We start from the raw sequence: 72,089 nt of genomic DNA, 5'->3' as shown, positions 1-72,089 counted from the left end.
GAAAAATGGCGAAACCAAAGTAGCGGAACTAGCCCGATTATTAAGGGCAAACTCAGCCAACGGCAAGAAGGTCACCCAATCATCCTGATCTGCCGAAACAAAACACCTCAAATAAGCCTCCAGAGTCTGATTAGTTCGCTCCGTTTGTCCATTAGTCTGAGGATGAAAGGCAGACGAAAACGACAAATCAATGCCCATCCTAGCACAAAAGGATCGCCAGAACCTGGAAACAAACTGGGATCCTCTGTCAGACACAATATTCTCAGGAATGCAGTGTAAACGAACCACATTCTGAAAGAACACAGGAACCAGATCGGAAGAGGAAGGCAGCTTAGGCAAAGGCACCAAATGGACCATTTTAGAAAAGCGATCACATACCACCCAGATGACAGACATGCCCTGAGACACCGGGAGATCTGAAATGAAATCCATGGAAATGTGTGTCCAAGGCCTCTTCGGGACAGGCAAGGGCAAGAGCAACCCGCTGGCACGAGAACAGCAAGGCTTAGCTCGAGCACAAGTCCAACAGGACTGCACAAATGACCGCACATCCCGTGACAAGGAAGGCCACCAAAAGGACCTAGCCACCAGATCTCTGGTGCCAAAAATTCCCGGATGCCCTGCCAACACCGAGGAATGAACCTCGGAAATGACTCTGCTGGTCCACTTATCAGGAACAAACAGTCTGTCAGGTGGACAAGAGTCAGGTCTACCAGCCTGAAATCTCTGCAACACACGTCGCAAATCAGGAGAAATGGCCGACAAGATAACTCCCTCTTTAAGAATACCAACTGGTTCTGCGACTCCAGGAGAGTCAGGCACAAAGCTCCTTGAAAGAGCATCAGCCTTCACATTCTTTGAACCTGGTAAATACGAGACCACAAAGTCAAAACGGGAGAAAAACAATGACCAGCGGGCCTGTCTAGGATTCAGGCGTTTAGCAGACTCGAGATACATCAAATTTTTGTGATCAGTCAAGACCACCACACGATGCTTAGCACCCTCGAGCCAATGACGCCACTCCTCAAATGCCCACTTCATGGCCAGCAACTCCCGATTGCCAACATCATAATTCCGCTCAGCAGGCGAAAACTTCCTAGAGAAGAAAGCACATGGTCTCATTACCGAGCAACCAGGGCCTCTCTGCGACAAAACGGCCCCTGCCCCAATCTCAGAAGCATCCACTTCGACCTGAAAGGGAAGTGAGACATCAGGCTGGCACAAAACAGGCGCTGAAGTAAACCGGCGCTTCAACTCTTGGAACGCCTCCACGGCAGCAGGAGCCCAGTTAGCAACATCAGAACCTTTCTTGGTCATATCCGTCAAAGGTTTAACAACGCTAGAAAAATTAGCGATAAAACGACGGTAGAAGTTAGCAAAACCCAAGAACTTCTGAAGACTCTTAACTGACGTGGGTTGAGTCCAATCATGAATAGCTCGGACCTTGACTGGGTCCATCTCCACAGCAGAAGGGGAAAAAATAAACCCCAAAAAGGGAACCTTCTGTACTCCAAAGAGACACTTTGAGCCCTTAACAAACAAAGCATTCTCACGCAAAACCTGAAACACCATCCTGACCTGCTCCACATGTGAGTCCCAATCTTCAGAGAAAACCAGAATATCATCCAGATAAACAATCATAAATTTATCCAGATACTTCCGGAAAATATCATGCATAAAGGACTGAAACACTGAGGGAGCATTAGAGAGCCCAAAAGGCATCACCAAGTACTCAAAATGACCTTCGGGCGTATTAAATGCTGTCTTCCATTCATCTCCTTGCTTAATGCGCACAAGGTTGTACGCACCACGAAGATCTATCTTGGTGAACCACTTGGCACCTTTAATCCGGGCAAACAAGTCCGACAACAGAGGCAAAGGATACTGAAATTTAACAGTGATTTTATTCAGAAGCCGATAGTCAATACAAGGTCTCAAAGATCCGTCCTTCTTGGCCACAAAAAAGAATCCCGCACCAAGAGGGGAAGAGGATGGACGGATATGCCCCTTCTCCAGAGACTCCTTTATATAAGAACGCATTGCGGTATGCTCAGGTACAGACAGATTAAATAGTCTTCCCTTAGGAAATTTACTACCTGGAATCAAATCTATGGCGCAGTCACAGTCCCTATGAGGAGGCAGAGCACTGGACCTGGACTCGCTGAATACATCCTGATAATCAGACAAATACTCAGGAACTTCCGAAGGAGTAGAGGAAGCAATAGACACCGGTTGGGAATCACCATGAATTCCCTGACAGCCCCAACTTGACACAGACATTGCCTTCCAATCCAAGACTGGATTGTGGATCTGTAACCATGGCAGACCCAAAACGACCAAATCATGCATTTTATGCAGAACAAGAAAACGAATCACCTCCCGATGTTCAGGAGTCATGCACATGGTTACCTGCGTCCAAAACTGCGGTTTATTTTCCGCCAATGGCGTAGCATCAATACCTCTAAGAGGAATAGGATTTACCAACGGTTCAAGAACAAAACCACAGCGCTTGGCAAATGACAGATCCATAAGACTCAGGGCAGCACCTGAATCCACAAACGCCATAACAGGGTAAGAAGACAATGAGCAAATTAAAGTCACAGACAAAATAAATTTAGGTTGCAAATTACCAATGGCGACAGGACTAACAACCCTTGTTAGGCGTTTAGAGCATGCTGATATAACATGTGTAGAATCACCACAGTAAAAACACAACCCATTCTGACGTCTATGATTTTTCCGCTCATTTCTAGTCTGAATTCTATCACATTGCATTAAATCAGGTGTTTGTTCAGACAACACCACCAGAGGATTAGCGGTTTTGCGCTCCCGCAAACGCCGGTCAATTTGAATAGCCAGCGCCATGGAATCATTCAGACTTGTAGGAATGGGGAAACCCACCATCACATTCTTAATGGCTTCAGAAAGGCCATTTCTGAAATTTGCAGCCAGAGCACACTCATTCCACTGAGTAAGCACGGACCATTTCCGAAATTTTTGGCAATACACTTCAGCTTCATCCTGGCCCTGAGAAATAGCCAGCAAGGCTTTTTCTGCCTGAACTTCAAGATTGGGTTCCTCGTAAAGCAATCTGAGCGCCAGAAAAAACGCATCAATATTTGCCAATGCCGGATCTCCTGGCGCTAGCGAGAAAGCCCAATCCTGAGGGTCGCCCCGTAAAAAAGAGATAACAATTTTAACTTGCTGAGCTGAATCTCCAGATGAACGGGGTCTCAGAGATAGAAACAATTTACAATTATTCCTGAAATTCCTAAACTTAAATCGGTCTCCAGAAAACAGTTCAGGAATAGGTATTTTAGGTTCAGACATTGGACTACTGGTAACAAAATCTTGTATGCCTTGCACACGAGCAGCAAGCTGGTCTACACTTGTAATCAAGGTCTGGACATTCATCTCTGCAGCAAGCACAAGCCACTCAGAGGTAAAGGGGAGGAAGAGAGGAAAAAAAAACAAAAAAAAACCTCAGAATTTCCTTTCTTATTATCCCACTTCTGCAATGCATTAAACATTCAATGTGGGCCTGGCATACTGTTATGACCCCAATGGCAGAGGGTCTCAGAAATAATTACTAAGTCTGCAAACACAATAAACCAGCTCATAGGGCAGTGGTAACTGAGCTGACCATATATCTAATCCTAGCACCACAAATAGCAGCAGCCGGGGAACGTGCCTACGTTGGTTCTAGACGTCTCGCGCCAGCCGGAGAACTAACTAACCCTAGAAGGGAAAAGAAAGACCTTTCTTGCCTCCAGAGAAAAGACCCCAAAAGTTGGATACAAGCCCCCAACAAATAATAACGGTGAGGTAAGAGGAAAAGACAAATGTAAGAATGAGCTAGGTATTTAGCAAAGAGAGGCCCACTAGCTAATAGCAGAATATAGTAAGATGACTTATATGGTCAGCAAAAACCCTATCAAAATATCCACGCTGGATATTCAAGAACCCCCGAACCGTCTAACGGCCCGGGGGGAGAACACCAGCCCCCTAGAGCTTCCAGCAAAGTCAGGAATCACATTTAGTACAAGCTGGACAAAAATAAAAGCAAAGCAAATAACCAAAAAAACAAAGAAGCAGGACTTAGCTTAATTTAGCACGAACCGGGACCAGCAGACAGGAGCAAACAGAAAGGATCTGATTACAACGATGCCAGGCACTGGACTAAGGATCCAGGAAGTTTATATAGCAACACCCCTGGACTAACGACCCAGGTGAGTGCCAAACTGAGGAAAGACAATCCCAGAGTCATATCACTAGTAACCACAAGAGGGAGCCAAAAAGTCTAATTCACAACATCACTACTGCCTACCTTTTTTTCTTGGAGTAAAATATAAATTTACTATCTTGTCCCTTCATGCTCTAAGCAAACTGTCGCGTCCTTTGAAGTGAATTACGCTTACCGATTTGGGTTGGCTTCGGAACCGTTAATCGTAGCTGGTGGCAGCATACTTTGTGCTGTGCGATTGGGAATCTCTGTTGCGACCGGCGGGGTTAATAATTATTGTTCCCGCCTGTGTGGGAGTAGTTATATCGCCCTCGCTGTAGCGTGCCCAATAGCCAGTACATAGTAGGCAGCCTTTCTGGCGACTAATTACCCTAGGTGCAGTACCCTGACTGACCTGAGGGTAAGGGGGTGCCAGAGAGCTGCAAGTTCCAAACTGGAACTGGGAAGTGGGATATAGATAAATCCTCTTCAGAAGGAACCAGGGGTAACCAAACAACATAACAAATTGGTTTGAGTGGTGGGGATGATAAAGGTGTTTTCCCCGTGAACCGTGACATACTGTTGGCAGCACAGTGGGATCCGTGACACAGAACAAAGGCTCCGAATACTTATGACCATGTGATATTTCAGTTTTTCTTTTTTAATAAATTTGCAAAAATTTCTACATTTCTGTTTTTTTCTGTCACGATGGGGTGCAGAGTGTACATTAACGAGAAAAAAAAGAACTTTTTTGAATTTACCAAATGGCTGCAATGAAACAAAGAGTGAAAAATTTAAAGAGGGCTGAATACTTTCCGTACGCACTGTATGTATATATATATATATATATATATATATATATATATATATATATATATATATATTTTTTTTTTTTCTATGTGTATATCTTGTCAATATTCTAACCTGTCAGTATTAGTATTTCTAATTGGACATATGAAGTAATATCTGGTTTTCCATTTATGTTCTGTTTATAAGACTATTGATAATTCCAAGTATGATAGAATAGATGTGATATCATCACTAGTAATACTTCATTGTTATATTGAAAGCTCCTGGACAGTAAGGCTACTTTCACACATCAGGTTTTTGCCATCAGGCACAATCCGTCGAATGTTGGAAAAAACGGATCCGTCGCAGATTGTGAAAAACTGATGTGACGGATCCGACTAGCATATCCAGATAATTGGATAAAAAAAAAACTGGAGCATGCTCAGTTTAAAAAACGGAATCCGGTGCCGGAATCCATCATTTTCCGGATGCGGCATCTTCTGGCTCCCATAGGCTTCCATTCTGGCAAACAACTGGAAGCGCCGAATTTGGCCGGAGACAAAAAACATTACTATGTACGTTTTTCCAGAAACTGGAAACAGCAGATTTGCCGGATCTGGCAAAAACCGGACAAAATGCAAGGTCATCCGGCGCTAATACAAGTCTATGGGAAAAAAAAACGGATCCGGTGGAAACATTCACCGGATCCTTTTTTTAAAAAAAATTAGCCGGAATGAGCCTGACGGCAAAAACCTGATGTGTGAAAGTAGCCTAAGGGTATGTGTCCACGGTCAGTTAACGCTGCTTGTTTGACGCTGCGCAGAGCTGCAGCGTCAAACACGCAGCGTCCAGATGTTCCAGCATAGTGGAGGGGATTTTATGAAATCCCGTGTCCACTATGCGTGGAAACACGCATCCGACTTCCCTGCGACTCCGGACATGCTGCGTGTCTTTTCAGATCGCAGCATGTCCGTGCTACCTGCGGCGACGCTGCGTCGCCGCAAGTAATATCACAGGGCGCTATGCAAGGGTGCGATGATCCCGGATGTGTACAGTTAACACATCCGGCATCATCGCGTCCCAGAAAGGGGGCGGGGCTTAGCGCCGAGCGGCTTCGCTGCTCTGGCGATACCGCCGGCCATCCTGACCGTGGACACGTACCCTAAGGGTGTGCGTCCACGTGCAGGACACGCTGCGTTTTTGACGCAGCGCTGAGCAGCATGCATAAAAAACGCAGCGTCCAGATGTTACAGCATAGTGGAGGGGATTTCATGAAATCCTGTCTCCACTATGCAGTAAAAGACGCATGCGGCACACCCGAGAAAACTCACATGCGGCGCGTCTTTTAAGAACGCAGCATGTCCTTACATAGCAGAAAAAACTCAAGGACAACGCAGGTGACCTGCCAGTGACCTCAGGTGCAGATTTGGTCAGGATTTTACCTGCATAAAATCCTGACCAAATCCTGATGCAATCCTGAACGTGGACACATACCCTACCTGAGGTCACTGGCAGGTCACCTGCGTTTTTCATGCGTTTTTTTCATGCGGATTTGTGTGTGTTTTTCTAAGCTCAATAAAGATATACCAAAAAAAAAAGGGTGATGTCATTTCTTGTCCAACCTCTTTATTTACATACTCCATTGAAGAATAATGTTTACACACACAGACAGATAGTTGATAGATAACAGATAGATCGATAGATAGATTATAGATGATAGATAGATAGATGATAGATACAGGATGGATAGATAGATAGATAGATAGATAGATAGATAGATAGATAGATAGATAGATAGATAGATAGATAATAGATAGATCAGGTCAACAGGTCTCTGTTGAAGCGCCACATCAGGCGTGAAACGGCCGTCGTCTTTTTCCTGCTCACCTCCTTGTTTCTCCTGCGGAGGTGAGCAGGAAAAAGACGACGGCCGTTTCACGCCTGATGTGGCGCTTCAACAGAGACCTGTTGAAGCGCCACATCAGGCGTGAAACGGCCGTCGTCTTTTTCCTGCTCACCTCCTTGTTTCTCCTGCTCCCCCGTGCCGTCAGCATGTTACCTTCACTGTAAGTTTTCTTAAATAAAGGATTTGGACCACGCATCTTCGGTGAGTGCTGCCGCAATTCTTCTTTCACATAGTATATCTATAGATAGATTATCTATCTATCTATATAATCATCTAAGGGGTACTTCCGTCTGTTTGTCTGTCTGTCTTTTTGTCTGTAACGGAAATCCCGAGTCGCTGATTGGTCGCAGCCGGCAGCCCGGCCGCGAATTGGCCCCTCCCTACTCCCCATCCCGGACCAACTTTTTTACTATTGGTGCTGGCTATGCAGCATCAATAGTAAAAAGATATAATGGTAAAAGTAATAAAAAAAATAAAAAATCATGCTATTCTGACCTTCCGTCGCCTCCGCAGCTTTCCCGCTCCTCCTGATGCTCTCGGCAGCTTCCATTCCCAGAGATGCATTGCGAAATTACACAGATGACTTAGCGGTCTCTGGCAAAGACCGCTAAGTCATCTGGGTAATTTCACAATGCATCTCTGGGAACAGAAGCTGCCAGCCGCATCGCGAGGAGTGGGACAGCTTCGGGGGACGAAAGAAGGTGAGTATATAACTACTTTTTATTTTCATTCTTTTTGTGGGCTGTGTTATTTACTACGTCGCTGCTATATACTACGTGGCTGTGCTATCTACTGTGAGGGCTGTGCTATATACAACGTGGGCTGTGTTATATACTACATTGCTGTGCTATATACCACGTGGCTGTGCTATATACTACGTGGCTGTGCTATATACTACATGGGCTGTGTTATATACTACATCGCTGTGCTATATACTACGTGGCTGTGCTATATACTACGTGGCTGTGCTATATACTACGTGGCCGGCCGCGACCAATCAGCGATATTGGGCTGGAATTGAACCCCCACTCACAGCGCGATGTGCATACATACTGTACATACATATTCTAGAATACCCGATGCGTTAAAATCGGGCCACCATCTAGTAGATATGTAATAGCAAGGCCGATGTTTATGAATGAATGTTTAATTTAAAAAAAAAATTGGGGAAAAAATACGGCGTGGGCTCCCGCGCAATTTTCTGCACCAGAGGGGGAAAGCCGACGGCCGGGGGCCAATATTTGTAGCCTGGGAAGAGGGTAATACCCATGGCCCCTCTCTAGGCTATGAATATCAGCACGCAGCTGTCTGCGTAGCCTTTACTGGCTATAAAGACGTGGGGTCCCCCTATATTTTATAGCCAGAAAGGCTACTCAGACAGCTGCAGGCTGATATTCATAGCCTAGAGAGGGGCCATGGATATTGCCCCCCCTCCCCCCGGCTACAAATACCAGCCCCCACCCGCCCCAGAAATGGCACATCTGTAAGATGCACCAATTCCGGCACTTAGCCCCTCTTCCCACTTCCGTGTAGCGGTGGGATATGGGGTAATAAGGGGTTAATGTCACCTTGCTATTGTAAGGTGACATTAAGCCGGCTTAATAACGGAGAGGCGTCAATAAGACGCCTATCCATTATTAATCCTAGAGTAGTGAAAGGGTTAAAAAACAAAATAAAGCACAGCCAGAAAAAAGTATTTTATTATTCTTAATTTAACCATACTTACCATCCTTCAGCGCCTGCAAAAAACGTAAAATAATAAACCGTATACTACCTGTCCGCCGTAGTCCAATTAATAACGAGGGTCCCACGACGATCTCCCCTATAGAACAGTGACATTGGGTGATATCACTGCTCTATAGGACCTTCAGTGACATACTGACAGGAGACAATGGCTCCTGCAGTGCATCACTGAACTATAGTAACCTCTCAGTCTCACTTTATGAAAATTGCTGCGTGGGAAAATTTCTCACACAGCAATGCCAAAAGTGAGACTAGGGACTATTTTCTCACAGGGGCGTAGGAATACATTGTGGGGAATACATTGTGGAAGGATACCTTCCATCATTGTATTCCTGGAGCCCCTGGAGAGCAGTCGCATCAGCTGATGCTGCTGCTCTCCACGGGAGATCGTCGTGGGACACTCGTTTCAATTGGATTTCTGCGGATCAGGGAGTATATTATTTGTTTATTATTTTAATATTTTTTACAGGTGACACTGGCTTCGGGGATCAAAGTGACAAGTGATAGTGAGTATGTAATCTATGTTTAATGTACTGTATGTCTATATGTATGTACTGTATGTATGTGTTGTATGGTGTATGTTGCATGTTGTATGGTGCATGTTGTTGCATGTCGCATGTTGTTGCAAGTCGCATGTCGCATGTTGACGCATGTTGCATGTTGTCGCATGTTGCTGCATGCTGTCGCATGTTGTGGCATGTTGCATGTCACATGCTGTCGCATGTCGCCGCATGTTGCATGTTGTTGCATGTTGTTGCATGTCGTTGCATGTCTCATGTTGTCGCATGTGGCATGTTGTCGCATGTTGCCACATGCTGCATGCTGTCACATGTTGTCGCATGTTGCATTTCGCATGTTGTTGCATGTTGCATGTCGTTGCATGTTGCATGCTGTCGCATGTCGATGCATGTCGTCGCATGCTGTCGCATGTCACATGTTGTCGCATGTTGCATGTCGTATGTTGTCGCATGTTGCATGTTGTCGCTGTCGCTGCATGTCGCCGCATGTTGTTGCATGTTGCCGCATGTCGTTGCATGTTGTTGCATGTCGCATGCTGTCGCATGTTGTTGCATGCTGTATGTCGCATGGTGCATGTTGTATGTCGCATGGTGTATGTTGTGTGGTGTATGTGCACACAGTCTAGACGAGTCCGGCTCTGCTACATCTCGATGCCTGACATCCAGATGTAGCAGAGTCGGTAGATGATCGCCGGAGATAACTCTCCAGCGATCACCTACACTACAGTGTTCTCACAATCAGCTGTTTGCGAGAACCAGACTAGTGACCGGAGATAAGTCCCGGTCACGTGCACGGCAGTTCTCGCGATAACATAAGTTATCGCGATAACATAAGTTATCGCGAGAACTGCAGTGGAGAAGGGACTTCTAGCGGTGGGACAGCTGAGCCGGCAGACATGCGTAGTAAGCTGCTTGTAAGCAGTTTCTACGCATGTGACTAATCATTAGATGCGATTTTATCGCATCTAATGATAGTCTATGGTAAATATACGGCGCGGCGACGGAGCGTCGCCGCTTTGTAAACAAACATGCTGCGTTCTGAAAAGACGCGCCGCATGTCCGTTTACACCGGTCTGCAGCCTCTGTGTTTTACCGCATAGTGGAGACGGGATTTCATGAAATCCCCTCCACTATGCTGTAACATCTGGACGCTGCGTGTTTGACGCTGCGGCTCTGCGCAGCGTCAAACACGCAGCGTTTCCTGCACGTGGAAACATACCCTTACTCATCTTTAGGAGCATCGGTAATCCTGCGACTCTTTATGTTTGGTTCTCTTTTTCTGTTGTATTTGTATCACATATATATACATTTGTCTCCTGAATAAGAAACCTCCCACCCCGAGCAATCTACTATATAATTGTCTAAGGGTCACTTCCGTCTTTCTGTCTGTCACGGAAATCCCAAGTCGCTGATTGGTCGCGGCAAAACAGCCACGACCAATCAGCAACGGGCACAGTCCGGCGGCAAAATGGCCGCTCCTTCCTCCCTGCAGTGAGTGCCCGCTCCTTAATCCCCTCCAGTCAGCCCTCACACAGGGTTAATGGCAGCGTTAACAGACCGCGTTATGCCGCGGTGTAACGCACTCCGTTAACGCAGCTATTAACCCTGTGTGACAAACTTTTTACTATTGATGCTGCGTATACTATGTGGCTGTGTCGGTTCTGTTATATACTACGTCGACTGTGCAATATACTATGTGGCACTGTTATATACTACTTGGCTGTGCTATATACTACGTAGCTATGCAATATACTATGTGGCTGTGTTATATACTATGTCGCTGACCAATATACTACATAGCTGTGCAATACACTACGTGGCTGTGCAATATACTACGTGCCTGTGCAATATACTACGTGGCTCTACAATATACTATGTGGCTATGTTATATACTACGTGGCTCTGCTATATACTACGTGGCTGACCAATATACTACGTGGCTCTACAATATACTACGTGGCTATGTTATATATTACGTGGCTCTGCTACATACTACGTCGCTGACCAATATACTACGTGCCTGTGCAATACACTACGTAGCTGTGCAATACACTACGTGGCTATGTTATATACTACGTGGCTGTGTTATATATACTACGTGGCTGTGTTAAATACTACGTAGCTCTGCTATATACTACATACGCTGTTACATACTACGTAGCTCTGTTATATACTACGTAGTTGTTATATGCTACGTCACTGTGCAATATAGTACGTAGCCTGTGCTATATACTACCTACATATTCTAGAATACCTGATACGTTAGAATCGGGCCACCATCTAGTTAATATATAATTAGCTATTATGCAACCACCATTCTAAAAGTAAGTTGATACTCCATCACTGTGCCCTCCATTAACTATTAGCCACTGTTCCCCACCCAATAAAAATGTAAGCTAATTAGCCACTGTACTCTCTTCCAACTCATTACCTGTCACTCTATTGTATCCTCAGCCCCCACCACTGTGCACCTCCCACTCCCCCAATTCATATTTACATGCCCCCCAATGTACTCTCCCCACCTTAAATTCATTGTAATGTCCTCTCTCCCACTGCCCACCTGTAATTCATTATCATTTCCTCTCTGCCACCCTCATTTCATTCCGTTTATTGAAAAATAAAGTTTTCCATACCTCCAAATCTGTGCAGCCTCTTGTGGCCCCCACTTCTTGAAACCGGCACGCACATGCTGGCGCTATGACATCATCACACAGGGGCGGATAATAATAGGGTCAATCTGGGAGGTAGCCGAGGGCCCAGTGGTGTGGGGGGCCCTGGGTTACCGCTCAGATTGCCCGCCGCCATCAGGGCATTACTGCTCTGACTGGCGTATGGGCCTGGTGGGCAGAGGGGGCCCGCATCGGGCTCCATCTCATCTGCTCACCGGGCCTCTACCGGTGCTGCAGCAGTTTCACCTATTGACGTGTGGGTGGGCGCCCGCACGTCAATAGTTAACAACAGCCGCCAGCCAATTGGAGGCTGGCAGCTGAAGTCGGCCGCAGGATCAGCGCAAATGTCGCCGGCGTCTGACGTCATTGTCAGTCGCCAGCGACTGCGCGCTGCTGGAGGGATCTTCGCCGCTGGAGCGATCTTTGCTGCTGGAGCGCAGGTCAGGTGAGGAGAACTCGTTTTTTTTTTTTGCGAACGGCCAGAATGCTGGACACTATCTGGGGCCAATATGCTGGAGTCTGGACACACTGGGGCAGATTGCTGGACACACTGGGGGGCAATGCTGGGGAGGAGACACTGGGGCAGATTGCTGGACACACTGGGGGCAATATGCTGGACACACTGGGGCAGATTGCTGGACACACTGGGGGCAATATGCTGGAGACACTGGGGCAGATTGCTGGACACACTGGGGGCAATATGCTGGAGACACTGGGGCAGATTGCTGGACACACTGAGGGTAATATGCTGGAGACACTGGGGCAGATTGCTGGAGACACTGGGGCAGATTGCTGGAGACACTGGGGGCAATATGCTGGACACACTGGGGGCAGGACTGGAGGCATGGGCAGAATGTAAATACGGGGCATGATTGGAGACACGGGACAGAATGAAAGACATGGGGCAGGATTGGATCATGGGGCAGGATGGATACGATGGAGACAGATGGGGCAGGATGGGGAGATCATATGGGGTAGAATGGATACTCATGAGGGCAGGATGCGAGAACATATGGCTGGAGCCAGGAATGAGATACACGGGGCCAGGATGGGGAATATTATTACCATAGGGGCTAATTAAGGGATATTATTACTGCAGTGATGTATTTATTTTATTTTTTGAGTACACGGTTTTAAATGGGGGGGCGGTCCTGTTACTGTGCAAAGTGACAATATGTCGCCTTTTTTTGTTCATGTGGTGTAATGTAGAATTTGGGAAAATGAAGTAATGTGTTCTGCAAGCGGAGATCTAGATAACTGTGTTATTTCCTGCAGAAACGAGCCCTGGCTGGAAGGAATGATTGCGGTCTGTGCTGGATGAAAGATGAAGGACTTCACCTAGAGACGTCACTGATGAGTCAGGGTTACCTATACACTGACACTATACACTGTATACTATATACAGAGGTCCTGTGTATAATGTCACCAGTGATCACTGTATAATCTCTACACACAACACTGCATACTAAGTACAGATCTCCTGTGAATACTGGCACTTATGGTGATAGTATTGTCTTTTTTTTTTTATTACTGATCAGTATTGTAGTATTCAGTCACTATGTGGTGGTAATATGTGGTCTGGAAATAGTGTTGTGGTATTTGTCCCTTATATGTGCTATTTGGTCACCTAATATGTGGTCTTGACATGGTGTAGCGGTATATGTTCCTTGTATGTGATATTATTCGACCACTGTGGTTGTAATATGTGGTCTGGTCAGGGTGTGGTGGTATTTGTTCCTTGTATGTGATATTATTGGTCATTTTAAAAATTGAAAAAGAAATCAAAATATACCTAAATTGTATTGCATATTTTAACAAATATTTAATAGGTTACAGTAGAGTAGGGCCTGGCCAAAAGTGTCTACCGTGTTATGGTGGCAGCTTACAAAATCTTTGTAACATGACACACATGACCCCGTCGCATGACTGGGGGGGCCCACAGTGTCTAAACAGCCCGGGGCCCTGGCTACCCTTAATCCACCCCTGTCATCACACCATTTGATCACATCATTGCTCCAGCACATTACAGAACAGGTGACAGGAGCTTTGCAGCCAATTCTGTACTGCTAGCAGCAAAGCTCCATGTAAGCTCCCTGCTCTGTTATGTGCACCGCCAATGGTGGTGCAAAAATATTATAATGAGGGCTATCTGGCAATGGGTGTCCCAGAACAGTAGCCCAGCTTATTCTCATTATAATCAGCCTATGAGCCCAGTAAGTGAGACATCACTGGAAGCACGGCCATTCCCATTACATTATGCTGCGCCCCAGAACTGCCCTGGGGATATGCTTGGGCCATCGGCACCCTAGAACACATCTGTCTGCATCACTGGAACGACCTAGTTCCATAAAGAGTAGATAATGAGACAAAGTGACGTCTTCTCTCCAAAGGAGACGCCATAACATAAAGCACCTGGGTACAGTGCGGCCTGCGGCAATATCTGCAGTACAGGCGCCTACAGATGCTGGTGATTCCCCAGGACACACTGCTCTATGTGCCCCCACCAGCCTGGTGCTTCCCCAGCACACACTGCTCTCCATGCCCCCACCAGCCTGGTGCTTCCCCAGCACACACTGCTCTCCATGCCCCCACAAGCCTGGTGCTTCCCCAGCACACACTGCTCTCCATGCCCCCACAAGCCTGGTGCTTCCCCAGCACACACTGCTCTCCATGCCCCCACCAGCCTGGTGCTTCCCCAGCACACACTGCTCTCCATGCCCCCACCAGCCTGGTGCTTCCCCAGCACACACTGCTCTCCATGCCCCCACAAGCCTGGTGCTTCCCCAGCACACACTGCTCTCCATGCCCCCACCAGCCTGGTGCTTCCCCAGCATACACTGCTCTCCATGCCCCCACCAGCCTGGTGCTTCCCCAGCACCAGCACCCGCCATAGCGAGTCATTAATAGGCTGACAACCCGATGCTCTGCATTATTTGTGTGAACATTGCCACATAGAGTATATATTTTTTTGCATTGGTGTACCACACGGCCAATCCCTGATTGAAGGCTGGCTGTCTCATTCGGTATTGCACCTGTGCAGTTGCCATTTTACTTGGGTCCGCTGCACCCTGGTAGTGCAATTGTATTGAGGCCCATTTAGACAGGTAAGCATCTCTGCCTGTTTTTGTGCTTCCCCAGCACACACTGCTCTCCATGTCCACACCAGCCTGGTGCTTCCCCAGCACACACTGCTCTCCGTGCCCCCACCAGCCTGGTGCTTCCCCAGCACACCAAAACAAAAACCAAAAACAAGGATCCCTAAAATGTAACTTTTATTATACAATAATAAAAAACTCTTTCCAAACAAATAGAAGAAATAATATTGGGGCAATAATTTGTGTACCTAAAGAGCCCTAGGAAAAAACTACACTTAGTTCTACCTGGCAGTGGGGGTAGGCACCCTACTTTACTGCGGTGGGCGCCCCCACTCAACGTCGACTCGCCCTCAAAAAATCCCTAGGATTCCCTGATTACGGAACCCTAAAAAGGCCCTAAAAGAACCCTATGGAAGGGCCCTACCTAGCAGTGGGGGTTGGCACCCTAATGTAAAACGGTAGGCGCCCCCACTCACCGTCGACTAACCCTAGGGACCCTACAAAGTCCCTAAGATAGGGAAAGAATAAAGAAATGTCCCACAAACACCCAAAAACCCAAAAATACAAGACGAAAAAAATTTTGATAAGGAAAATAGACTGTATCTCAACTAATCCACACAAGGATCATTTGTTTAAACATTGGGCATCTAGGATAAAACAAAATATATCCTTATTAGCCCCAAAAAAAGGAAAATGGGTGAACAAGATGTATTAATGATAAATTTGTTCAAGATGTCCCAGATACTCAGTTTCCCAAATAAAGGAGTGAAAAGATGATAGATGTCTCAGTCATATGAGGACATCATGATAGCAGTAATAACAAATATCAGTAAAAGGTATCTACTCCTAAAAAAAGCGGAAACCAAGACAGGATGAGACCAGCAATAAATATTAGTAACAATCAGCACGTGCTCATGATATAACCTTAGGGCAGCATATAAAATTACTACTGCTCAAACATATATAATGCAATAATCAATCCAGTATGTCACTCAGGCCTGGGATCCCAGAAAGACAATGCTTCCCAGATGGAGACATAATTATCACCATTGCCATAGAATAGATATCATAGCCTTAATACTCATCTGCAGGCTTCTCAAGGATTTTGTGCACCGCTGCAAAGATTCCAGTGTCACATCAAATGCTGGACATCCATCTCCCCAAGTATTACCCGACGCGTTTCCCCCCCATTTGTATAACAAGGGTTCATCAGGGGTACAGTGGCCGTAGTAAAGATAGAGGCTGTTGTGAACTCACCCTATGTTCACCTATAAATGCACGTGGAAGTGCGGGAACACGCTGAGTCAGAGCAGCCCCCCGGAAATGGCATCGTATGCATCACTGCAGGCGCCGTGTCAGCATGTGGAACGCACAATGCGTTCCACTCAGACACCGATACTAGGCGCATGCGCTGTTCACGATAATATATGAAAACGCAATCAGCTTCTCAAATCACGGGCGCTCCCATTGTAGATGAGCACTAAGGAGGCCCGTACCTTAATGTACACAGATGTGCGAAAATATGAACGCACATCAGATGCGAGCCATAAGCGGGACATATTAGGCGGAAATGACGTCATATGTATCATGACAGACGCCATGTCAAATGGTGAGGCGCCAAATGCACTCCTCTCATGAATAACCCAGCGGAGATAGGCGCATGCGCGATCCCCAAAGATGATATAAAGCACATCCTTGACAGCTCCAAGTCTATATATGGAGCGCAAACAGAGGGCAGGCGCATATACAAAAATGAAAAAAATGTATAGAGACAAAAACAAAAACCAAAAATGAGTCGCCCCTGTTATAAATAGTCACAGGAGAAGCGCAGGTATAGATGACCATAAAAGTGCATAAATACAAAAGCACATAAACAAACAAGCAGCATATGCGCAAATATATATAAGAGACACAGGATGGACATTTGCACATCTCCAAACTACCACGTATATTGAAAAGATCAAATGATCATATAGCGAAAAAAATCAATCAGGGTGAAAACCACAGTTGACTACATGAACAAAAAAAAGGGGAAAAGAGAAACAAACAACAATGAAATATCTCATAACTGAGATAACAAAAATAATAAATATTATACTAATGTAGATGGCTATAGCTAAGATAACCCAGAATCTACTAGGTGACTAAATAAAGCTCGTAAAGGTCAGTTGTTCATTGAGGCCCAAAGGGCTCATGGATCTCAAAAGATAAATCCATCTTGTTTCACGCTGTATTATTTTCCTGTCCCAATCACCTCGTCTCACTGAGGGAGGGATAACCTCAATAACTCTGAAATTTAGTGAACTTGGGTCACCTCCATGTTCATTAATGACGTGTCGCGCAATAGGTGTATCCCTGCAATGTCGTATGTCCCCAAGATGTTCACTGATACGGACACGAAGTTCACGTTTGGTTTTACCCACATAGTCCTTTGGACACGAACATGTACAGAGATACACCACGCCTACAGTTCTGCAGTTAGCAAACTGCCTCATGGAGAATGTCCTATTTGTAGCCGAACTCCTAAACGTACTGGAAACACAAATGTGCTTACAGAATGAACAGTGTCCGCACCTAAATGTCCCAGTAGACCTATTGTCCAACCAAGTGCCTTGTTTTTTCGGGGGCACGAAGTGACTCTGGACAATAGTGTCCCTGATCGACCTTCCCCTCCTGTATGTAATCGATGGATGTGACGATTCCCCAGCACACACTGCTCTCCTTGCCCCCATCAGCCTGGTACTTCCCACCCCAGCACACACTGCTCTCCGTGCCCCCACCAGCCTGGTGCTTCCCCAGCACACACTGCTCTCCGTGCCCCCACCAGCCTGGTGCTTCCCCAGCACACACTGCTCTCCTTGCCCCCACCAGCCTGGTACTTCCCACCCCAGCACACACTGCTCTCCGTGCCCCCACCAGCCTGGTGCTTCCCCAGCACACACTGCTCTCCGTGCCCCCACCAGTCTGGTGCTTCCCACCCCAGCACACACTGCTCTCCGTGCCCCCACCAGCCTGGTGCTTCCCAACCCAGCACACACTGCTCTCCGTGCCCCCACCAGCCTGGTGCTTCCCCAGCACACACTGCTCTCCGTGCCCCCACCAGCCTGGTGCTTCCCCAGCACACACTGCTCTCCGTGCCCCCACCAGCACACACTGCTCTCCGTGCCCCCACCAGCCTGGTACTTCCCACCCCAGCACACACTGCTCTCCGTGCCCCCACCAGCCTGGTGCTTCCCCAGCACACACTGCTCTCCGTGCCCCCACCAGCCTGGTGCTTCCCCAGCACACACTGCTCTCCGTGCCCCCACCAGCCTGGTGCTTCCCCAGCACACACTGCTCTCCTTGCCCCCACCAGCCTGGTACTTCCCACCCCAGCACACACTGCTCTCCTTGCCCCCACCAGCCTGGTACTTCCCACCCCAGCACACACTGCTCTCCGTGCCCCCACCAGTCTGGTGCTGCCCCAGCACACACTGCTCGCCGTGCCCCCACCAGTCTGGTGCTGCCCCAGCACACACTGCTCTCCGTGCCCCCACCAGTCTGGTGCTGCCCCAGCACACACTGCTCTCTTTGCCCCCACCAGTCTGGTGCTGCCCCAGCACACACTGCTCTCCGTGTCCCCACCAGTCTGGTGCTGCCCCAGCACACACTGCTCGCCGTGCCCCCACCAGTCTGGTGCTGCCCCAGCACACACTGCTCTCCGTGCCCCCACCAGTCTGGTGCTGCCCCAGCACACACTGCTCTCCTTGCCCCCACCAGTCTGGTGCTGCCCCAGCACACACTGCTCTCCGTGTCCCCACCAGTCTGGTGCTGCCCCAGCACACACTGCTCTCCGTGCCCCCACCAGTCTGGTGCTGCCCCAGCACACACTGCTCTCCTTGCCCCCACCAGTCTGGTGCTGCCCCAGCACACACTGCTCTCCTTGCCCCCACCAGCCTGGTGCTTCCCACCCCAGCACACACTGCTCTCCGTGCCCCCACCAGCCTGGTGCTTCCCCAGCACACACTGCTCTCCGTGCCCCCACCAGCCTGGAGCTTCCCACCCCAGCACACACTGCTCTCCGTGCCCCCACCAGCCTGGTACTTCCCACCCCAGCACACACTGCTCTCCGTGCCCCCACCAGCCTGGTGCTTCCCCAGCACACACTGCTCTCCGTGCCCCCACCAGCCTGGTACTTCCCACCCCAGCACACACTGCTCTCCGTGCCCCCACCAGCCTGGTGCTGCCCCAGCACACACTGCTCTCCTTGCCCCCACCAGCCTGGTGCTTCCCACCCCAGCACACACTGCTCTCCGTGCCCCCACCAGCCTGGTGCTGCCCCAGCACACACTGCTCTCCTTGCCCCCACCAGCCTGGTGCTTCCCACCCCAGCACACACTGCTCTCCGTGCCCCCACCAGCCTGGTGCTGCCCCAGCACACACTGCTCTCCTTGCCCCCACCAGCCTGGTGCTTCCCACCCCAGCACACACTGCTCTCCGTGCCCCCACCAGCCTGGTGCTTCCCCAGCACACACTGCTCTCCGTGTCCCCACCAGCCTGGTGTTTCCCACCCCAGCACACACTGCTCTCCGTGCCCCCACCAGTCTGGTGCTTCCCACCCCAGCACACACTGCTCTCCGTGTCCCCACCAGCCTGGTGTTTCCCCAGCACACACTGCTCTCCGTGCCCCCACCAGCCTGGTGCTTCCCACCCCAGCACACACTGCTCTCCGTGCCCCCACCAGCCTGGTGTTTCCCCAGCACACACTGCTCTCCGTGTCCCCACCAGCCTGGTGTTTCCCCAGCACACACTGCTCTCCTTGCCCCCACCAGCCTGGTGCTGCCCCAGCACACACTGCTCTCCGTGTCCCCACCAGCCTGGTGTTTCCCCAGCACACACTGCTCTCCGTGCCCCCACCAGCCTGCACATCTCTCTCACCCCAGGCACGGACGGTGAGGTATAAGAAGCCGCCAGACAGCAGCATAGCGCACGTCCCCGCACACTGCAGCACGCACGCCCCGCAGCCCTCCCTCTCCGCAGCCCCCTGAGGTGTCACTCCTCTGTAGCCAGCACTACACACCCTCGCAGTGAGGGCAGTGCACAGTTATTGCTGGACGCTCGTCCTGCCAAGCTAATCTATGCACTAAATAGGAAGAAACTGCAAACACGAGCCACGTGACTGCTTTATACCACGAGACTCATACGTCATAAGACTGCCAGGAGCTGCTCCAATCCGGACGCTACCGCTGGTGCGCTGCATGCAGGAGGCGGCAGTGCGTTTCCTGCTGGGGAGGTATGTACAGACCGGGGTGCAGTCAGTGAGTGGATGTCTCTGTGGGGAGGGTGAGGTTCTGCAGCAGGTCACAGAGGAGTAGGTAAGGAGAGGCTGCTCTGTGCTCACTACACTGTGCATGTTCTCCATACTGTCCGCTGCAGCGAGTCTAGGTCTCATCTCTGCCTGTTTGCCCCCTAGTGGTCAGGTTGTGCATATAATTTCTATGTATGTGGCAGAACTAGGCAGCTCAGGTGACACTGGCTCGTTTCCAGACTGTACAGGTCCTATAGTGTCCTGCCCTTCAGTGTGACCGTATATAGTTGCCATGGTGACACCACTGTTTTCTTGGAGGTATTACGTTGCATATACACAATGTAAGCTTTATTGGTCAAGGCTTTTCCCTGTATAATTGTACATGGTAGAATTCTCTTCTGTCTGGTTATTATAATCTGTAAGGAAGAAGTCTCACAATGCTAGCCAGAAATCTAACATGGTGGCCATTTTGTAGTTGAAGATGTCACTCGTGTCTTCTTTCCTGGCTGGGGTCGGACGTCTGTCAGTCACGTGCTTGTTCTCGCTATTTATACCTCACAGAGTACAAACCTATAGGGCTCAATGCACACCATGAGCTTCTGCTGCGGTTTTGATGCTTTGTATTTTTGCTGTGTCAAACACACGTCACAGTTCCAGCAAAGTGGATGGGCTTTATAGAGATCTGCCCCTGTGCTTTCAGTGTAAAAGGAGGATTTCTACTGACTCCGAGGCATTGTGAGTGAGTCGGCCAAGCTGCTCCCACAACAGCTCAATGGAGTTGAGATCTGTGACTGCGCTGGCCACTCCATTGCAGATAGAATACCAGCTGCCTGCTTCTTCCCTAAATAGTTCTTGCATAATTTGGAGGTGTGCTTTGGGTCATTGTCATGTTGTAGGGTGAAATTGGCTCCAATCAAGCGCTGTCCACAGGGTAAAGCATGGCGTTACAAAATGGAGTGATAGCCTTCCTTATTCAAAATCCCTTTTACCTTGTACAAATCTCCCACTATACCAGCACCAAAGCAACCCCAGACCATCACATTACCTCCACCATGCTTGACAGATGGCGTTAGTCACTCTTCCAGCATCTTTTCAGTTATCCTGCGTCTCACAAAGGTTCTTCTGTGTGATTCAAACACCTCAGACTTGGATTTGTCTGTCCATAACACTATTTTCCAATCTTCCTCTGTCCAGTGTCTGTGTTCTTTTGCCCATATTATTTTTTTCCTTTTATTAGCCAGTCTCATATATGGCTTTTTCTTTGCCACTCTGCCCTGAAGGCCAGCATCCCAGAGTCGCCTCTTCACTGTAGACGTTGACACTGGCGTTTTGCAAGTACTATTTAATGAAGCTGCCAGTTGAGGACCTGTGAGGCGTCGATTTTCTCAAACTACAGAATCTAATGTACTTGTCTTGTTGCTCAGTTGTACAGCGGGACCTCCCACTTCTTTCTACTCTGGTTAGAGCCTGTTTGTGCTCTACTCTGAAGGGAGTACTACACACATTTGTAGGAAATCTTCAGTTTCTTGGCAATTTCTCACATGAAATAGCATTCATTTCTAAGAACAAGAATAGACTGTCGAGTTTCACATGAAAGTTCTTTTTTTCCTATCGCCACGACAGCACCCACGAGAGAGAGGATCAGCCCACCATCCAGACAGGAACCTACAGGTTAAAAAGGGGCGGCCCCCCTCGCCCTCCAGTTTGGGTTCCTGTCTGGGCGGCGTCAGCCTGCAGGTGTCTTACCCGGGTCCGCCAAGCCTCTGCGCGGTGTCCGTTGTGAACGGCAGAATCGGGGGCCCGGAATCAGCGTCGGGGGTGTACTGCTTGCAGACCCCCCCTCGTCTGGCCAGGAGTCCGTGACGTTTCCAGGGAAAGGCATGCCGCCCTGGGTCGCGCACGGGAACACGCGGCGCTTCTAAAGCAGATCAGCGCTTTGTGACCCGGAAGTGCTTGTTCGACTTCCGGAGGAGGCCGGGAGGAGGAGCGCGGCATATTCAAATGCAGGAGCCGCAGTATGGTGAGTGTGTGCGGCAACATGTTCTCGATTGGGGATGCCGAACACTTGCAGCTGACAGAGCAGCAGAGGAAGAGCAGCAGTAGGTCACGCAGCAGTGATGTGGTACGCGGGCAGCAGGACTCTGGCAACCCGACGTCACGTCGCACCTCACCTCCTCAGAGACCGGTACTCCTTCTTCATCAGCTGTGGTGAGTGTTTAATTCCAGACCAGTAGCTGATTTGGCTGTTTTGTGCTATGCTTTGTTATTGGGGAAGAAACTTACGAAGTCAAAGCATAAGCAGTGTGCTTTGTGCAAGGAGCCTCTACCTGACGGCTATATAAAGAAATTATGTCAGGCTTGTATCTGCCGTACTTTGGAAGAGGAAGCCCCTCTACGTACATCAAATTTGAGGGAGGTCATTAGGGAAGAGATAAGATGTTCCCTTAAGGGTACTGTCACACTCTGCAACTTTCCAACGATCACGACCAGCGATACGACCTGGCCGTGATCGTTGGAAAGTCGTTGTGTGGTCGCTGGAGAGCTGTCACACAGACCGCTCTCCAGCGACCAACGATGCCGAAGGCCCTGGGTAACCAGGATAAACATCGGGTTACTAAGCACAGGGCCGCGCTTAGTAACCCGATGTTTACCCTGGCTACCAGCGTAAAAGTAAAAAAAAAAAAAAACCGTACATACTCACATTCCAGTGTCCTTCAGGTCCCTTGCCGTCTGCTTCCCGCTCTGACTGAGTGCCGCCGTAAAGTGAAAGCAGATCACAGCGGTGACGTCACCGCTGTGCTCTGTACTGCCTTACGGCCGGGAGTCAGTCAGAGCGGGAAGCAGACGGCAAGGGACCTGAAGGACACCGGAATGTGAGTATGTACATTTTTTTATTTTTTTTTTACTTTTACGCTGGTAACCAGGGTAAACATCGGGTTACTAAGCGCGGCCCTGCGCTTAGTAACCCGATGTTTACCCTGGTTACAAGCGAACGCATCGCTGGATCGCTGTCACACACAACGATCCAGCGATGACAGCGGGAGATCCAGCGACGAAATAAAGTTCCAAACGATCTGCTACAACGTACGATTCTCAGCAGGGTCCCTGATCACTGCTGCGTGTCAGACACAGCGATATCGTATGGATATCGCTGGAACGTCACAGATCGTACCGTCGTAGCGATCAAAGTGCCACTGTGTGACAGTACCCTTAGACTAGACGGCAGGAGAAAGTCAGGATGGATATGATGTCCGATTCTAGTCCTTCTTTGCAGGAAGGCGAATGTTCAGGAAGCTCTTCACCATCCTCCTCGGACGAGGAAGGAAGGCCTTGTTTTTTCATTGAAAATATGGAAACACTGGTTAAAACTGTCCGAGCAACTATGGGTGTCGCGGAGAATAAGGAGGCGAAAACCACCCAGGAAATTATGTTTGCGGGGCTGTGTCAGAGGAGTCGTAAATCTTTCCCGGTGGTGGATACGATTAAGGATCTGATCAGGCGAGAGTGGGATAAGCAGGATAAGGGGTTCTTACCATCTGCAGCCAAAAGAAGATACCCCTTTGATGATGACCTCTTATCCCAATGGATGAAGGTTCCAAAGGTAGACGCAGCGGTAGCCTCTACTTCAAAGTCAGCCTCACTGCCGCTAGAAGATGTGGGACTCCTTAAGGATCCTTCAGATAGAAAGGCTGACATGCTCCTAAAGAAGGTGTGGGAATCATCATCAGGAGCCTTTAAACCCGCGATCGCTGGTACTTGCACCGCCAGATCTGCTATGGTCTGGGTGAGCCAGTTAGAGGAACAACTTAAAGCAAAGGTTCCCAGGGAAAAGTTGTTGAATTCCCTATCGCAGATCAGAGAAGGGGTAGCTTATTTAGCGGATGCCTCAATCGACTCTTTGAAGTTGGCGGCAAGATCAGCTGGTCTTTCAAATGCAGCCCGATGGGCACTGTGGCTTAAGACCTGGAAGGGGGATGCTCAGGCCAGAGCCAAGTTGTGCACCATTCCATGTAGGGGTGAGTACCTATTTGGCCCGGTGCTGGATGATATCCTTGCAAAGGCAGAGGATAGGAAGAAGGGATTTCCTAAAGTGTTTAATCCCACCTTTAGGAACGCCTTCAGGAAACACGGACCCTTCAGAAGATTCCAATCAGACCAGCAGGGATATAGTCGCGATTGGGAACCAGCAGAACAGAAGAAGAAAGGTGGATATTACGGAAACCCCTCATCTTCTTCAAAACGCAGATGTAACTACAGATAAAACAGATCTACCAGTGGGGGGTAGTTTAAAATTCTTCCTAGACAGATGGATTAAAATAACTTCTAGTACCTGGATATTGGGCATAGTTGCGTCAGGGTTAAGACTGGAATTTTTGAAGAGTCCCCCAGATCATTTTATTATAACTTCGCTGGATTCTCCGGCCCAACAACAGGCCCTAGAACTAGAGATTCAACAATTACTTACAAAGCGGGTTATTGAAGAGGTCACGAAACACCAGGAGAAATCAGGATTCTATTCTCCACTTTTTTTTTTATTTCCAAGCCCGATGGGTCCTTTAGGACTATCATAAATTTGCGTAAATTAAATACGTTTCTTCAATATCGCGCTTTTAAGATGGAATCCATTAGATCAACAACTAAGCTTTTGTTTCTCAGGTGTTACATGGCGGTTTTGGATCTAAAAGATGCATACTACCATCTTCCAGTTCACAAAGATCACCAGCAATTCCTCAGGATGGCAGTACGTGTAAACCATCAGGTTAGGTATTTTCAGTTTCTGGCGATGCCCTTCGGCCTCTCCATGGCACCTAGAATATTTACAAAGGTTATTTCGGAAGTAATGGCTCATATCAGGGAAAGGGATACCCTTGTGGTCCCCTATTTAGATGATTTTTTGATAGTTGGGAATTCGATTGCTCAATGTAAAGCCCGTGTAAATGCCATTATATCATCCCTACAGGATCTAGGGTGGATAATCAACATAAAAAAATCAAGACTGGAGCCCACCAGGTGTCAGATTTTTCTAGGAGTTCTTCTAAACTCAGAGAAGCAGTCCTCTTTTCTGCCAGAGGAAAAGAAGCAGAAGATAATTCGCAAAGTCATAGCCGTAAGGAGAGATCCAAGCTTAAGACTGAGGGACGCAATGTCTCTGCTAGGGTCATTGACTGCGTGTATACTAGCCGTGAGATGGGCTCATACTCGTATGCTTCAGTACGAAGTTCTGCAGGCAGAGAAAGAACTTCGCGGTTCTCTAAGCGGAAAACTCAGGCTGTCACCGGCCACTCTTCACGATCTGAGATGGTGGCTCAGCCTGTCTCATCTATCGAAAGGAGTCCTGTGGAATATCAGGCCAGACAGGATAGTTACAACCGATGCCAGTCCGTTTGGTTGGGGAGCCCATATGGGAGAGATGCTCACCCAAGGGAGGTGGTCGAACCGAGAATCCCAAAATTCATCAAATTTAAGGGAACTTTCAGCGGTCAATCATGCTCTCCTCCACTTACTACCATCCCTGAAGAATTTGCATGTACAAGTACAGACCGACAATATGACGGTAGTAGCCTACCTCAATCATCAGGGGGGACAAGGGCACAATCCCTGATGTTCACTGCAGCACAAATACTGTCCTTGGCAGAAAATCACTTTCATTCCCTGTCGGCAATTCATATAAAAGGGTAGCTCAATATAGAGGCAGACTATCTCAGTCGACATGCTCTGCGGCAGGGGGAATGGTCTCTAGACAGACGGATATTCAAACAGATAGTCAGGCTCTGGGGTTTGCCACAATAGAAAACAGGAAAGTCAGGGAGTTTGCATCGCTCCAAATGGCAGATCAACCATTCATAGTGGATTCCCTTCGTTTCCGTTGGGACTTTCCACTAGCATATGCCTTTCCTCCAGTGTGCCTGATTCCGATAGTTCTCAGGAAGATCAGGGAGGGGGGAGCCAGAATAATCCTAATTGACCCCTTCTGGCCCAGAAGGCCTTGGTTCTCTCTCCTCAGGACAATGTAAGTGACCGATCCCTGGGTGTTGCCAGTGGTTCCGGAGCTCCTTTCTCAAGGTCCATTTCATCATCCCAACTTGGAGACTCTTCACTTAACGGCGTGGAACTTGAGAGGGAGCTTCTGAAGGAGAGGGGGTTCTCCAAGGCTTTGATATCTACCTTGTTGAAAAGCAGAAAGGAGGTCACTACAAGGGTTTATTCTAGAATTTGGAAGAAATTCCTTACGTTTTATCAGCAACCATTAGCAGACAAGGTTCCAATTCCGGCTATTCTAGAATTCCTTCAGAAGGGCTGGGAATTAGGTTTAACAGTTAACACACTGAGAGTCCATGTTTCAGCCTTAGGGGCACTATATAGCAGTGATGTAGCTGGTAATAGATGGGTTGCTAGGTTTATTAAAGCATGTCAGTGTTCTAAACCGATCCATATTGTGAGATTACCCCCTTGGGACCTAAATTTGGTGCTTGAGGCGTTAACTGAACCCCCTTTCGAACCATTGGATTCTATTCCAATTAAAAATTTGACCTTAAAGACAGCTCTACTTTTAGCGTTAACATCTGCAAGAAGGGTCAGTGATATACAAGCGTTATCAGTTGATCCTCCCTATTTAATAATTCTTCAGGATAAGATTGTCTTAAAACCAGATCCTGCATACTTGCCAAAAGTAGCATCTAAGTTTCATAGAAGTCAGGAGATTTAATTACCATCTTTTTATGAGAATCCAGCTTCAGAGCAGGAGAAAAAATATCATACTCTAGATGTAAAGAGGGCAGTATTAGAGTATTTGGATAGGACACAAAGCTGGAGACAGAGTAGGGCTTTGTTTGTTTTTTTCCAAAATCGAAGGAAAGGTTCAAGTGTCACGAAGCGTTCTATCGCTAGATGGATTAGGGATGCTATATGTCTTGCTTAGTCTGCCAGAGGGGAGACACCACCAGAGGGCATCAAGGCGCATTCCACTCGGGCTATGGCGTCATCTTGGGCGGAGAAGGCAGATGTCCCCATTGATATGATATGTAAGGCGGCAACCTGGTCATCACCTTCCACCTTTTTTAAACACTATCGCCTTGATCTATCTGCTAATTCCAGCTTACACTTTGGCCGTTCAGTACTTAGTGCTGTGGTCCCTCCCAGTTAATAAGTCTTTGAAAGTCTCTCGTGGGTGCTGTCGTGGCGATAGGAAAACCGGTTTTTACTTACCGGTAATAGGATTTTACAGAGTCCACGACAGCACCCGTACATTCCCCCCATGTATATAATTACTTGTTCTTGCACTCTTGGGAAGGTGTGCCTTTAGAGATCACTCTATAGAGGTGATGGTATTTAGTATGGTTTAGGATATTATTATCATGTACTGATTCATTGGCAGTATCCCTTGTACTCTGGAACACAAACTGGAGGGCGAGGGGGGCCGCCCCTTTTTAATCTGTAGGTTCGTGTCCGGATGGTGGGCGGATCCTCTCTCTCGTGGGTGCTGTCGTGGACTCTGTAAAATCCTATTACCGGTAAGTAAAAACCGGTTTTCCGGCCATTTCGAGTTTAATGGAACCAACAAATGTAATGCTCCAGATTCTCAATTAGCTCAAAGGATGGTCAGGTTTATAGGTTCTCTAATCAGCAAAACTGTTCTCACTTGTGCTAACATACTTACTCAAGGGTTTTCAAGGGTATTCTAACCATCCATTATCCTTCTTACACAGTTAGCAAAGACAAAGTACAATTAGAACACTGGAGTGATGGTTGTTGGAAATGGGCCTCTATCACCTATGAAGATATTCCGTTACAAACCAGACGTTTGCAGCTAAAATAGTCATTTAACACATTAACAATGTATAGAGTGTATTTCTGAATCATTTAATGTTAGCTTCATTGGAAAAAACTGCTTTTCTTTCAAAAATAAGGAAATTTCTAAGTGACCCTAAACTTTTGAACAGTAGTGTATATATAGATGTCAGTGATAAATACAATTAGTACAGTGTGTGCAAATTACTGTACACGTATTTAATGAATAAAAGATTATTTTTTGAAAAAAAAATGGCGTGGGCTCCCGCTCAATTTTCGTAACCAGCAGAGGGAAAGCCGACGTCTGGGGGCCGAAGTTTAAAGCCTGGGAAGAGTGTAATACCCATGGAGCTTCCCAGGCTATTAATATCAGCTTACAGCTGTATAATTAAAGGGAACCTGTCACCCCGTTTTTTCGGTATGAGATAAAAATACTGTTAAATAGGGCCTGAGCTGTGCATTACAATAGTGTATTTTGTGGACCCCGATTCCCCACCTATGCTGCCGAAATACGTTACCAAAGTAGTCGTTTTCGCCTGTCAATCAGGCTGGTCTGGTCAAAAGGGCGTGGTGTCTACCCCAGATTTTGCTTAGTTTTCCGTTGGTGGCGTAGTGGTGTGCGCATGCCCAAGTCCAGAATCCTCTGCCAGGGGATTGAAAAGAGCGCGATGTTCGTTATTTCATTGGTGATCGGTGGGCGCGGCCATCTTCCTTTGGCCGCGCGTGCGCAGAAGCGGCGCTCTGCTGGCCGCGGCTTCAGGAAAATGGCCGCGGGATGCCGCGCGTGCGCAGATGGATATCGCGGCGGCCATTTTCCTGAAGTAGAGTTCGCATCTCGGCTTCAGGAAAATGGCCGCCGCGATATCCATCTGCGCACGCGCGGCATCCCGCAGCCATTTTCCTGAAGCCGCGGCCAGCAGAGCGCCGCTTCTGCGCACGCGCGGCCAAAGGAAGATGGCCGCGCCCACCGATCACCAATGAAATAACGAACATCGCGCTCTTTTCAATCCCCTGGCAGAGGATTCGGGACCTTAGGCATGCGCAAACCACTACGCCACCAACGGAAAACTAAGCAAAATCTGGGGGAAGACACCACGCCCTTTTGACCAGACCAGCCTGATTGACAGGCGAAAACGACTACTTTGGTAACGTATTTCGGCAGCATAGGTGGGGAATCGGGGTCCACAAACTACACTATTGCAATGCACAGCTCAGGCCCTATTTAACAGTATTTTTATCTCATACCGAAAAAACGGGGTGACAGGTGCCCTTTAACCTTTACTGGCTATTAAAATGGGGAATTCTCCCCCCCCCCAAAAAAAAAAATGATGTGGGGTCCACCTATAATTAATAACCAGCAAAGGCTATGCAGACAGCTGCGTCTGTCACTTATAGCCTAGGAAGGGGCCATGGATATTGCCCCCCCCCCCAAGCTAAAAACATCAGCTCTCAGCCACCCCAGAAAAGGCGCATCTCTAAGATGCACCAATTCTGGCACCTAGTTTTGCTCTTCCCACTTGCCCTGTAGCACGGGCAATTGGGGTATTAGTTGGGGGGGTAGATGTTACCGTCGGGTAGCATCAAGCCCGAGGGTCGTATTTGAGAGGCGTCAATAAGATGCCCCCATTACTAACCCCATAGTCACATTGTAAGAAAACACAGACACCCGGAAAAAAGTCCTTTAATTGAAAGAAAGACACAGACTCCTTTAACATTCTTAATTAAACCATACTTATGACCTCGCCTATTGCCTCGATGCCATCGTCATCTGCAAAAGAGGTAAAAAAACAAACAGTATTCCTCCCCTTTCCGCAGAGATGCTTTTAATCCATTTGTCCCATGACTGGTCCAGCTCTGCTACATCTAGATAGCAGGCTGGATTGATGCATGATGTGTCCTTACAGCCTGTCATACAGCTGACACACTGAGCACTATGTGCTCAGTGTCTCTCTGTGAACTTCTGTTCTCTGTCTGAGGGTACCGCGAGCGTGAGAAAGTTCTACTCATGGTGCCGTCAGACAGGGAATAGAAGTTCACAGCCAATGAACTCACTTCACCTATGTGATGTCAGCGCTGCTGTTAATTTGTTCATTCTGCCTCCCAAAGGTCACAGTAAGATTTGTCTCACATTTATCCTGTGCTTTACGCTGATTGTTTACATCGGGGTTTCTGTGTAAAACTCTGAAATGCATGATTCGGACGGCATCTCTGCTGGGACTGTTCCCTATAATGAGGCAGGTGGAGACACTGAACATTGTCTGGCCTCTGACCTAGCTGTGTCCATCTTTTTAAGCGTGCATAAAAGTGTAGAGAGATGGACAAGGGAGACAGGGTAACTATGAGCGAACACCGCCATCTGCTGGACAAAACTGAAAGTCAAATTAAAAAATGAAAGAATTGTGTTAGCAGGAACCAAAAAGAAATTAGATGGTCTCCAGGGGAAGAGTTTAAATGATGGCACCAGGTCGCAGTGACTAAACATAAAAGGCCCGGCAAGGCCGAGAAAAGACAGTTGGCGCCAATGGAAATGATAGTTGGTCCTGCCGCAGCTCCAGTAGCTATTACAGTTTGGCCCAGCCGTGTGTACAAGTAAGGCCCAAACTTGGATGACGACGATGGTCAAGCATTGAAGACCAGAACGATGCCGGTCAAGCCTCCCGACCCAGATGAAAAGCATTAGTGTGCATGCGCCGGCACACTATGTACCGGAAGTATTTAGCTGTGTTCCGGGACATAGTGCGCCGTCGCATGCGCACTAATGCTTTTCGGCTTTGCCCGCAGTTGGGCAAAGCATACTGCGTGTGCGCAAGGCAAGATTGCCTTGCGCAGGCGTGTACTACGGAGGACACAGCATGAACTTCACTCCAATATTGTGGCCAGCATGCAGCCAGCGGGTAAGTAAAGGGTGAATCAAACACCCGAAAACCCCGCCCATATGACCGCAAACCTGTCCCACCAAATTCAGTTGACAGGTTCCCTTTAACCCTGGCCCTTCATTTTATGCCCCCTTCACAGTCTCTCATTTTATGCCCCTTTGCAAAGATCCTCATTTTACGCCCCCCCGCATAGCCCTTCATTTCATGGCCATGTAATATAACAATTTAAAAGAAAAAAAAAAAAAGCTTATGCTCACCTAATCCAGGCTACCTAACCATCGTCACTGCGTCACGCCATCTCACGTCCCCTGCTGAGTCTTCAACAAAGCGCGGGCCGGAAGTAGCCTGCATCTTGCTTGCATTCCTCACGGAGCAGGAGGCTTACTATAGCTCCTCTGCTCCTGTCATGGACGGCACTGACATAAGTTGTATTATCATCTGACAGATGCGAATACAGTTGAGTGCAGGGAGGGAGTGACTGCCAGGGTATAGGCATAGAGAGGGGTGAGCGGTGTCAGTGACTGGCACTGCTCCCCTGTGTCCCTGCGCCCTATGCTACAGCGCTGTATGCCAGGAAGGGTTCCTCAAGCATTCAGCAATTTTTTTTTTTTTTCTCAGTGTGCACCCCTCCGGTAGGCAAGAGGTAGCGCCCTAGGCAGGTGTCTACCCTGTCTACCCCTTGTCCTGGCCTTGGAGCCACGCCCCTGTACAAATACAAAAAACTAAGGCAAAACCAAAGAAATGAGCTGGAACACGTTGATATAAGTACATTGTGTAGGTGCACATTCACGCCGTGGTCATTAAAAAATAACTAATCAACAGTCTTGGCTTGCCATAACATTCTGAAGCTGAATGTTTTTTTTTTCCATTGGGAGCATGGTTGATAAGCTTTCTGCCATGGCCAAATTATTTTTCACTTTTTAGTTTTTTTTCTGCCCATGCTCCAAGAGCCATAACTTTCTTTCGTTTCCATCCAGTTTTCTTTGCAGGACACGTTACCATTTTGAATGACACCATTCATTTACTGTATAATTTCCTTTTTAAACCATTTTGTCATTGCTGCTAGGTTTTCTTCTTATGATATTATTTGACAAAAAATGACTTAACTTTACTCTAGAGGTCAGTAGAATTACAGCTTTACCTTGGTATTGTAATGTACATTACATTTATCATAGGAGCACCAAAATGGCACACAGAGTCCTTTAGTAGCCCTCCCATCTTCTATGACAACATCGACACCCTGTGAATCAAAACGTTGCCGTTTTTGCTGGGGGGGGGGGTCGTTGGGAATATTTCAAGGCATATTCTATGTACACTAATATAGCGATATGAGCCACTTAATGAGGGCCTGTCACTGGGTAAACAGTGCCCTTATGTTATAAACCCACCACCCCCTATTTTATATTTATATATATATATATATATATATATATATATATATATATATATATATATATATATATATATATATATATATATATATATATATATATATATATATATATATATATATATATATATATATTCCAAGGATCAAAAAATAAAAAGACCCATCTCTTGGGAACCGTATGGCAAAAAAGTGAAATACTAATGGGAGCAACAGGAATAAAATAAAACCAAGCCTAGACTCTTTTGACCTGGTAACAGGGTCCCTTTAAATGGTCTCATGTATTAAAAAAAAACACAAAGCTATCCTGCATGGTATACATTTATTTTCTGCAGAATGCCTTTGTACGTATATCGGCTTAACAGAGGGCAAAAACTATACTACTGTATCTTATGGCTACGTTTGATATACCGTATGTGCCAGAAACTACACGTATGGCAAACAGACACTGCAGCGTGACTTTATCATAAATTGGATTGGTGTTTCATAAAATGTTATAGACATTATTTGAAAGTAGAATGTTATTCAGTCTTGCCTGAAAACTTATTTTTGGTTTTATGGATTACAGTTCACTATGAATTATGAAAATCCTCCACCATACGCAGGGGTTAATCAACCTGGACCTTATCCACCGTATGGACAACCACAAGGTGGCCCACCTCAGTATCCTGGTTATCCACCTGTTCCTGCAGGATATCAGCCCGGCCAGCCAGAATATCAGCCAGGATATCAGCCCAGCCAGCCAGGATATCAGCCAGGATATCAGCCCGGCCAGCCAGGATATCAGCCAGGATATCAGCCCGGCCAGCCAGGATATCAGCCAGGATATCCAGGATATCAGCCAGGGCAGCCAGATTATCAAGGATATCCTCAGCATGGCTGGCAAAGTGGTCAACCTCCAGCACCAGGGTACATGGAACCTCCAAAAAATACAGGTATGTAAGCAATGACTTACCTTTATCACCCTAATTAATTTTTTTCTGCACATACATGAACAACATACCCACTAAATAGTCCTGTGTATAAATTTAAAAACATTTAAAGGAAATATCCTCCTTTTTTATTTTTTTTATTTTTTTTTAAATGTATTTTAATAATACGGAAATTTCAATAAAAACATCTGTTAGCCCCAGCACTGTTCCTCCATATGACCTAAGGGCTGAATTGAGCATCATGGTCTGGGGTGAAGGCAGGTGCTCACAGTTAGGATTAATACACTTGTATTTTCATTCATATAACAAGGAAAAAAGTGAGTCTGAAGGTGAATGAAGGTTATATACTGGAAGAATGATTAAAAATTAAAAGTGTTCTATAACATAGATGACACAATATTGAATTAAATGGTCATGCGCAGTCATACTTTGCTCTGCCCTGCCAAGGACAGAGGAAAGTACTGTAATGCGCGTGCACCGATTTACCTCTGGATCATTGGCTCCCTTTGGCCTTTCTCGGGGCATGCGCAGAGGTGTATCTAGCCTTTCCTGCACCCGGGGCAAAGGATCAGTCTGGCCCCATAAGATGCTCTATACAGACCAGACACTTGCCCCATATAGTGCTGCACAAACGTTATGGCCCCATAAGATGCTCTATACAGACACTTGCCCCATATAGTACTGCACAAATGTTATGGCCCCATAAGATGCCCCATACAGACACTTGCCCCATTTGCTGTTGCTGCGATAAAAAAAATTACATACTCACCTCTCCTTCGCTCAGGCCCTCGGCACTTTCAATATTCACCTGCTCCTTGTTCCAGCTTCTTCCTGTACTGAACGGTCACTGTTACTGCTCATTACAGTAATGAATATGCGGCTCCACCCCTATTGGAGGTGGGGCCGCATATTCATTACTGTAATGAGCGGTACCATGTGACCGCTCAGTACAGGACGAGGAGCCTCCTAGGACCGCCGCATCATCAGGCGGCCCGCTGGCGCCCCCCTGTCGGCTGCACCCAGGGCACATGCCCTGGCTGCCCCCCCGGATACGCCACTGGGCATGCGCATTACAGTACATTGCTCTGTAGTCTTCCCTTATTTGTCTGGTGTTATCGTATACACTTCAGCTTGCCACTTCCCTGGGTGGAGGAGGGGACAGATAAGGGTTGATATAGGAGACTAGAAAGGCACTTGAACCCAGTGTTTCAACCTTGAGAAGTAATCCAGGGGATAGATTAGGGCACCCCTAGTTCTAGGGATCTGGTTAGCTACCACAGTCCCAAGGCATTGCGTGACAGTCGCCTCCAATTTTTGACAGTTAAAGTAACCCTTCCGATTGGTGCTCTACACGTTAAGGACATTTCTATTTTAGTTTTGCCACTTTGTTTTACATTGCTGCTTTTAGGACCTCCTCGGCTATGGCTGAATGCCCTGGTCATTAACTGGTCATCCAACCAGATCTCCTAAAGGGGATCATCTTGTGTTCATAACTGCTTCAAAATTCCGTCTCAACCACCACCTCAGAAAATCTGCTCTTCATCTGCAGCCTCTAATTTTTCTGCCTCCTATCAGAACTTCACCGATGTCTTCTCCAGGCATGGGACGAATGAGAGCCGCAGGGAAGACATGACTGAGCCTGCCGGAGTGTGTCTTTGCTTCTGCCTGCCTCTTCATTTTCCATCTGTAGGTCATCCTGTGACCCTCAACAGGTCCTCTTTAACGGTCAAAACAGTTTCTGCTTCTGATCCAGTCACGGAGTATAAAATTAACCAAGTTCTGGAATGTAAAATGACTTGTCGTCCTGAGGAGAGATGCTGGGTGCTGAAAAAAATCATAGATATTCCAATCCCGCTCAAGAATTTTTGTGGCAAAACATCCTGTTTTATTTATTACTGATTTGTCCAGGAGGGACCATAAAATGGGGGTACTGTTACGCATTTACCATGGCTTGGTATGGCTTCACCACCTTCTCCTATGGCCACTACCCTCTGCTGTGCAGTTGCAGCAAACGAAAACTTTAGCTGGACTCAGTTCATGTTGCATACATACCTGTTTTGCTCTACTGGTCCCGAGTTTCCTGTGTGTGGAAAGTATGCTACACCAACGCTCGGGGGGCCATGTGCCCATCCGGATCTGAGGCTTAGTGGATCCACCTCTCTAGGTAAACCCAATGGGGCATTGAAGTAGGTAGAAAAATTAGATCTACGGTTCAGCAAAGTTTTGATGGGGAAAGTTTCATTTGTACTGGAAGTTGTGAAATAATTACCTCTGCCCAGGAAGTTCTTGCAGCAATCGCATTTGCTCACACCGCACCTTCAAAAAAGGAACAGACCCCCTGTTATTTTGAATCTCACCTTTTTATATCTACTTGGTTAGGAACAAAAAAGAAAAAAAAAAAAGGACAACCAACAGCCATAAAGTCCCATAAAAAGTAGATTTTTTTAATTAATAAGTATAGTTAAAACCACCAGACAAGATACAGCAGTATAGCACAGGGGAATAGGCATGCGTTCAAAGCGGCCATAAATCTCAGACCAGAACACCAACCCATAAACTGACTAAACGCAGTGATAGGATATATTGTGACAAGTACACATGTCTAAGGAATATATAGTAGACCAATGCCACAGAATGGGAAACATGTAAATATCATATCAACATAACTGCCATATCGGCATACCTCACATACCTAGCACATGCAGGATAGACGGAATGGATGGGTGACCGGACCTGACCCTGACGCGCGTTTCGGAGCGGACTGCTCCTTCTTCAGGGGCTAGCAGGTTTTGTAAAGTGAGTGACTGTTTTGGAGTAGTGATATTGCAACCACTAGGGGCAGCACAGGCAGGTAGCGTAGTCAGGAATTGCCAGACGTCAGTACACAGAAGCAGCAGTATAGCTGGGAGGATAAGCAGGTTACGTATTGAGGAAATAGCCAGAGGTCGGTAAGCGGTGACAGCAGTATAATCTTGAACAGGGGTGGGCAATTCATGTTCCCAAGGGGCCACATGAGAGACCGTGACTGTTGGGGAGGGCCGAACCAATAGGCCGAATTTCTGCTCAATATTAATATTGCTATTTTATATTTATTTTATTATTGATAATTTTATTAATATTAACTCTATCACTTAAGATTGAGCAGAATTAAGTATGCTGACATCCCCCTATATATCGTTTGAACCCGAGCCCCTTCTGTATATTTTATGAGCCCCACAACAGACCCTTATATGCGGCATGAGCCCCACACAGCCTCCCCCATATGCGTCATGAGCCCCGCACAGCCTCCCCCATATGTGGCATGAGCCCCGCACAGCCTCCCCCATATGCAGCATGAGCCCCACACGGTCTCCCCCATATGCGGCATGAGCCCCGCACAGCCTCCCTATATGCACTGCATGAGCCCCGCACAGCCTCCCTATATGGACTGCATGAGCCCCGCACAGCCTCCCTATATGCACTGCATGAGCCCCATATCCTCCCCATGTGCCGCATGATGCCCCTATAGCCTCCCCATGTGCCGCATGTCGCCCCCATATGCTGCACCATGTCGTCACCCCATGTGTGCAACACCATGTCACCCCCATAGCCACCCCATGCCCACCCAAATAGCCCATACACATGAGGAAAAAAAACACATTCACCTCGGTCCCGGTCCCTGGCACTCTGCTTCTCTCCATGCCTCCAGTGCGCGGACTCTCCGGAGTACACAGCTGACACTATGAAATGACGTAATCGCATCAACTGTTTCACACGCTGATTGGTGGAGGAAGTGGCCGGAGGCCCCTCCTCCACCAAAGGAGTCAGCGGTGCAGAGCCATGGCGCACATGGAAACAGCGAGCGGGCGGGCATTGTGCAGCCCGTGGACCACTGATTTCCAGCCCCACGGCTGTTTCGGTCCACGGGCCGGACTGAGCCAGCCAGAGGGCCGGCTGTGGCCCGCGGGCCGCAGTTTGCCCAGGTCTGATCTTGAGGATAAGCAATAGGTGGAAAGAAGTTAGATTAAAGGCTGGTAGCTCCATGATCTTTCAAGGAAGGAAGTGCAATGCCAGGTTTAATTAGGGAGTTCAATCGGGAAATCACAGCGCTGAGCCAATCAGGAGCAACGCAGGTACTATTATCTGGGTTAGCAAGAAACAGTCCAGCGAGCTGAATAGCTCAGAGGGAAGAGCTGCCACCTGGTGCATAATAGCTGCTGGGTTTGAGTCCTGACAGTAACCCTATATAAATTAATATGGGTTTTTGGGGAGATACACCTTCAATATAGGGTCACTCAACAGTATATTAAAAAAAAAAAAAAAGATCTGATAATGCTATTACCTGAGTTATGTCTACTCAGGAAATTGTGTTGAAATCAGCTGGTTCCTGGGCTCTTAGTCTGAGATTTAATGAAGATTACAAAGTAAGCTAAGGAGGATCAGACTGATGTCCGATGATGCCAATGAGTGAAAGCGACAATATCTACAAAAATTTTGTCAAAACAAACTATGCATTTTGGTGCTCTTCCCTCAGGCAACCTGACAAAGGTGCAAATGTTTTTAAATACTTTTGCTTGCTCCAAAAAGGTTGAAGAACTTGTGCAGTTCTAGTGAACTTGTATAAACTGCCCATAACGAAACATTATGTAACCATGCTGGATAAATCAAAAGCGATGATATTGAGTAGTGTAGCCTTGTAACCTGATTTTGTTGTTCCAGTAAAAGTGATGAACTATACCTTGGATTGATTTTCTCCTTCAGCAGCACTTTTATTCCTATACAATTTGCTACCCTTTAACCCCTTAACCCCAAATGGTGGTTTGCACGTTAATGACCGGGCCAATTTTTACAATTATGACCACTGTCCCTTTGAGGTTATAACTCTGGAACACTTCAACGGATCCCGGTGATTCTGACATAGTTTTCTCGCGACATATTGTACTTCATGATAGTGGTAAAATTTCTTTGATATTACCTGCGTTTATTTGTGCAAAAAATGAATTTTTATGCCCTTAAATCACAGAGATATGTCACACAAAATACTTGATAAGTAACATTTCCCACATGTCTACTTTACATCAGCACAATTTTGGAACCAACTTTTTTTGTTAGGGAGTTATAAGGGTTAAAAGTTGACCAACAATTTCTCATTATTACAACACCATTTTTTTAGGGACCACATCACATTTGAAGTCACTTTGAGGGGTCTATATGATAGAAAATACCCAAGTGTGACACCATTCTAAAAACTGCACCCCTCAAGGTGCTCAAAACCATATTCAAGAAGTTTATTAACCTTTCAGGTGTTTCATAGGAATTTTTGGAATGTTTAAAAAAAAAAAAAATGAACATTTAACTTTTTTTCTCAAAAAATATACTTCAGCTCCAATTTGTTTTATTTTACCAAGGGTAACAGGAGAAATTGGACCCCAAAAGTTGTTGTACAATTTGTCCTGAGTATGCCGATACCCCATATGTGGGGTTAAACCACTGTTTGGGCGCATGGCAGAGCTCAGAAGGGAAGGAGCGCCCTTTGACTTTTCAATGCAAAATTGACTGGAATTGAGATGGGACGCCATGTCACGTTTGGAGAGCCTCTGATGTGCCTAAACATTGAAACCCCTCCACAAGTGACACCATTTTGGAAAGTAGACCCCCTAAGGAACTTATCTAGATGTGTTGAGAGCTTTGACCCCCCCAAGTGTTTCTCTACAGTTTATAACGCAGAGCCGTGAAAATAAAAATTCTTTTTTTTTTCCACACAAATTATTTTTTAGCCCCCAGTTTTGTATTTTTCCAAGGGTAACAAGAGAAATTGGACCCAAAAAGTTATTGTCCAATTTGTCTTGAGTATGCTGATACCTCATATGTGGGGGGGAACCACCGTTTGGGCACATGGCAGAGCTCGGAAGGGAAGGAGCGCCGTTTGGAATGCAGACTTAGATGGATTGGTCTGCAGGCGTCACGTTGCATTTGCAGAGCCCCTGATGTAACTAAACAGTAGAACCCCCCATAAGTTACCCCATATTGGAAACTAGACCCCCCAAGGAACTTACCTAGATGTGTTGTGAGAACTTTGAACCCCCAAGTGTTTCACTACAGTTTCTAACGCAGAGCCGTGAAAATAAAAAAACTTTTTTTTTCTGAAAAATTGGTTTTTTAGCCCCCCAAATTTTTATTTTCCCAAGGGTAACGAGAAATTGGACCCCAAAAGTTGTTGTCCAATTTGTCCTGAGTATGCTGATACCCCATATGTTGGGGTAAACCCCTATTTGGGCGCACGGGAGAGCTCGGAAGGGAAGGAGCAGTTTTACTTTTTCAACACAGAATTGGCTGGAATTGAGATTGGACGCCTCGACGCGTTTGGAGAGCCCCTGATGTGCCTAAACAGTGGAAACCCCCAATTCTAACTGAAACCCTAACCCAAACACACCTCTAACCATAACCCTAACCACACCCCTAACCCGAACATGCCCCTAACCCTAATCCCAACCACACCTCTAATCCCAACCACACCCCTAACCCTAATCCCAACCGTAAATGTAATCCAAACCCTAACTTTAGCCCCAACTTTAACCCTAATGGGAAAATGGAACTAAATGCATTTTTTTAAATTTTTTTATTATTTTTCCCTAACTAAGGGGGTGATGAAGGGGGGTTTGATTTACTCTTTATAGCGGATTTTTATGATTGGCAGCTGTCACACACTAAGACGCTTTTTATTGCAAAAAATAGTTTTTGCGTCTCCACATTTTGAAAGCTATAATTTTTCCATATTTTTGTCCACAGAGTTATGTGAGGTCTTGTTTTTTTGCGGGACGAGTTGACGTTTTTATTGACATTTTTTGATTGCTTTTTATTCCGATTTTTGTGAGACAGAATAACCAAAAACCAACTATTCATGAATTTCTTTTTTTTTTTTGGGGGGGGGGGAGTTTATACCGTTCCACGTTTGGTAAAATTGATATAGCAGTTTTATTCTTTGGGTCAGTACGATTACAGCGATACCTCATTTACCGTATATACTCGAGTATAAGCCGAGATTTTCAGCCCAAATTTTTGGGCTGAAAGTGCCCCTCTCGGCTTATACTCAAGTCATGATCGGCGGTGGGGTCGGTGGGTGAGGGGGAGAGAGGACTGTCGCATACTCACCTAGTCCCGACGCTCCTGGCGCTTCCCCTGCCCGTCCCACGGTCTTCGGTGCTGCAGCTCGTCCACTGTTCAGCGGTCACGTGGGACCGCTCATTAAAGTTATGAATATGGACTCCACTCCCATAGGGGTGGAGCAGCATATTCATTCCTCTAACCCCTTCATGACCCAGCCTATTTTGGCCTTAATGACCTTGCCATTTTTTGCAATTCTGACCGGTGTCCCTTTATGAGGTAATAACTCAGGAACGCTTCAACGGATCCTTGCGGTTCTGAGGTTGTTTTTTCGTGACATATTGGGCTTCATGTTAGTGGTAAATTTAGGTCGATAATTTCTGAGTTTATTTGTGAAAAAAACGGAAATTTGGCGAAAAATTTGAAAATTTTGCAATTTTCACATTTTGAATTTTTATTCTGTTAAACCAGAGAGTTATGTGACACAAAATAGTTAATAAATAACATTTTCCACATGTCTACTTTACATCAGCACAATTTTGGAAACAACATTTTTTTTTTGCTAGGAAGTTATAAGGGTTAAAATTTGACCAGTGATTTCTCATTTTTACAACAAAATTTACAAAACCATTTTTTTTAGGGACCACCTCACATTTGAAGTCAGTTTGAGGGTTCTATATGGCTGAAAATACCCAAAAGTGACACCATTCTAAAAACTGCACCCCTCAAGGTGCTCAAAACCACATTCAAGAAGTCTATTAACCCTTCAGGTGTTTCACAGCAGCAGAAGCAACATGGAGGGGAAAAATTAACATTTAACTTTTTAGTCACAAAAATGATCTTTTCGCAACAATTTTTTTATTTTCCCAAGGGTAAAAGGAGAAACTGGACCACGAATGTTGTTGTCCAATTTGTCCTGAGTACGCTGATACCTCATATGTGGGGGTAAACCACTGTTTGGGCGCACGGCAGGGCTCGGAAGGGAAGGAGCGCCATTTGACTTTTTGAATGAAAAATTGGCTCCAATCTTTAGCGGACAGCATGTCGCGTTTGGAGAGCCCCCGTGTGCCTAAACATTGGAGCTCCCCCACAAGTGACCCCATTTTGGAAACTAGACCCCCCAAGGAACTTATCTAGAAGCATAGTGAGCACTTTAAACCCCCAGGTGCTTCACAAATTAATCCGTAAAAATGAAAAAGTACTTTTTTTTCACACAAAATTTCTTTTAGCCTCAATTTTTTCATTTTCACATGGGCAACAGGATAAAATGGATCCTAAAATTTGTTGGGCAATTTCTCCTGAGTACGCCAATACCTCATATGTGGGGGTAAACTACTGTTTGGGCACATGACAAGGCTCGGAAGGGAAGGAGCGCCATTTGACTTTTTGAATGAAAAATTATCTCCATCGTTAGCGGACACCATGTCAGGTTTGGAGAGCCCCTGTGTGCCTAAACATTGGAGCTCCCCCACAAGTGACCCCATTTTGGAAACTAGACCCCCCAAGGAACTAATCTAGATGCATAGTGAGCACTTAAAACCCCCAGGTGCTTCACAGAAGTTTATAACGCAGAGCCATGAAAATAAAAAATTATTTTTCTTTCCTCAAAAATGATTTTTAGCCCGGAGTTTTTTATTTTCCCAAGGATAATAGGAGAAATTGGACCCCAAATGTTGTTGTCCAGTTTGTCCTGAGTACGATGATACCCCATATGTGGGGGTAAACCACTGTTTGGGCGCACGGCAGGGCTCGGAAGGGAAGGCACGCCATTTGGCTTTTTGAATGGAAAATTAGCTTCAATCATTAGCGGACACCATGTCGCGTTTGGAGAGCCCCTGTGTGCCTAAACATTGGAGCTCCCGCACAAGTGACCCCATTTTGGAAACTAGACCTCCCAAGGAACTAATCTAGATGTGTGGTGAGCAGTTTGAACCCCCAAGTGCTTCACAGAAGTTTATAACGCAGAGCCATGAAAATAAAAAATTATTTTTCTTTCCTCAAAAATGATTTTTAACCCACAATTTTTTATTTTCCCAAGGGTAAGAGGAGAAATTGGACCCCAAAAGTTGTTGTGCAGTTTCTCCTGAGTACGCTGATACCCCATATGTGGGGGTAAACCACTGTTTTGGCACACGTTGGGGATCGGAAGGGAAGTAGTGACGATTTGAAATGCAGACTTTAATGGAATGCTCTGCGGGCGTCACGTTGCATTTGCAGAGCCCCTGATGTGCCTAAACAGTAGGAACTCCCCACAAGTGACCCCACTTTGGAAACTAGACCCCCAAGGGAACTTATCTAGATGTGTGGTGAGCACTTTGAACCCCCAAGTGCTTCACAGAAGTTTATAACGCAGAGCCGTGAAAATAATGTGTTTTCTTTCCGCAAAAATATTTTTTTAGCCCAGAATTTTTTAATTTTCCCAATGGTAACAGGAAAAATTTGACCACAAAAGTTGTTGTCCAGTTTCTCCTGAGTACGCTGATACCCCATATGTGGGGGTAAACCACTGTTTGGGCACATGCCGGGGCTCGGAAGCGAAGTAGTGACGATTTGGAATGCAGACTTTGATGGAATGGTCTGCGGGAATCATGTTACGTTTGCAGAGCCCCTGATGTGCCTAAACAGTAGAAACCCCCCACAAGTGACCCCATTTTGGAAACTAGACCCCCCAAAGAACTTATCTAGATGTGTGGTGAGCACGTTCAACCCCCAAGTGCTTCACAGAAGTTTACAACGCAGAGCCGTGAAAATTAAAAATCATTTTTCTGTCCTCAAAAAAGATGTTTTAGCAAGCAATTTTTTTTTCACAAGGGTAGCAGGAGAAATTGGACCCCAATATTTGTTGCCCAGTTTGTTGTGAGTATGCTGGTACCCCATATGTGGGGGTAAACCACTGTTTGGGCGCACGTCAGGGCTTGGAAGGGAAGTAGTGACATTTGAAATGCAGACTTTGATGGAATGGTCTGTGGGCGTCACGTTGCATTTGCAGAGCCCCTGATGTGCCAAAACAGTAGAAACACCCCACAAGTGACCCCATTTTGGAAACTAGACCCCAAAAGGATCTTATCTAGATGTGTGCTGAGCACTTTCAACCCCCAAGTGCTTCACATAAGTTTATAACGTAGAGCCGTGAAAATAAAAAATAATTGTTCTTTCCTCAAAAATTATGTTTTAGCAAGTAATTTTTTATTTTTGCAAGGGTAACAGGAGAAATTGGACCCCAATAGTTGTTGCCCAGTTTGTCCTGAGTACGCTGGTATCCCATATGTGGGGGTAAACCACTGTTTGGGCGCACGTCGGGGCTTGGAAGGGAGGGCGCACCATTTGACTTTTTGAACGCAAGATTGGCTGGAATCAATGGTGGCGCCATGTTGCGTTTGGAGACCCCTGATGTGCCTAAACAGTGGAAACCCCTCAATTCTAACTTCAACACTAACCCCAACACACCCCTAACCCTAATCCCAACTGTAGCCATAACCCTAGTCACAACCCTAACCCCAACACAACCCTAACCCCAACACACCCGTAACCCTAAATCCAACCCTAACCCTAACCCTAATCCCAACCCTACCCACAACTGTAACCCCAACACAACCCTAACCCTATCCTTAACCCTAACCACAAGCCTAATCTTAACCCTATTTCCAACCCTAGCCCTAATTCCAACCCTAAGGGTACCGTCTCACATAATGATTTACCAACGATCACGACCAGCGATACGACCTGGCCGTGATCGTTGGAAAGTCGTTGTGTGGTCGCTGGGGAGCTGTCACACAGACCGCTCTCCAGCGACCAACGATGCCAAGGTCCCGGGTAACCAGGGTAAACATCGGGTTACTAAGCGCAGGGCCGCGCTTAGTAACCCGATGTTTACCGTGGTTACCAGCGTAAAAGTAAAAAAAAACAAACCGTACATACTCACATTTCGGTGTCCTTCAGGTCCCTTGCCGTCTGCTTCCCGCTCTGACTGAGTGCCGCCGTACAGTGAGAGCAGAGCACAGCGGTGACGTCACTGCTGTGCTGTGCTCTCACTTTCCGGCCGGCAGACAGTCAGAGCGGGAAGCAGACGGCAAGGGACCTGAAGGACACCGAAATGTGAGTATGTACGTTTTTTTTTTTTTACTTTTACGCTGGTAACCACGGTAAACATCGGGTTACTAAGCGCGGCCCTGCGCTTAGTAACCCGATGTTTACCCTGGTTACAAGCGAACGCATCGCTGGATCGCTGTCACAACGATCCAGCGATGACAGCGGGAGATCCAGCGACGAAAGAAAGTTCCAAACGATCTGCTACGACGTACGATTCTCAGCAGGGTCCCTGATCGCTGCTGCGTGTCAGACACAGCGATATCGTATGGATATCGCTGGAACGTCACGGATCGTACCGTCTTAGCGATCAAAGTGCCACTGTGAGACGGTACCCTAACTCTAATTCCAACCCTAACCCTAAGGCTATGTGCCCACTTTGCGGATTCGTGTGAGATTTTTCCGCACCATTTTTGAAAAATCCGCAGGTAAAAGGCACTGCGTTTTACCTACGGATTTACAGCGGATTTCCAGTGTTTTTTTGTGCGGATTTCACCTGCGGATTCCTATTGAGGAACAGGTGGAAAACGCTGCGGAATCCGCACAAAATTGACATGCTGCAGAAAATACAACACAGCGTTTCCGCACGGTATTTTCCGCACCATGGGCACAGCGGATTTGGTTTTCCATAGGTGTACATGGTACTGTAAACGTGATGGAAAACTGATACGAATTCGCAGCGGCCAATCCGCTGCGGATCCGCGGCCAATCCGCTGCGGATTCGCAGCCAAATCCGCACTGTGTGCACATGCCCTAACCCTACCCCTAACCCTACCCCTAATTCTAACCCTAGTTCTAACCCTAACCCTAGTAGAAAAAAAATATATATATATTTTATTTTTATTATTGTCACTATGGGGGTGATAAAGGGGGGTCATTTACTATTTTTTTTATTTTGATCACTGTGATAGGCTATATCGCAGTGATCAAAATACATCTGAAACGAATCTGCCAGCCGGCAGATTCGGCGGGCGCAGTGCGCATGCGCCCGCCATTTTGGAAGATGGCGGCGCCCATGGAGAAGCCGGACGGACACCGGGAGGCCCGGTAAGTATGAAAGGGGGGTGATCGGATCACGGGGGGGGGGGGGGACCGGAGCACAGGGAGGGGGGACCGGAGCACGGGGGGAGCGGACAGGAGGACGGAGGAGCGGACAGGACGACTTAGGGGGGCGGACCACGTAACGGAGCACTGGGGAGGAGATCGGTGGGTGTGGTGGGGGACAGATTAGGTTTTCCAGCCATGGCCGATGATATTGCAGCATCGGCCATGGCTGGATTGTAATATTTCACCGTTTTTTTGGGTGAAATATTACAAATCGCTCTGATTGGCAGTTTCACTTTCAACAGCCAATCAGAGCGATCGTAGCCACGAGGGGGTGAAGCCACCCCCCCTGGGCTGAAGCACCACTCCCCCTGTTCCTGGAGATCGGGTGAAATTGGAGTTAACCCTTTCACCCGATCTGCAGGAGCGCGATCCCTCCATGACGCATACGCTGCGTCACAGGTCGGATTGGCACCGACTTTCATGACGCAGCGTATGCGTCAAAGGTCGGGAAGGGGCTAATCAGCGGTAACGGTGACCGCTGACAGAGGAAGAGGCTGCGGCACCCGGAGACCATTTGTCCGGGATAAGGAGCCAGGGACGCCGGGAGCAGGTGAGTATGTCATAGTTACCTGTCCACGTTCCACCCGCCGGGCGCCGGTCCGTCTTCCCGTCCTCTTGCTCTGACTGTTCAGGTCAGAGGGCGCGATGACGTACTAGTGTGCGCTCCGCCCTCTGCCTGAACAGTCAGTGCGGAGAGACGCCGAGACGGGACGCTGAGGAGCTGCGGGCAGCAAGAGAGGTGAGTATGTCATTTTTTTTTTTTTATTGCAGCAGCATTATATATTGCACAGATTTATATGGAGCATCTATGGGGCCATACTGAACGGTGCAGAGCATTATATATGGCACAGCTTTCTGTGGAGCATCTATGGGGCCATACTGAACGGTGCAGAGCATTATATGTGGCACAGCTTTATATGGAGCATCTATGGGGCCATAATGAACGGTGCAGAGCATTATATATGGCACAGCTTTATATGGAGCATCTATGGGGTCGTAATGAACGGTGCAGAGCATTATATGTGGCACAGCTATATATGGATCATCTATGGGACCATAATGAACGGTGCAGAGCATTATATATGGCTCAGCTTTATGTGGAGCATCTATGGGGCCATACTGAACAGTGCAGAGCATTATATATGGCACAGCTTTATGTGGAGCATCTATGGGACCAAAATGAACGGTGTAGAGCATTATATATGACACAGCTTTATGTGGAGCATCTATCGGGCCATAATGAACGGTGCAGAGCATTATATATGGCACAGCTTTATGTGGAGCATCTATGGGGCCATAATGAACGGTGCAGAGCATTATATGTGGCACAGCTTTATATGGAGCATCTATGGGGCCATAATGAACGGTATGGAGCATCTATTTTTATTTTTTAAATTCACCGGTAGCTGCTGCATTTTCCACCCTAGGCTTATACTCGAGTCAATAAGTTTTCCCAGTTTTTTGTGGCAAAATTATGGGGGTCGGCTTATACTGGGGTCGGCTTATACTCGAGTATATACGGTATATCATTTTTTTTTTTAATGTTTTGGTGCTTTTATACGATAAAACCTATTTTATATAGAAAATATTTCTGCATCGCTTTATTCTGAGGGCTATAACTTTTTTATTTTTTCGCTGATGATGCTGTATAGCTGCTCGTTTTTTGCGGGACAAGATGACGTTTTCAGCGGTACCATGGTTATTTATATCCGTCTTTTTGATCGTGTGTTATTTCACTTTTTGTTCGGCGGTATGATAATAAAGCATCGTTTTTTGCCTTGCTTTTTTTTCTTTTTACGGTGTTCACTGAAGGGGTTAACTAGTGGGACAGTTTTATAGGTCGGGTTGTTATGGACGCGGTTATGCTAAATATGTGTACTTTTATTGTTTTTTTTGTATTTAGATAAAGAAATGTATTTATTGGAACAATATTTTATTTATTTTTTTCTTTAGGAATTTGTTTTTTTACATATGTAAATATATAGATTTTTTTAACTTTATAACATTGCCCCAGGGGGGACATCATGTTAGTGTCAGATCGCTGATCTGCCACTTGGCACAGCACTGTTAGATCAGCGATCTGACAGGCAGTGCTGCAGGCTTGCAAGCGCCTGCTCTGAGCATGCGCTTGCAAGCTACCCCCCTGCAGGACCCGGCAGGAGCCCTGCGGCCATTTTGAATCCGGGACCTGCAGGGAGGAGACGCTCGGTACAACGCTATCACATCGCTTTGTACCGAGGGTCTCTGGGAAGCCCGCAGGGAGCCCCCTCCCTGCGCGATGCTTCCCTATGCCGCCGGAACGCTGTGATCATGTTTGATTGCAGTGTTCCGGGGGTTAATGTGCCGGGAGCAGTCCGTGACCGCTCCTGGCACATAGTGCCGGATGTCAGCTGTAATAATCAGCTGACAGCCGTCGGTGATCAGTCACGCTCCCCCCGTGAGCGCGGCCGATCGCCCATGACGTACTATCCCGTCACTGGGAATTAAGTCCCAGGTCATCTCGATGGGATAGTACGCCAAATGGGATTAAAGGGTTAAATATATATTATGGTAGCCAATTTTATGGATTGGAATTCACAATGGTCTCTAACTGCAATGTTTAATTTTTTTCCCTAAATTATCATCCCAAAAGAACGACACCTGAAAACAGGTGCAACAATAATATAGATAATGGAAGTTCTTATATGTGAGCTGCAAATAATTTACTATGATGTGGAAAGGATCGTCTTTTCAGAGGCAGGTTCTGATAGGCTGCCTGTCAGTTTTTGGCTTATGTGCAGCTGTTGACTTTGTCAGAAGACCTGCGGACAGTGTAAAAATGATGGTCCAATCAAAAACCATGAAACTGATGTGTGAAACTGAACGAAGTGTGAGAAGGGATTGCATGTCCAAATCCACTTGTGAGCTTTGTGTACAGCAAAATGAAGAAAAAATAAATGTAAGTAACTTGGAAATAGGCCAGTCCCTACAGGTCTAAAGGGACAGTTTAACCATACTACCTGTTGTACCTGGTGCCAGCGATTCAGCTGGTCCATGCCAACAGAGCAGGTGTTCTTCCGGGCTGCTCTGTCAATGGAGCATGACTTCCGGCGTAATGCTGATTGACAGCCAGCTTCCCGCAGTTAGGCAGCTGACAATCATGATCTTAGCAGCCCTGTCAACAGAGCAGAGTGGAAGAGATGCTGCTGCTCTGTTGGCATGACTTTAATAGAATCCACCGAATTGCCGACTATGACCCCAATGTGCCAACAGAGATCATCACTGGGCACAACAGGCAGGTAGTTAGCATCTACCTGTCTGTTAGTTCTGAGGCAATTGGTAAAAAAAAAGTCCCAGAAAGCCCATTTGATTCAAGTAAAAAAATTATAAAAATGACCATTTTGCCTATAGCTATAAAGTGCTTTCATTTCTCAGGATGACCTAGAAATGTTTAGTCTAGCTGCTCTGGAGAACCTGGCATTTTATTAGACAATTGTGATAAAGAGTCCAAAGTGTTTACTCACTGTATAAAAATTACTTGTTTAAAAATACCTGACCACGTTTTACAATTTCCACTGTATATAAATGAAATGAAATTTTATATATTTTTTTCTCTTATTACAATTGAATCCATTAGAGGTTGACCACTTTTTTAATTAATTTTTACAAAAAATTACATTATACAGCGACTTGGAAAAGTTTGCGCACCCCTGATCAAAATAACTGTTTCCTTTTGTATTTTAGGCAAAAAAACATATTAGCTATATAGTCGTTTTTGACAGTTTAAAAATTGCAAAAAGGAAAATGTTCCAATGCAAAAATATGTGCACCCTTGGAGATTTTTGTGCTCAGACAACTATGACTAAGTTTTCAGACCTTAAATAACTTGTTAGGGTTATTGCTTGTTTACTGTAATCATTGGGAAAGGCCAAATGTTGCAAATTTCACAGCTTTAGGCCATGTTCACACAGTGCGTTTTTTACCGCGGAACCGCGGCGGTTTTGCCGCTGCGGTTCCGCAGCTGTTTTCCATGCAGGGTACAGTACACTGTACCCTATGGAAAACAGGACACACTGTGCACATGGTCCGGAAATTTAAAAAAAAAAGCCGTGCGGAATAGCTCCCGGAAAAAAGAAGGAGCATGTCAATTCTTCGTCCTGAACCGCAGCGGTTCTGCACCCATAGACCTCCATTGTGAGGTCAAAATCGCAGTAAAACACGCAGATCAAAAATATATCTGCGTGTTTTACTGCGGTTTGATGTGCAGAACCGCTGCTGCAGGAAGTGCGGGGGAGCGGGCGGAAGTGCGTGGGCGGAAGTCCGTGGGCGGCGTGTGTGGTCCCGACTGTGTCACGAAGAGACTGTCATCATGGAGTTATACCGTCGCATGGGGATCGATGTCGGGCGTCTGATTGATTTGGTAAGTCTGTGTGTCCGTCCCCATGCGACGATATGCCTCTATTGTGCTAAGTCGCCGTATCGGACTACTACTCCCATCCGGTATTTAGGATGGGAGAGTTGTCCCTGTGTCCGGCGACTTAGCACAATACTAAAGTTCACACCAAACACAAACACACAATACACATACATGACTCACAGTACAGTACATACAACACATAACACAGAGTATATACTCACCAACAGCACACTTGTAGGCGAAGCCCTCGATCCTCAATGAAAAAATCCCAAAATAATAAAGCAAATTCATACTCCCTGTCCGCAGAATCCATAACCGAGTGTCCCACGCCGATCGGCTGCTCTCCGGCGATACACTGCCAGGAGCGAAGCTCCTAGCAGTGTATCGCGTACTGTCCCGGAGCTCAATGGCGCCGGCGTCTCGGTTAACGGCAGTACAGCTGCGTTGAACTTTCCCACGCAGCACTGCCGTTAAGCGAGAGAGCCGGGGTCAATGACCGCCGGTAAACTCGCTCGCGCATGCGCAGTGACACACCGACAGGAACTATGGCTCCTGTCAGTGTGTTGCTGCAGCCGTGGAGAGCAGACATATCTCTGGATGTGTCTGTTCTCCATGGAAGATCTTCGTGGGACCCTCGATGGATTTCTGCGGACAGGGCCAGGGAGTATGAATTTGTTTTTTTATTTTGCGTCTTTTTCAGGTCGAGGGTCTTCAGGACGGATTGAGCGTACAATAAAATATGGTCAAAAAGTGTGTGTCTTTATTTCATTAAAATATTTTTTTTCTAGTGTTTGTGTTTTTTTTTTTTAACCCTTTCATTGGATTAATAATGGATAGGCGTCTTATTGACGCCTCTCCATTATTAACCGGGCTTAATGCCACCTTACAATAGCAAGGTGGCATTAACCCCTCATTACCCCATATCCCACCGCTACACGGGAGTGGGAAGAGAGTGGCCAAGTGCCAGAATAGGCGCATCTTCCAGATGTGCCTTTTCTGGGGTGGCTGGGGGCAGATGTTTGTAGCCAGGGGGGGCCAATAACCATGGACCCTCTTCTGGCTATTAATATCTGCCTTCAGTCACTGGCTTTACCATTCTGGCGGAGAAAATTGCGCGGGAGCCCACGCCAATTTTTTCCGCCATTTAACCCTTTAATAGGATTAATAATGGATAGGCGTCTTATTAACGCCTCTCCATTATTAACCGGGATTAATGCCACCTTACAATAGGAAAAATACGTGCAAATGAAAGACGTGGCACTTAAATACGTGGCACTTGTACGTGATACGTGGCACTTAAATACGTGATACGTGGCACTTAAATACGTGATACGTGTCACTTATACGTGATACGTGGCACATGGCACTTATACGTGGTACTTAAATACGTGGCACTTAAATACGTGGCACGTGGCACTTAAATACGTGGTACTTAAATACGTGGCACGTGGCACTTAAATACGTGGCACGTGGCACTTATACGTGGCACTTAAATACGTGGCACGTGGCACTTAAATACGTGGCACTTAAATACGTGGCACGTGGCACTTAAATACGTGGCACATGGCACGTGGCACTTAAATACGTGGCACTTAAATACGTGGCACGTGGCACTTAAATACGTGGCACGTGGCACTTAAATACGTGGCACGTGGCACTTAAATACGTGGCACGTGGCACTTAAATACGTGGCACGTGGTACTTATACGTGGCACTTAAATACGTGGTACTTAAATACGTGGCACTTAAATACGTGGCACGTGGCACTTAAATACGTGGCACGTGGCACTTATACGTGGCACTTAAATACGTGGCACGTGGCACTTATACGTGGCACTTAAATACGTGGCACGTGGCACTTATACGTGGCACTTAAATACTTAAATACGTGTGTCCGTCCCCATGCGACGATATGCCTCTATTGTGCTAAGTCGCCGTATCGGACTACTACTCCCATCCGGTATTTAGGATGGGAGAGTTGTCCCTGTGTCCGGCGACTTAGCACAATACTAAAGTTCACACCAAACACAAACAATTCCAGCAATTGTTTAACATTACTTGGTCGCGCTATAGATTATGAGATGACACTATTGTATTTATTGTAGGTTCGGGATTATCCGGCCTTGTGGGACCCAGCTGATGAATCCTACAAGGATAAATATTTCCGGGAACTAGCCTGGACTAAAATAGTACGAGACCTTATCCCAGATTGGGACAAGTATCCAGGGAGTACACAGCAGCAAATTGGTAATTTTATTTAAATTTATTTAGTAAACCTTGAGTATATTAAAAATCTAATTTGTTTAGATCTCACAAAAAATGTTTTTGTATTTTGTAACCTTTTTTTGGTAGATAACGATGTGAGGAAACGTTGGCGCTCAGTCAGAGACCGTTTCACGAAGTTCCTGAACGAATGTTCTAAGAGTGGCTCTTCGCCAATCAAAAGTAAATTTCCCTTTAGCGAAGAGCTGCAGTTTCTTGTGTCCAGTAGGACATTGAGAAAGTAAGTTAAAATCCACTCCACATGATTATTTAAATATAATATGTTGTGCTAAAAATTGATGTTTTTTTTTTCTCCAACAGGACGGAAGGAAACATGTCGGTGGGTGATTTGGAGGACAGCGACAAAGAGGATGGAGCAGGCAGTTCCTCTGGAGTGGGAGGGACCATCTCTACCTCCACTCCCACAGCTTCTGCTGAATCAGCATCCACTTCAGCAGCTGCTGCATCAACATCTAGTTCAGCAGCTGCTGAAGCATCTGATTCCGCAGAAGCTGTGAGAGTGGAGAAGAGATCTGTCTATCCGGTGGCAGCAGAGAAAAAAAAAAAAAAAACAAAGAAAAACCAAGATGACCAAACTGTCCAAATAGCTTGCGACACGTTAGATCTATTAAAAAAATCAAGTTCTGATGACCACTGCGACTCCTTCGCAATAACTGTGGCAAGAAAAACACGCTCCCTGCCACCGGATAGACAATCTCTTTTCATGTCCATGGTCCAGATGTCCCTCACTGCTCTGGAGGACCCTGCTCCGATATCTCCATACAATGAAGTTCTGATGGGGGTGTTGGGACTTTTCAGGCCCCGACACCGAACACCGGAAACACCAGCTTCCAGACCCCAGTATTTGGCCCACAGCCAAGTTACTTCTGGAGATAGAGGAAGTTCGCAGCATATGGGGGGAGCACCATATCAATCAGAGGGATCAAATTTCCTCTATTCTCCAGAATATACTTTTATGAATTGAACGTGGGCAAAAGTTTTCAGTGGCACCGAGTTTTTTTTTGTTTGTTTTTTAGCTCCAGTTGCCGGTTGCCTTTGAAAGGGGCTTTTTTTTGTTTTTTTCAAATTGAAAAATCTTTTGTAAATATTGCAAAGAATTTGTGTTCTTTTAAATATATTATATTTCACACATAATATTCTCGTCTTTATTACAATGCGGTCAAGGCCGCTATCCTGGGTTTATGGGCTATCAATTAGTGGTTTATGTGTTGATGTGTTAACAATTGTATACGTCATACTGCTATTATTTTCATAAAACACCAAAATTTTTTTAGCCAAAAAAAAAACAAAAAAAACAAATTACACCCAAATAGATTTTTTATTGATCTTACAACCAATTATTTAAAACTTTTTTTGGTAACATGAAACAAAAAAATTTTTTTTCAAACTTTTGTGTTGGTTGCTGGCGTTTCTCATTCTTCGGGATGTTGGCAAAACTGTTATCAGCGATGTCGGCAACATTTCTGGGGGGGTCAGTGTAGATGCATCCTTCTCTGCTGGTCAGGCTGCTCAACACCAGCACAGGAGTATTGCCAGTGCACGGCACCTTCTGGACTCATGAAGTAGTCAGTGAAGGATTCTCTCACACGCACACCCGAGTTGGACGGCCTGCCCAGACCCCCGTTGACCACTGGATTAAATACTGCCTGCTGGTACTCCACATCTACGTCAGTGTTGTACTCACGAGCATAGTTGTGGAGTACACAGCAAGCCTTTATCACAGCATCAACGGTGTCTGTGTCCAACTGAATGGCAGTGTGAAAGATCCTCCACTGACTAGTCATGATCCCAAAGGTGCATTCCACATATCTGCGTGCACGACTCAGCCGATAATTAAAAATCCTCCGTCGGGCATCCAGTCCCCTTCGTGGGTATGGGCGCAGCAGGGTTGTCGTTAAGGGAAACGCCTCATCCGATACCATCACAAAGGGCACTGGATGTGTGGAACCCGGCAAAGGTCTTGGGGCTGGGAGCGTGCCGCCATCTCGAAGAATTTGCATCCCAATCTGTGACGTTCGCAACACCCGAGAATCCCCAGTACTACCATAGGCACCAACATCAATGGCAACAAATTTGTAATGGGCATCAGCCACCGCCATCAGGACCACTGAAAAATACTTCTTATAATTAAAGAAGCGTGATCCTGATCGTGGGGGCTGCTGAACCCTTACATGTTTACCATCGACTGCACCTATGCAGTTTGGGAAATTGGCCACAGACTGAAAGCCTGCTGCAACCTGCAGCCAAGTCTCCTCGGTTGGGGAAGGCATCACTATAGGTTGCAACTTCTGCCAGATGACGGTACATGTACACCTCACAATGTTAGAGATGGTAGATTTACCAACTCTAAATTGGAGGTGCAGTGATGTATAGCTCTCTCCTGTGGCCAAAAATCTGCAAAGAAACAAAAAAGAAAATTAGAAATGTCACACAAAAAGGTAATTACAACATGTCACAAGTAAAGCCGCTATAATATGCGTCCAGCACCATTCAATAATGATGGCATTAACACCCAGCACAACACAAAGGGTGTAAAAAATTTAAATAGAAAGCCTGATGGGACTTGTGCACACACGCATGCGAGATATGACCGAGTGTTGCATGGTAATCCCCGGACCTGCTGCATGCACTCCGTTGTGGAGCGTGCGGCTCCATGTATTGGTATGTGGGTGCACACTCCGCTCCAGAGTGCAGGCGGCAGGGCCGGGGATTACCATCCAACACTCGCCCGTATCTCACGTGTGTGTGTGTGTATGTGTGCCCCCTGTCCAACAGGAGGACTGGGTGGGTTTAATCACACATACTGGACACAGAGACGTGTAAAATAGAGACCTAACTACATTCCCCCCTGAAAAATTGTTACTTACCGCAAGGTGATGAGCAGCCTTTCCTCAGCAGAGATGGACTTCCTCATCACCGTGTCTTGCCGTTTTAAATGGGGTGCCAGGATGGTAAGAAGTCTGTCGAAGGCCGTAATTGGTAGCCGACAAAAAGAGATAAATTTTTCAGGATATCTGAAAAATTAAAAAGAAACACAAAAAAGGGTTACTTCACAAGTATTGCTAGCAAAAAAATGTAAATTAGTCATTCAATATATTTCTACTTACCTCCTCAAATCATTGTACAGCACATGAAAGTGCCCCTTCTCCGTTCGGTCTGCTACAAGCGGGTGCACCCACATCCTTTTCTGCGCACGTCTTCTCTGCCGCAGCCTCTAAAATAAAAAAAAATATATATATTTTGTAAACACAACAATGAAAAATATATCCAACATGCCTGTAAAACAATGTGGATTATGTAAGGGTACGTGTCCACATTCAGGAAGGCCCACCCCCTTCTGGGACGCAATGATGCCAGATGTGTTCATTGTACAAATCCGGCATCATCGCACCCCACGCATAGGGCCCTGTTTTATTCCTTGCGGAGCCGCAGCTTCTCAGCAAGGAACACGGACATGCTGTGATCATAAAAGACGCGCAGCATGTCCAGAGTCGCAGGGCTGACGCATGACACACAGTGGACAGGTGATTTCATGAAATCCCCTCAACTATGCTGTTACATCTGGACGCTGCATGTTTGGCGCTGCGGCCCCACGCAGCGCCAAACACACAGCGTTTCCAGAACGTGGACATGTACCCATAACCCAATATATAAAACAAACAGACATCTGCTTACCTGACGTTTATGACGATTCAAGATTAGAAGAATCAACCCCAGGATCGCAATCCGGTGTGGTGTGCGGAGCTGGATCCGCGGGCTGTCATCTGGCCTACTCTCAGCACTCTGCAGAGCGCTGTCATTACAAACACGTCCACTCATTTTGGTGTGTTAAGTTCCAAAATGGAGGATGGAAGAAGAAAAGGGTTGGACAAGGAAATGACATCATTTTTTTTTTTTTTTCCTCCCCACTGCAGTAAACTTTATTTCTGTCAAACACAGACAATCTGCAGACAAAACTGCATCAAAAAACGCACTAAAAAACGCACTAAAAAACGCACCAAAAAACGCACCAAAAACGCACCAAAAAACGCACCTGCGTTTTCTGCAGAGACCTGCAGTTTCAGTCAGGAAAAAAAAAGGATGGAAATCCTGAACGTGTGAACATAGCCTTAGGCCGGCGTCACACTGGCGAGTTTTACGGACGTAAGAGCGCAGAAACTACGTCCGTAAAACTCGCATAACATACGGCACAATTATTCTCAATGGGGCTGCTCCTATTAGCCGTATATTACGGTTCAGTATTATACGGCTTTCTACGGCCGTACAAAATCGCAGCATGCTGCGTTTGTCAGCGTACTGCGCAAAAAAATCGCCAATGAAAGTCTATGGGGGCGAGAAAAATACGGATTCCACACGGACCAGCAGTGTGACTTGCGAGAAATACGCAGCGGTGTTAGTGAAAAGTCGGTAATTCAATTGCCGGCTTTTCATTTCTCCTGCACAAACCCGACAGGATATGAGACATGATTACATACAGTAAACCATCTCATATCCCCCTTTTTTTTGCATATTCCACACTACTAATGATAGTAGTGTGTATGTGCAAAATTTCAGCGCTGTAGCTGCTAAAATAAAGGGTTAAATGGCGGAAAAAATTGGCGTGGGCTCCCGCGCAATTTTCTCCGCCAGAGCGGTAAAGCCAGTGACTGAGGGCAGATATTAATAGCCAGGAGAGGGTCCATGGTTATTGGCCCCCCGTGGCTAAAAACATCTGCCCCCAGCCACCCCAGAAAAGGCACATCTGGAAGATGCGCCTATTCTGGCACTTGGCCACTCTCTTCCCACTCCCTGTAGCGGTGGGATATGGGGTAATGAAGGGTTAATGCCACCTTGCTATTGTAAGGTGACATTAAGCCAGATTAATAATGGAGAGGCGTCAATTATGACACCTATCCATTATTAATCCAATTGTAGGAAAGGGTTAAAAAACACACACACACATGATTGAAAAGTATTTTAATGAAATAAACACAGCGGTTGTTGTAATAATTTATTGTTCTCTCAAATCCATTTGCAGTCCCTCGCTTGGCAACATAATAAACGCACAAGATACATACCCTCAGATGAACCGTCACGTCCCACGAGGTAATCCATCTGAAGGGGTTAACTAATATTACAAGCAGGAGCCCTGCTATAATGCAGCTGTGCTCCGTGCCTGTAATTCCCCGGCGAATGAATGAAATGTAGGTCATTGACCTACATTTCCTTCAGTCGCGGTGATGCGCCCCCTGGTGGATGTCCTCATATGACCTGGAGCGTGGGAAAAAGTTCCCAGGCTGCAGTTCATGAGAACATCCACCAGAGGGCGCCTCACCGCTACTGAAGGAAATGTAGGTCAATGACCTACATTTCATTCATTCGCCGGGGAATTACAGGCACGGAGCACAGCTGCATTATAGCAGGGCTCCTGCTTGTAATATTAATTAACCCCTTCAGATGGATTACCTCGTGGGACGTGACGGTTCATCTGAGGGTATGTATCTTGTGCGTTTATTATGTTGCCAAGCGAGGGACTGCAAATGGATTTGAGAGAACAATAAATTATTACAACAACCGCTGTGTTTATTTCATTAAAATACTTTTAAATCATGTGTGTGTGTTTTTTTAACCCTTTCCTACAATTGGACTAATAATGGATAGGTGTCATAATTGACGCCTCTCCATTATTAATCTGGCTTAATGTCACCTTCCAATAGCAAGGTGGCATTAACCCTTCATTACCCCATATCCCACCGCTACAGGGAGTGGGAAGAGAGTGGCCAAGTGCCAGAATAGGCGCATCTTCCAGATGTGCCTTTTCTGGGGTGGCTGGGGGCAGATGTTTTTAGCCACGGGGGGGCCAATAACCATGGACCCTCTCTAGGCTATTAATATCTGCCCTCAGTCACTGGCTTTACCATTCTGGCGGAGAAAATTGCGCGGGAGCCCACGCCAATTTTTTCCGCCATTTAACCCTTTATTTTAGCAGCTACAGCGCTGAAATTTTGCACATACACACTACTAACATTAGTAGTGTGGAATATGCAAAAAAAAAGGGGATATGAGATGGTTTACTGTATGTAATCATGTCTCATATCCTGTCGGGTTTGTGCAGGAGAAATGAAAAGCCGGCAATTGAATTACCGGCTGTTCACAGATATCGCGCTGAATGAAATCTAAAAACAGAATATATATATATGTGTCTCAATGACATATATATATATATATATATATATATACTGTATATATGTTTTAATGAACATTTGAGCACATAAATCCATTAGATGTCGGTTTTGCAAGCCTGCGCGAAAATCTCGCAGTACGGATGCCATACGGATTACATACGGAGGATGCCATGCGCAAAATACGCTGACACACCCTGCCTACGGATCACTATTTTGGGAACATTTCACCGTATTTCGGCCGTATTACGGCCGTAAAATACGGACCGTATTGTCTTACGCCGAGTGTGACGCCGGCCTTATAAAGACCCAGCCTCCTCTAGCCTTGTGCCAATAAAACGTAGCTACAGGGTTCATATAGACACCTGCATAAATATGGAAACAAGGAAGGTAGGAGAAGTGATTGAGCACAGCCATCCAGATATTGTAAAAAAGACTTGAAACATAAAAAGGTGAAGGTTAAAAACAGGTGGTTTTTAACCTTCACCTTTTTATATTGTGAGAATTAGTCTTTTTTTACAATACCAGGATGGCTGTGCTCACCCACTCCTCCCTCCTTCCTTGTTGCCATTTGGCCGAAATCACAGGCAGGATTAGCACCCTTCAGGTGAAATCGATTCCTGGGACTCTGCATTACACGGCGTGGTAAGCTGAACATACTCTCTTTTGTCTGCCTAAATATGGTCTTCATGGAAGAATCATCAGAGGAAAACTTTTATGGTGAGGATGCAGGAGAGGTTATCATCACAAGTATGCAAAAGAACATCTAAATAAGACTGATGCATTTTGGAAAGCAGTCCTGTGGTTAAAATAGAACTTTGTCCTGAGTACGCTGATACCCCATATGTGGGGGGGGACCACCGTTTGGGCGCATGGCAGAGCTCGGAAGGGAAGGAGCGCCGTTTGGAATGCAGACTTAGATGGATTGGTCTGCAGGCGTCACGTTGCATTTGCAGAGCCCCTGATGTACCCAAACAGTAGAAACCCCCCACAAGTGACCCCATATTGGAAACTAGACCCCCCAAGGAACTTATCTAGATGTGTTGTGAGAACTTAGAACCCCCAAGTGTTTCACTACAGTTTATAACGCAGAGCAGTGAAAATAAAAAATCATTTGATTTTTTTAACCCCCCAAATTTTTTTTCCCAAGGGTAACCAGAGAAATTGGACCCCAAAAGTTTTTGTCCAATTTGTCCTGAATACGCTTATACCCCATATGTTGGGGTAATCCCCTGTTTGGCGCACGGGAGAGCTCGGAAGGGAAGGAGCACTGTTTTACTTTTTCAACGCATAATTGGCTGCAATTGAGATCGGACAACATGTCACGTTTGGAGAGCCCCTGATGCGCCTTAACAGTGGAAACCCCCCAATTCCAACTGACACCTTAAGGCTACTTTCACACTTCCGTTGGTATGGGCCCGTCACAATGCATCGGGCCGACGTACCGACGGACGTTGTGAAATAACTGCATGACGTGGGCAGTGGATGCAGTTTTTCAATGCATCCGCTGCCCATTCTGCAGTCCCGAGAGGAGGGGGCGGAGTTTTGGCCGTGCATGCGCGGTAGAAAATGGATGCGACGTGTGGCCATATGTCGCAATGCGTCACTAATGCAAGTCTACGGAGAAAAAACGCATCCTGCAGGCAACTTTGCAGGATGCGTTTTTTCACCAAAACGACGCATTGCGACGTACGTCACACGACGCAAGTGTGAAAATAGCCTTAGCCAAACACACCCTTAACCCTAATCCCAACCCTAACCACACCCCTAATCCCAACCGTAAATGTAATCCAAACCCAAACTTTAGCCCCAACCCTAACCCTAACTTTAGCCCCAACGCTAACCCTAATGGGAAAATGGAAATAAATACATTTTTTTAATTTTATTATATTTTCCTAACTAAGGGGGTGATGAAGGGGGGTTTGATTTACTTTTATAGCTGTTTTTTTAGGGGATTTTTATGATTGGCAGCTGTCACACACTAAAAGCCGCTTTTTTATTGCAAAAAATAGTTTTTGCGGACCACATTTTGAGAGATATAATTTTTCCATATTTTGGTCCACAGAGTCATGTGAGGTCTTGTTTTTTGCGGGACGAGTTGACGTTTTTATTGGTACCATTTTCGGGCACGTGACATTTTTTGATCGCTTTTTATTCCGATTTTTCTGAGGCAGAATGAACAAAAAACAGCAATTCGTGAATTTCTTCTGGGGGGGGTGTTTTGACCTTTCCACGTTTGATAAAATTGATAAAGCAGTTTTACTCTTCGGGTCAGTACGATTACAGCGATACCTCAGTTATATCATTTTTTTATGTTTTGGTGCTTTCATACGATAAAATCTATTTTATATAAAACATAATTATTTTTGCATCGCTTTATTCTGAGGACTATAACTTTTTTTTTATTTTTTTGCTGATGATGCTGTATGACAGCTCGTTTTTTGCGGGACAAGATGAAGTTTTCAGCGGTACCATGTTTATTTATATCCGTCTTTTTGATCACGTGTTATTCCACTTTTTGTTCGGCGGTATGATAATAAAGCATTGTTTTTTTGCCTCGGGTTTTTTTTTTTTACGGTCATCACTGAAGGGGTTAACTATGTGTACTTTTATTGTGTTTTTTTTTTTATTTAGATAAACAATTGTATTTATTGGAACTATATATATATATATATATATATATATATATATATATATATATATATATATAATATATTTTTAAACTTTTTCCCAGGGTGGGACATCATGCTATAGTGTCAGATCGCTGATCTGACACTTTGCAAAGCACTGTGTCAGATCAGCGATCTGACAGGCAGTGCTCCAGGCTTGCCGACGCCTGCTCTGAGCGGGCGCTTGCAAGCCACCTCGCAGGACCCGGAAGGAGCGGCCATTTTGGATCCGGGGCCTGCAGGGAGAAGGAGGTAGGAGACCCTCTGAACAACGCGATCACATCGCGTTGTTCCGAGGGTCTCAGGGAAGCACACAGGGAGCCCCCTCCCTTCCCTATGCTGCCGGAACGCTGCGATCATGTTTGATCGCAGTGTCCCGGGGGTTAATGTGCCGGGAGCGGTCCGTGACCACTCCTGGCACATAGTGTAGGATGTCAGCTGTAATAATCAGCTGACACCCGGCGGAGATCGGCTACGCTCCCCCCGTGAGCGCGGCCGATCGCCTATGATGTACTATTCCGTCCATGGGAAGTAGGGCCCGGGTCACATGGACGGAATAGTACGTCTAATGGCAGAAAGGGGTTAATCATAGAGGTGAATCCATCATGCTTTGGGGTTGTGTTGCCAATGGCACTGGGAACATTTCACGAGTAGAGGGAAGAATGATTCAATGAAATTTCAACAATTTGATGCAAACATAACACCATCTGTAAAAAAAGCTGAAGCTGAAAAGAGGATGTCTTCTACAAATGGATAATGATCTTAAACACACGTCAAAATCCACAGTAGACTACCTCACAAGGTGTAAGTTGAAGATTTTACAATGGTCCTCACAGTCCCCTGATCTGTACATCATTGAAAATCTGTGGATAGACCTCAAAATAGTAGAGCATGCAAGACTGGAAGAATTTTCCAGGGAAGAATGGATGAAAATGGTAGGGGGTGCTACTACTCTACAAAGGAAATGTGTAATCTGTATTAGTGATGAGCGAGTGTACTCAATGCTCGGGTTTTTGGGTGATCTCCGAGTATTTCTGACTCCTCGGAGATATTGTTTTTGTTGACACAGCTGCTGATGATTTATGGCTGCTAGCCAGCCTGAGTACATGTGGGGGTTGCCTGGTTGCTACGGAATCCCCACATGTAATCAAGCTGTCTAACAGTCGCAATTCATGTAGCTGCGGCAAGAAAAACTAAATCTCCGCGCAGTCACAAATACTCGGAGATCACCCGAGCAACGAGTATACTCGCTCATCACTAATCTTTACTTTTTAGGCCTTTTAGAGATAATTTCATCTTCAACTTGCTTAACTGCTCACAATAGCAGTAATTTTGATCAGGGGTGCCCAAACTTTTACATGGCATTGTAGTTCTAAGAGAATAAAATGGCTGTTATATCGGCAATGTCCTTTTTGTAAAGCGCTGTCTTTGTGTAGAAACTAGAGCATGAAGAGGTTCCGTGTGCATCGTTGTTTAATAAAGGCAGGTAATGATGTACCCTCAATGAACCGTCAATAAGTCAATATTCTAGAAAGGAGCACTGTAAGCTCTAATTAGACTGTATTTAATGAGGGCCAGCTCTTTTCAAATGTTGCTCATGTAATAATATTATATAAATAATAGACTTTGCTGGCTATTTCCTGTGCATTAAAAAAATTGGTTGCATAAATTTGGTGCACATATGTGCAAAAATCAGAAAGTTGCCAAACCCTTTTAGTAAATTATAGAATCGAATATACTTGTTGTTTGAAAATGTAACCTATTTTTGCTTCCTCTTCCTTTCTTAGTATACATTGTAGAAGAGAGAAGAAGGGACGATTCTGGAGAAAATGCCTGCTTAACTGCTTGTTGGACTGCCCTTTGTTGTTGTTGCCTTTGGGATATGTTAACATGAATATACAGTACATTTGAAAAGACAGAATTCTGTCCTTTTGTCTTACAGCTTGGTTTTCTTTTTTTCCAATAAATTAATTACTGACATGCATTAACTTATCCTAATTTATTTTAATAATTCCCATTCATGAAGTGTGCCCAACTGCCACACCTTTTTCCTGTCTACGTGTTATGATGATCCATTGCAAGCATTGTCCTAGTATTTGTCTTTTGTACTTCAACTTTTTTTTTTTTTCTTGTATTGAGCTTCAAGCGTCCAATATTCCTAGACATAAAAACCTGAATCTTTTAAAACTTAACAGACAAGCACAGCATGCACGTGAGACTTCAACAATGCATGTATTTAAGACATGCCCAATTGTGGGAGTAAATGAACACAAGTTTGTGGTAACACTAAATTGTTATAGTTCATCCCTACTTATGGGCATAGTTTCTGCTGCATGTGACAGCAGCATCTTAGGCCCCTACCTACTTTGTTCCTTTTTTTTAGCACATTTGGATATGTTTATTAGGAATGTGTGGAATCTGTGGCCTAAGTTTATTTATTTTCTCTGGCAAATATTGTTACTGTGCAACTATTAAAGAATGATTGCATGGAAATGACTGGTTTTCTGTGTTTCTTGAATTGTAACCATTACAAATTCTTCCAAATCAATAGTACAAGATTTTTGTAACAAATGTCATTACAGTAAAATGCTCCACTTATGATATTCCTTTTTACATCCCCATTTCTTGGGCCGATCACTCACTCTTAAACCATTGATAAATGAATTCTAGAGAGTGGCAGAGATGATGATAGATTATCAGCTCAATAAATAAATAAATAAAAAAAAAATTGGTTAGTCAGTTAAAAATAAATGTAAATTTCTCTAAATGGGAAAAAGCAACTAATAACTTGTGATTATCATACTTTAAATTGCTAAATAAATAATGTACAAAAAAAATATAATGACACAGTCCAAGTCAGGTAGGCAGAGACCGAGTAGATGAGCAGCTTCTTGCTAATTAAATTACAAATTTTCCTATAAGTCTTCTGCACTTCCAATCATGCGCAATGCGCCTCTCTGAAGCCAGGACGTGTACACCCGGCTTCAGATGATCAATGATGAGAAGGGAAGAAGCCGCGCACACATCCGAGGTAAGTATAGTGCTTGCGATTACACCGGCACTTGTAATTTATGTTCTCACGCCCACAGGGGCATAACATTCTTACTGGGCTGACTAGCATGAGGACGCTAACACCCCATTGACTAGTCAAAGGCCTCATTTACATATCGTTAACGGACTTTAGAAATACAGTATAGACCAAAAGTTTGGACACCCCTTCTAAATTAAAGATTTTTCTGTATTTTCATGACTGAAAATTGTACATTCGCACTGAAGGCATCAAAACTATGAATTTACACATGTGGAATTATATACTTAACAAAAAAGTGTGAAACAACTGAAAATATGTCTTATATTCTAGGTTCTTCAAAGTAGCCACCTTTTGCGTTGATGACTGCTTTGCACACTCTTGGCATTCTCTTGATGAGCTTCAAGAGGTAGTCACCTGGAATGATCTTCCAACAATCTTGAAGGGGTTCCCAGAGATGCTTACCACTTGTGGGCTCTTTTGCCTTCACTCTGCGGTCCAGCTCACCCCAAACCATCTCAATTGGGTTCACGTCTGGTGACTGTGGAGGCCAGGTCATCTGGTGTAGCACCCCATCACTCTCCTTGGTCAAATAGCCCTTACACAGCCTGGAGGTGTGTTTGAGGTCATTGTCCTGTTGAAAAATAAATGATGGTCCAACTAAACGCAAGTTGGATGGAATAGCATGCCGCTGCAAGATGCTGTGGTAGCCATGCTGGTTCAGTATGCCTTCGATTTTGTATGAATCTCCAATAGTGTCAAAAGCAAAGCACCCCCACAACATCACACCTCCTCCTCCATGCTTCACGGTGGGAACCAGGCATGTAGAGTCCATCTGTTCACCTTTACTGCGTCGCACAAAGACACGGTGGTTTGAACCAAAGTGCAGATTTCCACTGGTCTAATGTCCATTCCTTGTGTAATTTAGCCCAAACAAGTCTCTTCTGCTTGTTGTCTGTCGTTAGCAGTGGTTTCCTAGTAGCTATTTTACCATGAAGGCCTGCTGCACAAAGTCTCCTCTTAACAGTTGTTGTAGAGATGTGTCTGCTGCTAGAACGCTGTGTGGCATTGACCTGGTCTCTAATCTGAGCTGCTGGTAACCTGCGATTTCTGAGGCTGTTGACTCGGATAAACTTATCCTCAGAAGCAGAGGTGACTCTTGGTCTTCCTTTCCTGGGGCGGTCCTCATGTGAGCCAGTTTCTTTGTAGCGCTTGATGGTTTTTGCCGCTGCACTTGGGGACATTTTCAAAGTTTTCCCAATTTTTCGGACTGACTGACCTTCATTTCTTAAAGTAATGATGGCCACTCGTTTTTCGTTATTTAGCTGCTTTTTTCTTGCCATAATACAAATTCTAACAGTCTATTCAGTAGGACTATCAGCTGTGTATCCACCAGATTTCTGCACAACATAACTGATGGTCCCAACCCCATTTATAAGGCAAGAAATCCCACTTATTAAACCTGAAAGGGCACACCTGTGAAGTGAAAACCATTCCCGGTGACTACCTCTTGAAGCTCATCAAGAGAATGCCAAGACTGTGCAAAGCAGTCATCAAAGCAAAAGGTGGCTACTTTGAAGAACCTAGAATATAAGACATGTTTTCAGTTGTTTCACACTTTTTTGTTAAGTATATAATTCCACATGTGTTAATTCATAGTTTTCATGCCTTCAGTGTGCATTTACAATTTTCAAAGTCATGAAAATACCTTCTCATTTAAAGATTTTTTTTTTTCTGTGTGTCCAAACTTTTGGTCTGTACTGTACTTTTTCTAAAGATCTATTTGTGTCCAGTGTAATACAGGGAATATTAGATAGGGTATTTATATATGCAGAAACAACTGCTGCTGGTTCATGGATGCGGCAAGTTCCCTTTAAGTCCTTACCGTCCTTGTACGTACTCAATACGTCTTGGTCGGTGGGTACTTATCGACCTTAGATGTACTGAGTACGTCCTGGCAATTTTGCACGCACAGCCTCTGTGCGCGCGTGATCGCCACTGGGTGTCGGGTGATTCTGGTACTTGGTGCAAGAGTGGTGCCTGCAACGCTCCCTGCACGTTAACCCCTTAAATACTGCGATCGCAGCATGTAGCAGGATGCAGAGGGAGAGAACAACCTCTGCACTCCGATCGGTGCCCTAGCGACGTTAGAGCGTGGGGGCTGATCGTTGCCATGGTGCCCCGATGTCGTTTGACAACATCCGGGTCATCTGTGTCATGTCGGATGCTGTTCAGACCAGGTTGTTCGACAGACAGCGGTAATTCCGCTTTTGACCACTATGTGCTCATTGGCGTCGGCTAGTTTTTATCTAGCTGTTCCGGGGTTAATTTACCTGATCCTCGGATTGGAAGCTGGGCCATGCCCATTGCCTTTAAATAGCTCTCCTGATCATTGGGCGTCGCCGATTATAGCTTCTGTCTTGTGCGTTATCTCGGTCTGGAGTGGAGAGCTGGTTGTTGGAGATTCGTTGCTGGTGGTGTATTTTCCTTTGTCTTATTTACTCCTTCCTATATTTGTATTTATTTTGCCCTGCACATTTATAGTGTATTCCTGAGTGACTGCGGCGTGGTGTATATTTTCCTTTATCCTTGTCTGTGCTAACTGTGGGTATTGGTGTATTACCTTCACTGGGTGGTGGGCGGAGGTTTCAGCCTAGGGTTGAAACAGGAGACAGGGTGAGGTTCGAGGCCTGGACATCCACACCATCAGTGTAAACTTCAGGTAGTGGGTCAGTCAGGATTTCCCTAGTCTGAGGGAAAATGCAGGGGCCCGGGTTATTAGCTCTCGCCCACCTAGTCTCCCCGTGACAATCTGGCTATGGCAAGCCCCTTAGATCATGCGCAGAACACTTTCTCAGGGGCTTGTCAGTGCAATGCAATGGGTAACTGTGATGAGGCTGGTGAAAGTCCCATTGTGGGTGTAAGTGAAAAAGTTAACCCCTTTACCCCCAAGGGTGGTTTGCACGTTAATGACCAGGTCAATTTTTACAATTCTGACCACTGTCCCTTTATGAGGTTATAACTCTGGAACGCTTCAACGGATCTTGGCGATTCTGACATTGTTTTCTCGTGACACATTGTACTTCATGTTAGTGGTAAAATTTATTCGATATAATTTGCGTTTATTTGTGAATAAAATGGAAATTTGGTGAAAATTTTGAAAATTTCGCAATTTTCCAACTTTGACTTTTTATGCCCTTAAATCACAGAGATATGTCGCGCAAAATACTTAATAAGTAACATTTCCCACATGTCTACTTTACATCTGCACAATTTTGGAAACAAAATTTTTTTTGTTAGGGAGTTATAAGGGTTAAAAGTTGACCAGAAATTTCTCATTTTTACAACACCAAATGAGATGTGGTCCCTAAAAAAAAATGAAGTCATTTTGAGGGGTCTATATGATAGAAAATACCCAAGTGTTATGATCCGGTGACCTTGGAGCCGCATGAGACTTTCTCAGGAGAAGGTGGAACCTGTACTGACCGCAAACCCTAAACTGACACCGCAACTAGAAGTAGCCGTGGGGTGTACCTAACACATCCTAGACACCTCGACACAGCCGGAGGACTAAATACCCCTATAGATGGAAATGGGAATTCTATCTTGCCTCAGAGCAGAACCCCAAAGAATAGGCAGCCCCCCACAAATATTGACTGTGAGTATTAGAGGAAAGACACACGCAGGCAGAAATCAGGATTTAGCAAAAGAGGCCACGCTAGCTAAATAGGAAAGGATAGGACAGAATACTAAGCAGTCAGTATTAAAACCCTAAAAATATCCACAGCAGATAATACAAAAATTCCACCATCTAACTAAAGACATGGAAGGTATATCTGCATCTCCTGAGAATCCAACTTGACTGAAATATCCAAACACAGTCTAAGCTGGACAAGAAAAAACAATGAATACCACTGAATAGTAAAGCACACAGCATGTGTGCTGTAGAAACAAAAACCAGACACTTATATTTGTTGATTTGGCAGCAGGGCAGGAGGAACCAGACAGATGCAAAACCTCCAAGAACAATGGACAACTGGCAAGGGCTAATGAATCCTGCACACCTAAATACCCCAGTCAGAGCTGCAATCAGCAGGGACACCTGCCCAGGATTGCAACCCAGGGACAACTGCACTACCACTAACAACCACCGGAGGGAACCCAAGAGCAGAATTCACAACAGTACCCCCCCCTTGAGGAGGGGTCACCGAACCCTCACCAGAGCCCCCAGGCCGATCAGGACGAGACAGATGAAAGGCACGGACCAAATCAGCAGCATGGACATCAGAGGCAAAAACCCAAGAGTTAGCCTCCTGGCCATAACCCTTCCATTTGACAAGGTACTGAAGCCTCCGCCTCGAAAAGCGAGAATCCAAAATCTTCTCAACCACATACTCCAACTCCCCATCAACCAACACAGGGGCCGGAGGATCAACAGAGGGAACAACGAGCACCACATATTTCCGCAATAAAGATCTATGGAAGACTGTTATGGTTCTCAATGGCAAGAGAACATAGCCCAGCAAACATAAGTACTAGCTCTTGGAAGGATGGAAACTAAACTGACCATGAACTAAACCTGCCGCACAACTAACAGTAGCCGGGTAGCGTTGCCTACGTTTTTTATCCCTAGACGCCCAGCGCCGGCCGGAGGACTAACTAATCCTGGCAGAGGAAAATATAGTCCTGGCTCACCTCTAGAGAAATTTCCCCGATAGGCAGACAGAGGCCCCCACATATATTGGCGGTGATTTTAGATGAAATGACAAACGTAGTATGAAAATAGGTTTAGCAAAATTGAGGTCCGCTTACTAGATAGCAGGAAGACAGAAAGGGCACTTTCATGGTCAGCTGAAAAGCCCTATCAAAATACCATCCTGAAATTACTTTAAGACTCTAGTATTAACTCATAACATCAGAGTGGCAATTTCAGATCACAAGAGCTTTCCAGACACAGAAACGAAACTACAGCTGTGAACTGGAACAAAATGCAAAAACAAACGAGGACTAAAGTCCAACTTATCTGGGAGTTGTCTAGCAGCAGGAACATGCACAGAAAGGCTTCTGATTAGGCCGGTTTCACACGTCAGTGGCTCCGGTACGTGAGGTGACAGTTTCCTCCCGTACCGGAGACACTGACACACGTAGACCCATAAAAATCAATGCATCTGTTCAGATGTCATTGATTTTGTGCGGACCGTGTCTCCGTGTGCCAAACACGGAGACATGTCAGTGTTCGTGGGAGCGCACGTTTTACACGGACCCAATAGAGTCAATGGGTCCGCGTAAAACACGCACCTCACACGGACATTCTCCGTCTGGGGTCCGTGTGCGTACAGGAGACAGCGCTACAGTAAGCGCTGTCCCCCCCACATGGTGCTGAAGCCGCCATTCATATGTTCCCTGTAGCAGCGTTTGCTATAGAGAAAATATGAATGATAGTGTTTAAAATAAAGATCCATGTGTCCGCCGCCCCCCCACCCCCTGTGCGCCCCCCCGCTGGTCAGAAAATACTCACCCGGATCCCCCGTCGGCAGTCGCTCCTTCCTGGTCTGGCCGCGGCTTCTCTACTGTATGCGGCCGATTACACTCATGAATATGTGGCTCCACCTCCAATAGGGGCGGAGCCGCCTATTCATGAGTGTAAATGAGCGGCCCCACGTGACCGCATACAGTAAGCCGCGGCCAGACCAGGAAGGAGCGACTGCCGACGGGGGATCCGGGTGAGTATTTTCTGACCAGCGGGGGGGGCGCACAGGGGGTGGGGGGGCGGCGGACACATGGATCTTTATTTTAAACACTATTCTTCATATTTTCCCTGCAGCAAACGTTGCTACAGGGAACATATGAATCGCAGCTTCAGCACCATGCAGAGTGGGTACCACACGCTCCGTGTGGTACCCACTCGCCATACGGGCGGCACACGTGTGCCGCAGGTATGGCCTCCGTGAGTTCCCAGGCACACGGACACGGATAACTCCGGTACCGATTTATTCCGGTACCGGAATTATCTGGACGTGTGGGACAGCCCTTACAATGTTGACCGGCATGGAAGTGACAGAGGAGCAAGGTTAAATAGCGACTCCCACATCCTGATGGGAACAGGTGAACAGAGGGGATAATGCACACCAGTTCAATTCCACCAGTGGCCACCGGGGGAGCCCAAAATCCAATTTCACAACAGAAGACATTATGGATAGCAAAAGAGGCCGGAAGGGCCAATCGAAAAGACACCGGATTAATAATCTCAGAAATCCTATAAGGACCAATAAACCGAGGCTTAAACTTAGGGGAAGAAACCTTCATAGGAACATGACGGGAAGACAACCATACCAGATCCCCAACCCGAAGCCGGGAACCAACACACCGACGACGGTTAGCAAAACGTTGAGCTTCCTCCTGAGACAACACCAAATTGTTCACCACATGAGCCCAAATCTGCTGCAACCTGTCAACCACAGAATCCACACCAGGACAGTCAGAAGGCTCAACCTGCCCCGAAGAAAAACGAGGATGAAAACCAAAATTACAAAAGAAGGGCGAAACCAAGGTAGCCGAACTAGCCCGATTATTAAGGGCAAACTTGGCCAATGGCAAGAAAGCCACCCAATCATCCTGATCAGCAGACACAAAGCATCTCAAATAAGTTTCCAAAGTCTGATTAGTTTGCTCGGTTTGGCCATTTGTCTGAGGATGAAAAAAAAGACAAATCAATGCCCAGCCTAGCACAAAAGGCCCGCCAAAACCTAGAAACAAACTGGGAACCTCTGTTGGACATAATATTCTCCGGAATACCATGCAAACGAACCACATGCTGAAAAAACAACGGAACCAAAACAGAAGAGGATGGCAATTTAGGCAAAGGCACCAAATGGACCATCTTAGAGAACCGGTCACAAACAACCCAGATAACCGACATCCTCTGGGAAACCGGAAGATCAGAAATAAAATCCATAGAAATATGCGTCCAGGGCCTCTCAGGGACTGGCAAAGGCAAAAGCAACCCACTAGCACGGGAACAACAAGGCTTGGCCCGCGCACAAGTCCCACAGGACTGCAAAAAAGAATGCACATCACGTGACAAAAAAGGCCACCAAAAGGACCTACCAACCAAATCTCTGGTACCAAAAATACCAGGATGGCCAGCCAACACAGAACAATGAACCTCAGAAATCACTCTACTAGTCCATCTATCAGGAACAAACAGTTTCCCCACTGGACAGCGGTCAGGTTTGTCAGCCTGAAATTCCTGAAGAACCCGTCGTAAATCAGGGGAAATGCCAGAAAGGACCACCCCTTCTTTCAGAATGCCGACTGGTTCAAGGACTTCAGGAGAATCAGGCAAAAAACTCCTAGAGAGGGCATCAGCCTTAATATTCTTAGAACCCGGAAGATACGAGATCACGAAATCAAAACGGGAAAAAAACAAGGACCATCGAGCCTGTCTAGGATTCAGCCGTCTGGCAGACTCGAGGTAAATCAGATTTTTATGATCGGTCAAGACCACAATACGGTGCTTAGCTCCCTCGAGCCAATGTCGCCACTCCTCAAGCGCCCACTTCATAGCCAACAACTCCCGATTGCCGACATCATAATTGCGTTCAGCGGGCGAAAACTTACGGGAAAAGAAGGCACACGGTTTCATCAAGGAACCAACAGGATCCCTCTGAGACAAAACGGCCCCTGCCCCAATCTCAGAAGCGTCAACCTCAACCTGAAACGGAAGAAAAACATCCGGTTGACGCAACACCGGGGCAGAAGTAAATCGGCGTTTAAGCTCCTGAAAGGCAGAGACAGCCGCAGAGGACCAATTCGTCACAGCAGCGCCTTTCTTCGTCAAATCGGTCAAGGGTTTAACCACACTGGAGAAGTTAGCAATGAAACGGCGATAAAAATTAGCAAAGCCCAAAAATTTCTGAAGGCTCTTCACAGATATGGGTTGAATCCAATCATGAATGGCCTGAACCTTAACCGGATCTATCTCTATAGATGAGGGAGAAAAAATGAAGCCCAAAAAAAAAACCTTCTGCACTCCAAAGAGACACTTAGACCCCTTCACAAACA

The 72,089-nt window shown here is 46.1% G+C and overlaps 2 protein-coding genes across 3 annotated transcripts; both read left to right on the top strand.

Annotated features, from left to right (window-relative positions):
- The first annotated feature begins 19,709 nt into the window (after nt 1-19,709).
- On the top strand, nt 19,710-63,493 carry LOC143776563 (uncharacterized). 2 transcript variants are annotated; one of them, XM_077266038.1, is made up of 3 exons: nt 19,710-20,214; nt 32,849-33,215; nt 62,785-63,493. In XM_077266038.1, exons 2-3 carry the CDS (start codon nt 32,862-32,864, stop codon nt 62,794-62,796), a joined length of 366 nt encoding a protein of 121 aa, XP_077122153.1. In that variant the 5' UTR covers nt 19,710-20,214; nt 32,849-32,861; the 3' UTR covers nt 62,797-63,493. The 2 variants fall into 2 exon arrangements, with proteins under 2 accessions (XP_077122153.1, XP_077122154.1); XM_077266039.1 differs by lacking the exon at nt 19,710-20,214 and adding an exon at nt 20,233-20,296.
- LOC143773457 (uncharacterized) lies at nt 37,541-53,404 on the top strand. Its single transcript, XM_077260906.1, has 4 exons — nt 37,541-37,615; nt 51,990-52,131; nt 52,237-52,387; nt 52,468-53,404. Exons 1-4 carry the CDS (start codon nt 37,541-37,543, stop codon nt 53,129-53,131), a joined length of 1,032 nt encoding a protein of 343 aa, XP_077117021.1. The 3' UTR covers nt 53,132-53,404.
- Nucleotides 63,494-72,089: the final 8,596 nt, after the last annotated feature.

The sequence above is a fragment of the Ranitomeya variabilis genome, chromosome 5 (genome assembly GCF_051348905.1).
Source record: "Ranitomeya variabilis isolate aRanVar5 chromosome 5, aRanVar5.hap1, whole genome shotgun sequence".
Classification (NCBI taxonomy): Eukaryota; Metazoa; Chordata; class Amphibia; order Anura; family Dendrobatidae; genus Ranitomeya; species Ranitomeya variabilis.
This window is presented reverse-complemented; position numbering and strand designations above follow the sequence as displayed.

Coding starts and splice junctions, on each gene's coding strand:
- LOC143776563 (XM_077266038.1), top strand. CDS start 32,862: ATGAAAATCCTCCACCATACGCAGGGGTTAATCAACCTGGACCTTATC.
- LOC143773457 (XM_077260906.1), top strand. CDS start 37,541: ATGTCTACTCAGGAAATTGTGTTGAAATCAGCTGGTTCCTGGGCTCTT. Junction 37,616..51,989: donor GATTTAATGAAGATTACAAA/GTAAGCTAAGGA, acceptor TATTTATTGTAG/GTTCGGGATTATCCGGCCTT. Junction 52,388..52,467: donor TCCAGTAGGACATTGAGAAA/GTAAGTTAAAAT, acceptor TTTCTCCAACAG/GACGGAAGGAAACATGTCGG.